Genomic DNA, 72,089 nt, shown 5'->3' on the forward strand with positions numbered 1-72,089 from the left:
ACTCAATATCGATGCCACACCTTTCACCGTGGTGCACCGAGACTCCCCGGTAACACTGTGCATCATTTTAAGCTGGAGATCGAGGCGGCCTGTGTCCAGCTCCTTGGGAAGCTGAAGGGTGTCCAAGTCAACCGGGGATCCACATGCTGCCACTATGACCGCCCTCTCTCGATTCGCTGCTAGCATCATGGTGTCTTGGTTAAACCGTCTTTCCCGTTCTGATGACACTAAATCGACAGCCTGATAGAACTCACGTCTCCAAGTCAGAATGGATGTGCTGGGTGCAAGTGCCTCTGGCTCCGTGGTTTGGCGAAGGCGGGCAGGGGTTCTGCTCTCTCTCGCAGTGGTGTTAAGCATCCTCAGGTCATTTGTCGCAGCATATACGTTCACTTTTTCAAGCATCTTCTCCACATTTTCGTCACGTCGAAGTGCCGCTATCCGCTGTTTGAGCACATTTGCGCATTCAAGTGAACTGAGTGCCGTTATGTTTGAGCTCTGCAACCTTCTAGCCACTGCCTCGCAGGGTTCGAACAGTGCTTGGCAGCTGAGCAGCCCACACAGTGTCCTGCCGTTTCGGGCCTGCTTACACAGCCCCACAATCTTTGACCTGGTGTCTCCCCTCGTCCCCTTGTCATCTTTTAGCGCAGTCAGTGTGGCCAAAAGAGCGCTGTACGAGGTCAATATGCAGCTTATAGCTATGGCACGAACACACCACCTAGTCGGGCACAGGCCTAAGATATTCACAGCAACCTCATCACCAGCGAAAAGCGACTCGAACAGCGTTTTGCATTTTGCCGACTCTCTGATAACTGTCGCAACGTTGCACAAAGTTCAAAGTATCCGCAACAAGGCTTACTTCTCCAGCAACTTCCTGGAGAACCAGGTCAAGTGCATGATTGCTACAATGCACATACATGGACTGAGGGCACAGCTCTTTCAGTCGGGCCTGGACTCCAGAGAAGCACCCCGACATATTACTGGCGCCATCAAAACAGTATGCGACAAGGCGCTCCATCGTAATGTTCAGCCTTAAAAACACATCCACAATGCAGGAAAAAAGAGTTTGCCCGGTGGTGTCGTGGGCGTTATAAAACCCCAAAAACACACAGTGCGATTGAAGGCTATTGTCAACAAACTGTATACTGCATGAAAACTGCTCTGTTGTGCTCACATCGGTAGTGCCGTCAGCCATTAATCCATAGAAGGTGGACTCGGATGAATGCGAGACTATGTCCCTCTGTACAGCATGGGCAAACTGCTGAATGATCTCATTTTGTATGGTGTTGGACATCCAGTTATCCCTATCCTTTATCCATTTTTGCTCTTTCGGTTGGTCATATGTGTGTTCCAACATCATTTCGTAGAGGTTCCCATCCCTAGTAGTGTCACCTCTGAAGGGAACCCCCTTACTGCCAAAGAACCGAATGGTCCTGAACAGCAGCTCCAGAACATGTCGTGCAGTTGCCTGTCTGCTGGAAATCGCATCGGACAGTAGGGCATTAATTGGCCACGTTCTCCAAGGCAGCGATCCTCTGAATCGATTCGTTGTGTAGTTTTGATTTTTCGTTTTGATTTGGCGGGGGCTTTACGCCAATTTCCAAACCCATTTAGGAATGGGTTGTCTGCCCTGAAAGTGTCCTCTGGTATTAACCTTTTCTCTCTAGCATTCAAACACGGAAAACAAAAAACTTGATCAGTCTCAGTGTCATAATGAAGCCATTTCCACCTGTTGAACCAGTCCGGCGTGAATGATCTACAAAATGTTTCTGTCCCAAAACGGCGACCAGGGAACTTGGAGCTGACGAGCTGAAAAGGCACTGTTACAGTGCCAGGTAGCCTGCTAGCAGCAGCGATCGGTGGAACTAAGGTAGGCTCTTGAGGTCTCTGTCTCTCACCTTCAACATCATCAACAACAACATTACCAAAATACTCATCCGGACTTGACACAGACAGCGGAGGTGTGGTGATCTGTGTTGGGTTTTGTTCAGTAGGCCTACTTTTGAAAAAAATCGGAAATTATTTTCTGTGCCATATCTCACTGACATACATAGGCTACCTAGCATAACTGTAATATTTGGCTACTTAATATGACGTATTTGTCGTAGGCTACCATAAAGCTTAGCGTCATAGGATATTTCCCTCAGATTTGTTTTGTTAATTTGTTTTGTTTTTGTTTAGATCTCCCAGGTTTAATGTAATTTTTTTTAGTGTATAATAGACAAGGAGACGGAGAGCTGCTTTTTTTTGTGAACGTGAGTGGTATGACATAAATACGCGTGCTTTCCTGCAGGGGGTGCAGCACCCCCACTTCCCACGGCTATGACTCACTGTGAACTTTACACAAAGATTTCAAAATTTCAGCATCCCCAATGAGATACTGCTGTTTGCTCGTGACCCTTTCTGTCTTGCACCTGATGCATAATTGTATGTAAAAACACAAAAGGTATGTTGTGTTGATGAAAGAATGTTTCAGATGGAACTAGTGGATTTGCAGTCATCCTTTTTATTTATGTTAAATTAAGTCACTAATTAATACCTTATTCTTCAAGACCTTATTCTACCCTTACTAGACCCTTAATTAAGAATTTCCCCTGCTCCTCATTACCCCTTATTAATAGTTATTAAATATGTTGTTGCATATGAATTATGACCTAAATATGCATGGCTCAGTATGGGGCTTGTAAGGTGGTAGTACCACAAGAACAGTTATTCACTCCTAAACGGGATAATGCCCTTCGATCGTCCATTATCAGAAATAAATCCTCCATTTAGTATTAATAATTGCTTAAGTGACCATGGATCGGGATAATGGACGGTTCCGCCTCGCGTCGTCCATTTATTTCAGATAATGGACACCTCGTCGGGCATTATCCCTTACATATATCACCAACATTTTCCATGGAAAATCAGTGTGTGTCCAGTGCCTATACACAAACCCACCTAAAATGTTTCTTGCCAATGTAAGGTTAGCAATTTGGATATAGTGGAAAGGTCACATGTTGACAAAAGCTTTTGTAATCAACAGCAACCCTGTTTATACATACAGTGAACTAGAAAGTCTTTGGTTTCAGCTGCCATTTGGTCTCGGTTCTCGTCACCCTGTTGAGGGCCTAACTCGGTCCCAAGCCTCTCCTGGACCACAGGAAAATACCTGAAGTCTAACTCTATTTGTCAAAGGAGAAATTATAATTTGCTCGTGCCTGATTTCAGTTTTAAAAGTCTCCATGCGAGAAATACAGTATTGTCAGTTGCAGAACAGAAAAGTTAATGCATATGAAGTTTCTGTATGGGTTATTTTTCAGATAACAGAGATTCCCTGGTGATTCCAGATGCATGCCATCTACATGTTAATTTGTTGTTTTAGATATAAGGACACAGATTATTCCAACTTTTCTTCTATTCTGCCTCTTGTCTTTGACTAGGCTCTGCCCAGCCTGACTCTTCTGGAGGAGGCCTTGCTCTCTTTGGCCTTTCTTTTCTCTCTCTCACTCTCTCCTTTTTTTTGTTATTTTCTTTATATTTGATGAATTGTTTTATCTGATTGACAATCTAACTTGTTGAGTTTACATTTAAGTTTGTGGGCCCCATCATGACAATCAAAAGCGCATCGTCACTCGTCAAACGCTTAAATTCAAATTTAGTAGGATGTCCAGTGGGAGGGTTTTTGTTATCAAACGTCGAGCGCATGGCGCAACAAGGTGTTCCTAGGTTTTTTAAATCAGTCATGGGTGTGTTTGGGGCATAACATCATTTAAACCAATGAGAATGACATCTGTCATTCCCTTTAACGGCGCAAAGCGATAACAGCGATGTCAAATAAATGCATCGGAATTTCACAAAAAATCACCAGGACCGAAACATACCCTATTTTTCCAGGTTTATCACGTACTATTTTAACTTTTTCTCCCGCTGTCAAGGGGGTGCGAGGCCCTGTGCAAACTTGACAGGTGCGAGGCACTTTTCACTTATGTGCATGAAATCATGGGACAGCCTACACGTAGCCTACTGTCGATGCATTTTAATAGTAGGCTAATAGGCTACACCAGCTTGTCTTTAAGAGGGAAAATTGTAGGCTATAGCCTATAACATTAGCTGAGTCACATACTTGGCCATAAGCCGCTTAGCTACATCACGAAACCAAACTATTATAACAAAGGGGAACACTTTACTGTAGCAGTGCTGTCTTTCTTAGGGCCTGTCCACACGGAGACGCTTTTTAGGTTAAACGCAGAGGTTTTGCTTCGTCTTGGCCGAGCGTCCAAACGAATCCTGTAAACGCACTGCCCGAAACCGTACTTTTCTGAAACCTGGTCCCAGAGTGGAGAAATCTGAAACCGTAGCCCGTTTGCGTTCGTTTAGACAGCGAAACCGCACATCCTCCTTGCATATCGATGATGTCATCGCCACACCTCCGCTGCCCTGGACTTGCACTTATAGTATTGCCTAACAATACTAGTTTTCATACATGACATTACCTACGATTACAGTCCGTTAAGATAAATATCACAACTGATGCTGCGCAGCGCCGATAGCTTATGACTTGGTGGACTGAACACTGTTTTTCCCGGTGTTTTTTTATGCATTCTAGCTACTGTCAGTGACGCGAGAGAACTTTATTAGGAAAGTGCAGTGTAAGTTTAGGCTACATTACTTTGTGCGTAGTGCCAGTGTCATTCATTTATTTTACATGTCTTACAACATATATACATGCATTCACAGTCGAGTGAAATCAGATATAAGCATACAAAGACGCTTAGAACTCACGTTAAGCCGATGGTAGCACACTGAATGCGAATGCACGATTTGATATTCACATTACTGTATAGTGGCAAAACTGAGATGTTTGTCTGTTTGTCCCATTGACAATTGTTGAATGTTCCGTGACTGTTTTTTTGTCTGGGAAACGTAGAATAAACTGATGAAATTGATTTGCTTTACAAATGAAAAAGAACTTAAAACATTGTACACTGTTGGCTCTATTGTTTGTTTGAGTTGAGTTCGTTCAGTCTGGCCCACGCTGTTCACGGTCAATGATAGTAGCCTATGCGCAAGCACCGGAACCTTTCTCTGGCCTTGGCTTGACACACCATTATCATTTTGCCCCCATGACCTATAGAGGCCTTACATACTCAAAAAGCATTAAACTGTTCTCAATCAAAATGTTATTGAAGAGAAATACAATGAATAACTAATTATATATACAGTAACTGAAACTGAAATATTAATATGGCTCCTACACTGTATGAGCCAACTGTGTATTCCCATGTTCCAATAATGTATTATGAGGTATGGCTCGAAGTGAAATGTCATTTTTAGTATGATATGCTTTATTGATCACCAAAATCACAAGAGGACAGATAGTATTCATTGTTTTTTTAAAGAGTGCTGGAAAAGACAACGTAACATACAACCACCCAAAGGAAGCACCACTTCAGGAAATTCTAGACTGTGCACACTGTGTTTTCAATCTAGACAATAGATGTGTTTTTAAAAATCAACTGGATAATTTGACAGAAGCACAGCATGAGTATTACTGTTTAAATTGTAAGCAGATGAAAAGCAGCAATGAAACATTTTAAGCACTGCAGTAATGAATATAGTCATGAAGCTGCAGGGCTGCCTCTGTCGAAGAGCAGTGCTCAGACTTTGCAGTTGTAGATGGTGTCATCCTTCAGGATGATCCAGAGATGACCCATATCGTAGGACACATGCTTCACTTGACCGTAGTGGATATTAATTTGGGTCCACCCGTCACCCTCAGGTTTACAGGGAGATGTGGAATCCCTGCAATGGATTTCACCAGATGATGAAATATTTTAGAGTTGAGGGGAAATAATTTAACATAATTGTGGAATTATAAAAAAAAATACTTTGTGGCCTTAAAAAAGGACCCTCCATACAGACAAACTCGTAAAGACAAACCTGCGGAACACGTTTCCTGCAGAATTCACTCCATAGACAGAGCCATCACCTCCCACCTCTATCATAGACAAGGATCCTGCAATAGTCTGCCAGTCACCGACTCCCTGACAATGAAGGGAATCCACCCCCTATAGTATCCAATGAAGGCGGTTGAGAAAAATCAATTCATTTTTTTTATTTTGCTTAGTGATCATTCCCCAAAATGATCAGCCTTACCTTTCTCATAAAGATGTGATCCTGACTGTTAATACCCCAGCAGCTATAGGGGCCACAGCTGTAGTACTTTAATTTGCCAGGAAGGCTGGCCCAGCTTACAGGATTGTTTTCTCCAATGTAGCCGACAGTAAGACAGAAGGGGACATCATCATGATTGCATCCTGCAACAAACTGGTCTCCACCAGCATCAATCTGCTTCAAGAGCCCTGGTCCATAATAACAAAACACAGGTGTATGGGATTTGAATCCCAATGATTTGAATCAAACAATGCTATTGTACACTACCAGTCAAAAGTTTGGGTTCACGTAGAAATTTCCATTCCACTCCATTATTTATTTTATTTTTTATTTATTATCTATTTATTTATTTAATATTTATATATTTGTTTCTCTCTCTCTTGCCAATTGCCCCCCACCCACATATACAGGTACACCCCCCTCACACCATTACACCGAAACCCCCCTCACACACACCATTACCCCCCCCACACACACACACCCACTCACACACCATACCTCCCAAACACACACACCATACCCACACACCTCCTCCCTTCCTCCACACCAACAACATATCCCCTCCCCACACACAGGTACACCACTCTTCCCCACACACCCTATTACCCCCCCCACACACACACACACCAACACCCCCACACACCACTATTAGCTCCATTACCCCCCCCACACACACACACACACACACACACGGGTACACCCTCCCCCCAAACACACATAAACACTACCCCCATCAAAACGTAAAAATCCTCGTAAATCCATTTAAATGGAATTTTGGAAAAAATTTGTTAAAATAATAAAACTTGTAAGTATATGATATGTTAAGTCGTCATGCGACCTTTGACAACACAATGTTGAATCATTTAGAAATGACAAGGTTTTTTTCAATTTCCTGAAAACAAATTAATTTGGACATACAGCGACAATATTAGGGGCAGCCGTGGCCCACTGGTTAGCACTCTGGACTTGGAACCGGAGGGTTGCCGGTTCGAGCCCCGACCAGTGGGCCGCGGCTGAAGTGCCATTGAGCAAGGCACCTAACCCCTCACTGCTCCCCGAGCGCCGCCGTTGTAGCAGGCAGCTCACTGCGCCGGGATTAGTGTGTGCTTCACCTCACTGTGTGTACACTGTGTGCTGTTTGTGTTTCACTAATTCACCGATTGGGTTAAATGCAGAGACCGAATTTCCCTCACAGGATCAAAAAAGTATATATACTTATACTTATATATGTACAGCAACATTCTAATTACAACAAGACCGTGACCGTGTTGCTGTACATATATAAGTATATATACTTTTTTGATCCCGTGAGGGAAATTCGGTCTCTGCATTTAACCCAATCGGTGAATTAGTGAAACAAAACCATATATATATATATATATATATATTTGTTATCAGTGGTGAAGTTTATCTTACCAGGTACTTGAACCCAGCTACCTGCAGCCAGTTTGAAGATGTTGTCAGCACTGTTGACTCCCCAGGTTCCTGCTTGGCCCACGGTGACGTGTTTCAGTTTGCCATTGATTTGTGTCCATGTCGATCCATACAGTGTGTAGATATTGTCATCTTTGTTCACTCCCACCACCTGTCCATTACCTACGTCAATCTGCACTAGGCTACCAGGGATAACTTCACAAGTATATGCTGCAAGAAAACAAAATAAAAACAGTTAAGGGTGGGTAGTCAGGTGGAGGTGAGTCAGGTGGGCACAACAGGGAAAAATTGAAAAGGTGCACGGGATTGAGAACAGGGTTTCTGCAGGTATCAGGAAATCTCATTCCATGCTTTTTCATGCCGTTTTTCATGCCACTTTAAACTAATTTCACGCCCAACTGCAGATAAACTCACAGCGTGTTGCATTGCATCCGGTGTCGCGACTTTGTGCACCAGCCGTAAAAAAAAATAAAAACAGCCAATTAAAAGGTTCTGCCTGTCAACCATTACGCTACTTCCGATCAAAATTTGATTTAGATGTTTATATAATCAATATAAATTGTGAAAAACAATGTTTTTATTCCCTCAAGTTTACATAATTTTTAGGGCTGTAATGATACACCAACCTCACGATTCGGTTAGTCATCACGATTTTTGACCCAAGGTTCGATACAAACCTCGACCTCGGGGGTAGGCTAGGCTATTATATCTGTATTTTATATCCTTTTTACTGAATATCTGATATTTAAGACAGCACACTTTATGCAGATTAGCCTATAGCCTAGGCTACTACTTTTTATTACAACTCTACCTCTTTAATTCATTCAGCTGTCTGGTTGAAGCCTGGAAATATTGTAAACAAAATAGCATAGCTGGCTAGCTTAGCCCATCATAGGCTACTGATTGGACTGTTCAGTTTCCCCATGTGTGTTTAAGTTTCAAGGAGAGGGGGTTTACTTCTATGTTTGGTAAAGTTGAACACATAGTCTACAATGAAAGCAACGAGAGGTATGAAATTATTATTAATTAATTAATTTATTTATTTTTGAACAACGTAGGCTACCGGTAAGTAAAGCGGAAGATGTGTGTTTCCTATACAGCCGCGCAAGCTGCAAAGCACTGCGTTATTAGAAAGGGTGTGTCAGGGTTCTGTCTTTTAACACCACGACAGTGGCTTAGCTCTGCCTAGCTTCACTCACATCCATCTGGGACCTCTTCCGTTGAGAGTGATTTTCTGCACCAGATTTTATGGTAGAACCAATCAGGACGCAGGGCGGGAGTTTCATAGATGTGACATAGCGTAGAAGCGCCTGTGAGACTGTTATCAGCGTCACGGGTTGGCTTCGATGTGAGTGGTTGAAGTAGCACGTCAATAGATGACGGACAAGTGGCTTATCCAATCATATGCAAGCATTTTTTGATTAGGCCCAGCCTTCTGAAGCAACACTTCAATGGATTGATCCCAGATGGATGAGTGGAGCTAGGCGGAACGAAATTCATCTGGAGAGAGTCAGGTTAGCGGCAGCCTATCATGGATATGACTGTAGTGCAGTGGCGTCGTTAGACCTGGGCATTCGGGGCTATAGCCCCGGATCCTCTTAGCCTGGGTGTTCCCATGCTGCCTTGCGCGCGATTTGATTCACGCTGCTAAGGCAGCCTGGAGACCGTGGAACAAATTTTCAGGGAACCAATCACAGAACAGAAGACCAGGGAACCAATCACAGAACAGGGGGGAAAGCAAGACGATGATGAGCTATGCACAGACGCATTTGATAGACATCCGTGGCACCCAATAAACGGATCTGAGCGTTTTTTTCAAATACGAGAAAATGAACGTTTGGTTCCCAGACCACGTCTCATTGAGAAGTGGTGGCGCTAGCCAGGCTAGGATCCTCTGGGGATAGCCCCGGATCTATGGGCCGTCAACAACAACAACAACAAAAACTCTAATCGTGAATGAAATAAATAGCCCCGTAGAAGAGACTTTTGTGTTTGTGTCCATTGTGTGCATTAACAGCAGCGCAAGAAAATCTGACGTGATCTGGGCAGGTTTAGAATCATTTGTTGCAAAATGTTACAATTTCAATTCTCCTCTAGGCTATTACCCATTGCTGTTTCGTGCTTCTACTAACTAGCCTTAGCGAAATAAGCGTACAGAAAGACAAATGGATATTAGAAGTTTCTTTAGAGAAAAAAAAAGGGCAGAGCAGGGACAAGAAGTGGAAACTCACAGTGTGTCATCATCTCCCGCAACCCAGGAGGACATTTCGATCAGCTCAGTTTCCATATATCGTGATTTACTATTGAATCACATGCGCTGTAAATATGTTAAATCTGACCTCGTTTGAGGGGGCTTCCAAGCAATGCATGTTGGGCTTGATTTTGACAGAATGGAACTTTTTCTTTTGGGAAAAAGTTCGTGATAGCCTACACAAATGCATTGCTTTCAAGGCACCCATAGCCCATTAATTTAAGGGGATGACGTCCAAATGTTTACCCCGAGACGAACGCTCACACCTGTGCACTTGACAGAGGTGCATGACGATGTTTATTCTACAGGCTATTTTAATGTCATATTTTGGGTGTTGTATGTGGTGCACTTTGGCAGAAGAGACGTTCTCCTTACACGGTCAATAAACATCAATTGGCCTTCCTTTTCATTCTCAAAGTTGGTTCAAATTGCATGTTCATCAGCCCGATTTTCAAAATCTCTCAGGGGAGAAACCACCGAACGCCCGGACAAAAAGGTCTCTAACTTCTGGGCTCTAGCCCCGAATGTTTTAAATAGCCTATAGCGACGCCCCTGCTGTCGTGATTTCGGTTTCGAATCTCATATCGTTACAGCCCTAATGCCTCTGAACATCGAAGTTCATGCTTTTTCATGCCATTTCATGCCTGAATTTTCACAAAATCTATTTAATTACTTTTCATGCTTTTTAATGACCCGCGGAAACCCCGGAGAAACAGATTAATTTAGGCCTAACCACAGATTAAGTCAACAGATAGTGAAATTAATTTACCATTGCATGCAGTCAACAGGCAGTGCAGGGCGAAGAGAATTGTTGCGATGCGAAGAGACATCGTTGAGTTGTTGTGCGGTAACTAGACATGTTCATGGACAGTCTTTTATTGATTGCAGACACGTGACCAGACCACGTTGGATGGCAAAATCACAGCGATTAGTCAGAACTGGAGATGTGCATGATTTTCTTCTACAACTATTTGTTTGCTATCCATCATGCCAAATAAAGCTATTGATTGAGGTGAGTCACTGTGTTAGTCAAGGGGTAGATTGTGCAAGGGGTAGAGTGGGGCAATCGTTGGCTAAATTGCCCAATTTGGCAACACTGCCAGCAGTGCAAAAACTAGACTGCCTATCTGAGGAAATGCAAAACTTGATGCGGCCCTGACCCATAATTCTCTGGCCGGAATTCAAGTGTGTGCCAGCCTGCCAAGCAGTGTTGCCATATAACTAGACCATACATGGGCAACAAACGGCCCGTGGGCTTTCCCTGACCGGCCCGCGTAAGGTCCGTGAAAGAACAATAGTCAAGAGCCTAGCATAGAGATAATGCATGCAAGTCAATATCGTTGTTTTTATTTTGAAAGCGACTGCTATTTGTACGCCCATACATTTGTGCGTGGATGCATACGACGTAAACACCCTTACTGATGTGCTGGTGAATAGAATGTATGCTTCTGCGTCGACACAATGCAGTTGCCTTTACGTCGACGTAAACCTTTCAAAGTTGTGTGTCTCTTATGTCTGCGTCGCTCACCAGGTTGTTAGAATGAACTCCTACTGCTGCTCGTTGGCGATACGAAGTGTTCATTTCAAAACGTTACTGGCAGATAGACAGTTTACAATCAAATAACCCCGTAATTGTAACCAAAATATGTCTGAGTTTATTTGCAAAGCGTATGTTAGCGAACTAGTATGATGCTACTACCCACAGGTTGCTTGAAGCAGCCGGCTCAACACACAGAGCGAGTTGACCAATCACAGTTATGTGCATAAAGTTAAGCAAAAACATAGCCTACATTTTTAAAATAGTTTTCTTTGTGCATGTTGATTGACAGCCTACTATTGTCTGCTCCACATTTTCGTAGTCTAATTCTGCATAGAGTTAATTTAATGATGGTAATGATTTAATGATGAAATATTGCTGAGTGTTGATGAAATGGTGGCACAGGCCTATCGGATGTACTGACTCCTTCACATTTTCATGACCTAGCCTAATTATATAGATATTGTAGTAGGCCTACTTTTTTATATCAGTCTTTGAAAACTGAAAAAAATGTCAATGTCAAAAAATCATTTTCGAGAATGAGGATTAAATACTGGACATAGATTAAATATTGCTGTTTTTCCTTTGTCTCTCTCACATTTTCATCTGTTCTTACGACTAGTAAACAAAACCATATGATTTACTTAATGTTATACAAGAACAGAATAGAATTGAACAGACTTGAGCTGGTATTTTGGGTCCGGCCCTCCTCAATGTGGCCCCTTGGGGAAATTAGTTGCCCACCTCTGAACTAGACCTTTCTGAGGAAGTACAAACTAGATAGATAGATAGATAGATAGATAGATAGATACTTTATTGATCCCCAGGGGAAATTCAAGGTCTCAGTAGCATACAGACAACACACACACACATTCACTAACAGCAGAAAAAGTAATTAAAAGTATATAATATAAAAACACAACTAAGCAATAAGGACAGTAGAAGATAAAGCATATACTAAATATATATTATAACTAACACTTAATCTAAATCAATTCTAAAAACAGTATCCACATAGTGGTGATTAATCAATCTAGAGGCGCTTGCAATGACTGAGGTAGGGATTGAGCCTCTGTGCATAGTAAGGTAAGGTAAGGTGCTCTGTGTGAGTGAGTGTCATGGTGATAGTGCAAATGAGTAAGTCCAACAGTGCAAGAATAGTCTATATCAATATCTATAACTATTTTAAGAAAGGTATAGGTGAAAAGGTGTGGCCACAGTTCGGCTGTGGCATGGAGGGAGGGGTTATGCATATGTGCTAATGTGCTAATATAGCACGCAAACAGTAAGGCAGAAAGACAATGGTAAAAAGTGGCTAGTGGACAGACCGTATCCAAACATGGAGGGGGTGAAGAGGCAGACAGACTGTGCAGAAAAGTATAAGTGAAGCATTGAACAGTTCAATGGCCCTGGGGACAAATGACTTCCTCAGTCTGTCTGTTGTGCAAGGCAGTGAACGAAGTCTCCAGCTGATCAGGCTCTTCTGCTTAACAATAGTGCTGTGGAGTGGGTGACACTCATTGTCCAAGATGTTGATCAGTTTGTTCAGGGTCCTTTTGTCAGGGCTGCAGCTATCGATTCTTTTTGGAATTGAGTATACTAGCAATTATTTCATCAATTAATCGAGTAGGCTAATCGGATAAAAAATAGAACAGAACAGAGAGTATGGGTGTAAAAATTAGAGTAGTCTCAGGTGATCAGTGTAGTCCCCTAGCCTCCCTCCGCACAACCTATCAAGACTGTGTTAGGCCCGGATGTCCCTCAGCGATAGGGTTACCACACGTTCTGGTTTTCCCAGGATTGTTCTCTTTTTTTAATGTCTGTCCCGGAAAATGGATAATCTTTCCCGGGACACCAAATGTCCCGTTTTTTGGTGCAAAGGCACTTCTATTTTTTTGAAGTATTCCCTAGTTCCACTTTCAATAAAACCTACGTTCCACTCCTGCAATCCTACTATTTTTCTTTAGTTATCTTGATTGTATCCTGCCGTCGGAGGCAGGCATGCGCTTATTTGATTGGTTGTAATGCAGACCTGCGAAACGAAAGTTTACCTTATCAGCATCACCCAACAACGACCGGCCGTGCGCAGCAAGCATGTCCAAGAGAGTGAGGGCGGGTAGGCAACAGATTGGAGAGGGTAGCCTAGTAAAAAAAAAAAAGAAATTTCGGTTTGATTTGGTTGGATAAAATGGGGCGCGAGACGGAGGAGGATATAGGCCTACAATCAGTCATGGCCAGAAAAAAAAAAGATACACAGTAGGCCTACACAACGCCGACAGGGTGAAAATGGGTAACTTTTCGGAGTGGGTAGGCTAGCAACTTTTAATATTAAGCATAGTATTGTTAATGTTTTATAGCCTGATATCTTAAAAGAGCTGGTGAAAGGGCATTATAAGAACCGTTAGTAAATTATTATTTAAAACCAGTAATAGGCCTAGTATAATTAAGGCATTTAACATTAATCTTTTTTTTTTTTTTTTGGGGGGGGGGGGGGGGGGGGGGGGGGGGTCGCCAATGAATGTCCCGGATTTTCACAAATCAAATGTGGCAACCCTACTCAGCGACTGCATTGCGACCTCCAACACGTTTCGCACGTCGGATTGGACGTGATACATCTGATACACAGATGTCCCAGGTTCATTTCCTGGCAGCAGACACTCTCCAAACCCCACATAGCACCACCGATTGTTTCCTGTGCACTCAGATACATCTCTCTCGATCATCTATTTCTCCTCGATAGTCAGGCTCTGTGGGAGGCACTAAAACTCCCACTGCTCTTACTAGCTCAAAAGCATAGGCAATTGGATGACTGCCCTCATTGGTGGGTCTATCCCATTCCTCCATATCCATTGTTGTTACATCATACAAGGGGCGTGGGTTTGGTCTCTTTTGGTGCTTTGGTGGGGACACATTCCCAACTCCTGTTGTCACAATACCAACATTATTGTTTCAATCCCAATAGTAAGAATCTTGATTTCGATACTTTTGCAATTTTTTAAAATTTGACTTGGTTTGTGTGATTTGTGAGATCATTCGATCATGGCAATCATAGAACTTGATTGACCCTACACACACACACACACACACACACATAGAAAGTGATGGTTGTCATAGGTTTCTATTTCATACTTTGGAATTCATATAAACTTTATATTGTTAATTATTTATAGTATTTTATGATCTGCATAATTACTAATAGCTAAACATATTTAGTCATTTGAATACATCACATTGATATTTAAATTATTAGGCTACACTTGTCTTTAATATCATCACATTTGTTGTGTGTAGGCTAAATCTAATTGAGTGCCTGTCACTTTAAGTAGAACGTGAACGCAATTACCTTTCAGTCTCACGGTTTTATGCTAGTGAAAACTAGTTTTCGCAAGTGCAAGGATATGTGGATTCAATTCATCATGTTTGCTACAGTGGGCATTACTTTGAAATGGCCACCCGGCCTGAAGCTGCGTGAAACTTTAGTACCACTTTCAGCTGCGTGGCGGTCATAATAACATGGTAAGACTACATTAAAGCTGCAGTTGGCAAGTCTGACAGATTGAGGGGACTTAGCAAAAATTTGGAATGTTTACCACTCTCATGCCCCTCCCCCACTACCACCGAGCACCATCTCATCGAGTTTGTGCTCGTCAGTGCACACCAGACTGTGATTGACAGTCAAATCTCACACAGCCCTGCTCTGATTGGACCAGAAGAACCGGGAGCTGTGGATTTTTGCAAAACAAAAACACAGCAATTTCTTCTCTAAAACCGGCTGATTTATGTTGTTCTGTCAGAGCATAGTGTTGGTTTCAGTGAATATGATCAAAATCTTGCTAACTGCAGCTTTAAGGAGAATATCAATAATAAACAATAATGTCAAATTAATCAACAGCCTAATGGAAATAAAACAATATTATACAAACCATAACACATAAGAAGCACCTAAAGAACTAAGTGCATGTTGAACAGGAATGTCTTTAGACCCCTCTTAAATGACCCAAAACTATCACAGAAATGGGGAGCACTGGGCAACTCATTCCACCAACATAGAAACCACTGAGGAAAAGACACTGCGATCTGAAAGAAACTGAGTGCATGTGCAAGTGAAATTCTTTAAAAGCAATCAGTTATTTGCATTAGTCAGCATTAACTTGAATGTTTGTTTTTTTTACGAAAAAACAAAACATGTAGGCTATTGTGAGTAAAGGGATAGACTGCACACGGACAACAGCAGATGCCCATAAGCTTCTATCTACTGTAGCCTATATCCAGGTGAATTGTTGGCATAGCACGGGCAATAGATGTATTTCTTTAAAATAAATCTTTAATAATAATGGATTGAAAATATTAGGGGTTTGCATGGCATGTCATCACATCGCCATATTGGAGATACTCGCCTCATTAGAAAGCATTAGGCATGAATTACATGAAGTAAATCCCTAACATGGTCAAGGAAAATTGTTAAATATTGCCATGTTTTAGGTCGTACCAATAGGTCAGACCGAGAAAAACATCTGAAGTTGGTATCAACATACGCGTAGATTACGGGGGGATGATATGTCCCCACCACTATTTATAATTTGAATTTTGTCCCCACCACTTCTAAAAATGTGCAAACCAATTGCGACCGAAAAAATCCCCACATACAGTGGGCATCGCTTTCAAATGACCACTTCATTCGCCGCGCGTGCGGCGCGTGAAGCCGCGTGAAGCTTTAGTACCACTTTCAGCCACTGTGCGTCGCTCTGCCACTGTACATCGCTCTGCCTGCCGTCCCCTTACATAATTGTTGCCGAGAGTAATCCCAGCCTACGAATTCAATAACAAAATAAATCATGCATAATTAAGCATTACCTCGATTTAGGCTACTTGGGTATGGCTTAAGGCTTGACTACCGCGAAAATCAAAATCGAAATTTCTGTCTACATTGTTGGGGGGGGGTTAACTAACTACGCAAATCAAAAACAGTGGTGTGATAATTGAGCCAGTAGAGAAATAACTGTTCAGAATTAATCTGTAGCCTTGGGTAGGCTTCTGCAGAAAAAAACAATGTTGTTGCCATTTAATACTATCCACGTTTTTGGTTTTAATAGAGGCTTAGACAACTATGAAATTAATTTAACCTACTTCATGACTGCAAAGTAGTCAATTGACTGCTTGACATGTCATTTTTATTTTTCTGTACAATAAACAATTACATCTGCTTTATGCCGCAGAATTACATTCATATTTGGCTGACTGCAGACGCCACTTCCCTCCCCATATTTCAAGATTAAGATAGTAGCCTATGAAAAGCTTTTCATATATCTATCATAAAAAAAGTTAAAACGAATAGCTATTTGCAATTTGACAAAACACTGGTCCTCATTTTGCGAATGCGAGGGACAATATGAGCCTGTTGCATTTAGTTAGATGTCCGAGTCAACGCATAATGTTTGAAAACCACTGGCTCGTAATCACAATAATTTAACACCACGACAGTTGGATAACCTACTTCATCATGTCCCCATGCCTACATTTTTGTGAGTAGCATAGAGATTGTTAAAAACAATAAAGTATGGCTCTCCGTTTGGGACATCGAAAACTTATATTTTTAATAGACTACCGTCGAAGATGCTGACTTGCAAAAGCCTCGGGATAACACGTTATCTCCACTATCATCAGTCATGCCCCTTGATCAAAGTGGGGAATGAAATAAAAGTTTGAGAACCACTGACTTAACAAGGTACCTACAGTCCAGAACACAGAATATGTTGCAATATTCTGATGATCGGCGATGATATCGGCAAATGTTTGTTTTCCAAAGTAAGAATTTCACTTCACCATGCACCTTCGACAATACCTGGCCTACCTGGTATCATTACAAACATTATTCTGTGTCCTAAAACTGGCATATTTTATGGCATTGTGTCATGTAAGTTTGTTGCAAAATCTAGAGAAATGTGTGAGGTGGTCAGCGGGGGACAATTGAGACACACATTGGATTGTGTTATTACTTGAACATTCCACACTATCCACAGCTGTGGTAGGCCTATCAGGGGCAGGAGGATTACTGTCAGCGCAGGCTTTACATAAAATTCTTCAACAGAAGGCCTCAAATGTTGTCTTGTTTGTGGAGCGCTTTGCTTCACTTCTGTAATTTCGGCTTCATTGAAAATGAGGGCTTCCCTCAATGACCCTCCGAGAATATATAAAGGTTGAATGAATGAATGAATGCAGGCTTGCCCAAAATAAAGGCATGTGGTTTTATGAGCCTACAGTAAAAATAAAAGACCCGCCAGAATGTGCGTTATGTTTTTTACGAGCAAGATGTTTTTGGTACCCACGCGACACTGCATGTTCTTAAATAACAATGATCATCAGTAATATTCGACCATTAATTTGGGTAAATGGGCAAAGCGTGACCACCTTGATTGATGATTGGCTGATGATTGTAACGCGGGCATGATTCCAAACACCTTCCTTACGATGATGAGTGACAGGTCTCAGAATCGTCGCTACACAAGGACGGAAGATGATGAATAACTGGGGCCGTAGGCTATTCACAAAGGCTTTTATCTTACTACTAGGAGTAGGCTACTCCTAAATCGCACTTAAAGATTTTTAGATTGGAGTTTTTCTCTTAAAAGTTATTCACAAAGCCTTTCAGACAACTCCTAAACTAGGAGTGAATCTTCGTGGCTATGGATGGCGTCATTACTCATGCACGAGCTTGACTGAAGTGACCACCTTGATTGGCTGGCGACGCATAGCGGAAATTCCAAACACCTCTCTTCCGATGATGACTGACAGGTGACAGGTCGGAGAATGCTTGCGCTACACAAGTAGTGCGAAGGACGGAAGATGATTAATAACTGAATAAAAAGGCCTACCCTAAATGAATAAAGAGTAAGGCTAAACAAATAGCTTAGTAGCCTAATGAAACATAGGCCTATGGATTGATGCAGTAGCCTACCTTTGCAACATTATTAAATGAATCTGTCACCATATCCCTAGGCTACGTTTGCAAAGAGGAGAACATTTTAATTTGATTCACAATGAAACGTTACATTTCATTTACATGTTAACAATGAGTAGTTTTGGTTGTTGTTGGTGGCGTTATTGCATCCCTTTATGAATGCAAAATTGTTCCCTTGCGATTGGAAGCTCCTGTTAGCATAGGCTATTTCAAAACATCATAGCGTAAAATGCCACAAAAAAGCTGTTTATGAATAGGTCTTAGTCGTTAGGAGTCCTCTCGACTTAAGCTGTCCCAGACTTAGGTGCTACTTTTAGGTCTAAAATGCTTCGTGAATTACTTTTTGAAAAAAAATAGGAGTCCTAAAGTTAGGGTGTGACGCCCATTATTTTTAGGAGTTGCTCCTAAATGCCAGTTAGGAGCTACTTTTAGCCTTAAAATTCTTTGTGAATCTGGCCCCTGAATAAAAGGCCTAGCCTAAATGAATCAAGGCAAAACAAATAGCCTAGTAGCCCAATGAAACATAATGGATTGATGTAGTATCTTTGTAACATTATTAAATTATTCTGTTACTATGCCTACGTTTGCAAAAAAGAGAACATTTTAATTTGATTCACACTAATGTTACATTTAATTTACATGTTGACAATGATTAGCCTAGTTTTGGTTGTTGTTGGCGGTGTTATTGCATGTTAGTTATGCCTACAATGCAAAATTGCTTCCCTGCGATTGGAAGCTCCTGTAGCTGCATAGGATTTCAAAACCGCGGGTTTGTGAATAGGTCTGTGAGTAAGGAGTCCTCTTGACTTCTTTTTAAGCTGTCAGAGGTGGGAAGGTGTGATTTTTTGGGGAAGGGCGAATTAACTGGGCACAATTGTCTGATGGCCCCCTTCCCCAGCCAAGCGTGAATCGGGTGGATAGTTAATAGGGCCTATCGTGAAGATTTTTCCTGGCATCTAAGGCACGCATCTGTGAGGCCAAGCCTCACCAAGTAGCTCGTTTGTTTACAACTAACATTCCATTTAATTAAACTGCTTTATAGGCTATGCGAAATAGTTTTCAACATTTTGAATATTAGTGTCGGGTGAATTGAAATGTTCTCAAAGTAGCCTTATGGCTGAAAGCTGCTTGGGACCCCCGTCAAGCAATATAACCATACAAAGCGCTTCCTGCACTCATTGTTTCAAAAGGAGTAATTTTGGCTGTCAGAACTGAAGAGCTGTGGACGGCACGGCACGGTATGCCCAATGAAAATAAATTAGCATAGCATAACACAACACAACACAGACCCGCTTCTCGCGTCAGTCACTGACATGAGCGAAACACAGAACCAGCTTCTCTCACGGCAGTCACTGACAGTAACCTAGAATAAATGCATGGAGAAAAACACTTCCCCATGACAAAGACATCGTAAAAACACTGAAAGTTAATATTTTGTCACTAGCAACATTCATCTGTCCTTTGTCAAATGTATTATGTTCCAAGTACCCTATGTGTAATTCTGCTTAATAAAGTTGAACAAATACATTTGCTTATTTCACAGAAAAAAAAAAAAATAAATAGCCAGTCTACAGTGCAGAGTTGGTAAGTTATGGTAGGCCAACCTGCAGTGAACATACAAACAGGGGAAATTATTTCTCTTGCAGCTGAGTAGCCTCAGGTGCTGACGTAGACATAAGGCCGAACATGCAAGCCAATGAATCGTGCTCTCCACGACAATCGCGCCGTTAAACTTAAATAGGTTAACATCACTCTAAGTTCGCCTTCAAGCAAGGAAAACGATGATTTCAAGACATCTGTTTCGTTGGAAGGGCAAGGGGTAGCAACAGGGCAACACAGAGACAGGCCCAGTGGCAGGGGTGTTTTGAGAGTATTAAAATATGAGATATTCTACGGGAAAACATTAAAATGGCAAGACAGCGGGGAAAGTTAAAATACGTGATAAACACGGAAAAAGTTGGCATGCATTGTTTCGGTCCCCGTGCACAGGGATTATTTGTCATACTATTAATCACATATGATTATTTGTGAAATTGTGCAAACAGGCAACACATTTGAAAAGGAAGGACTGGTAGCATGCAAGCTCACGGGAAAGATTGATTTAAGAACGTTATCACAAAGTGTGTGGCTGTGGCGCGGGCGGAAGACAATTGGCAGGGGAGGGTCATTTTAACAATTCTGTCGGAGGGTCATGGAACAATTTCTAGCAGGCAAGAGAGGGTCATGCAACTTCCAACTGAAGCACTCAAAATTCCTCTGGTGGCCCCTTAAATAAATAACGATCAGTCCCTAGATTGCTGCTGGGCTATAGGCCTATGTCTTGGTTCTGTTAACAACTCATTGTCAAACGATAGCCTATCTCACGGTTGCATCCATTACAAACAAACATGCAATGTGAACGTCTGGGATTGGAGAGAGCACTAAATGCTCTACTGAATAAGCAATGAAGTCAAACCTTGAAAAAACTCTTTAATAATCCAAAAAAATAAACTGCTAATGAAGTAAACTTGTGACCAAAAATCGTTTATCGCTTGTAACTCCATTGATACCAGGACATAACAGGAAGGCATTTGGCTGAGCGGAGGTTAATATGCTCCATGTTTTGTCCAAATGATGACTGTCTATCATCGTTGCACTCGGAGAAAAACGGAATGTTTCATTCGTCCCCGTTTCAATCGTCCGGTTGTACCTACTCAAAGCATAGATAGAACCTTATTATTCTAAGGTAGCGAAATAGCTTTCAGCATGATTCATGCCCAATTAATTCCCCTGTTAAAGTGTTTGCCTTTGTAGTTTGGTTTCGTGATAGCCTATGATAAACGGCTTATGGCCAAATATGTGAAAACGTTAAAATACAGTAGGCGATAAACCGGAAAAAGTTGACAGTGATTTTTTCATAATCACTTTGGAGGGTCATAGAAAAAATGTATTGCTGGCGAGGGAGGGTCACGTCTTTTTTGGACTAATGCTCCCAAAACTCCTCCGGTAGCCCCTTAAATAAATAACTAACAGTCCCTAATGAAGTAAACTTGTGACCATCAAAAAATCGTTTATAAGCCTGTAACTCCGTGATAACAGGGCGTAACAGGAAGGCATTTGGCTGAGCAACGGAGGTTAATACTCTATATTTTGTCCAAATGATGTCTGTCTATCATCGTTGCACTTTCGGAGAAAACCAGAATGTTTAATTTGTCTATGCGTCTCTCTGGCTGCAAACGGGATTCACTCGCAGTTAACCAAATATTTCTTTATTAGGGCATGGCAGGCATATTTCTGGCTATTACATTATTTCTAAACCAGTCTGCTAAAGTCTGTAGTGAAGTCTGTGTAGGGTTTTCCAGGCTCCATTTCTTTTTCTGAGACACCCTGCTCACTTGAGCCATCTACGGTTGTTTGGGTTGTTGCAGCGTCTCACTGGAAAAATACAAATTAAAGTCGCGTGATACCGCGTGATCCCACGCGCGGACCGCGAGTGAAGCTGGCCAAGTCGAAGCACTGCCCACTGTACTGAAATCGTCGAGTCTAAACCATGCTATAGGCGCGCACAATGACATCCTCACAGCATGCACAGCTGCCTAGATATGTGTGGATCGAGTGTTCTTGCGGTTAAGGTTTTTAACATCCGCCACCCACCGACCCTCCAGTCATGTAATGCCTGCTAGAGTTGACTGTAGCTCGGAATGCAATCGGTTGCCATAGTAGGCTATCCTAAAATCCAGCGATAAAACAAAGCATGAACTCATGAGCGTCGGTCTGCCCTATATGTATCCTCTGATTGTAATGTTTACAGATAGGCTATCTAGGCGATATTTGTAACATTTATTTTGTATTTGGCCTGTTATAAAATCATGTAGGCCTATTGAACAATTTAAACACATTGTGAACCCCAAAGTTGGAGACATGCATATAGACATTGCTGCCAATTTAAAACTGGATTACTCTGGAATGGCTAACTGTACAGGGGAGTGCTTTAAACTTTAATTAAAACTTTAATTACACCTTTGTGTTCGGTAAGGTCTGCTGTTTATTCTGATATATGGTTTGTCATGTGTTGAGGGAAAGTTCGCGAAGCCAAGATGAATGGGTAGGGAGACAGGTGCAGAAAATAGGCTATGATTAAATTAAAGTTAGGCTACTTTTCTCGCGAATCGTTTACCACAACAACTAACCACCAACATCGTTTAAAAGCTGAGAAAAAACTCATTTGTGTGATACATGTGATGTCTGTGATGAATAGGCTACTTCGCAAGTAGTTCAGCAAATTTGGGTGGGACAGAAATACCTTACAGAGCAGCAGATCAGGGCTGGCCATATCGGCTCTGATGTACATTGATTTAAATGCATCGCTTCACTACCCAACACGCGAACAAGAAAGAAAAGAAAAAAAGAGCTTATGTCGCGATTTCCGATAGGTCTAGGCCTAGAGAAAAGACAGCTATTGGTAACCTAACAAGTAGGATTTGCTTTGCCTACTCTGCTGTTTGGTTGTCCCAAACTTTGAGACGACCCATACTCGCATTAACTGAATCTTATCAACCCGAACTGAGATGTTCCAAACAGAGTGACAGGATGCAATGCCTAATAATCTCACTGCCTACGGCATAACTGATACAGTGCGCCTAGGCCTACTGTTAAACACCTGAAAAATATTAAGCTGCTGTTTTCTTTTCATGACGAGCACTAGGCCGTTTGAATGATTTATGACTGAATGGAACGTTGCGTTTTTAAGCGCCAAAACTGCTTATCACGTCGTGTGACAAAGTTTACACCAACCATCATCTTCTAATGTAGGCCTATCCTTATGTTGAGATGTCCATTCTCTTTGCCCTAGGCTATCATTTGTGCGTGAAGCATGTTTCAATTAAGAAAATACACAAGCTATTTTTATTGTTGTATTGAATGATTTCATGAATGAATTGTACACACAGTGCGTAGGCTACAGGATTACGGCTGGCGGCGCCACTGACCAAGGCCACAGTAGCCTGTGAACCTCTGATTTTCAAAGGGGAATCACGGCCAACGCAGGGGGCAACTCTTCTCTGCAATGCTCAAATTAGAACGAGAATGCTATCTACCATATTGATAATTCGCTCGTCTACTAGCATTAGATTCATGAACATAAACGGAGGACCAGATAGCTTCCGCTAGGCAGACAACAAATTCGGAAAAACTAGAGATAGTATGCAAGCAATAGGCCTACACTTACTAGTCCAACAGCATGAAGACCAAGTCGGCATCGGTTGGGCACCCCTCCTCCTCCTTAGCTCATGCCAGCGAGCGAACGGTGATATTGATCCTCGTCCGGCCTTTGATTTTGTCACTCTCCCTTTCTCTTCCTAGTTTCCTCCGACAAAACCTATGCCTTCTTCGGTTTTGTTACTGCTTCGGCCATGACAACAACATACATGCGTGACAGCCGGCAAACAAACGCTAATTATTTCACGTCCGAATTTGAGGAAATGGGGGAGGTATGCCGTAGAGCAGTCAAATTTTGTAGTTCTTTTTGTGCTCGGGTTACTACCCACACCCAGAAGTTCCGTAGCATATGTGTCATTAAACCTATTGTAAGTCGATGTACCATCATAAGGGTCTTGGAAATATATTATGAAGGTTGATAAAACTCCATAGTGTTGCTTTAAGTTATCCAAAGTGCATAATACTCCATTGTATTTCATTCAGTTCTTTTATCCAAAATATGTCTTCCGAGTATGGCTATGTCTGTTTTTGGCTGTATGCACGAAGGCCGACGTGACCATTTTTATTTCTCGGCTCAAGGTGGTACTCAAAAAAATTCTTCAAGGTTGGCAGGTCTGTTTATGTGATGCTGCTAGTCTAAGAACTGAATTGGTGAGTTTTAAAACATTGCCATTGTTAGTATCATAATTTGAATGGTTGGCAAAGTGCAAAGCCTTAAGTCTAACTAAAATAATTTTAGTTGAATTACATTTTTAAACACCAAGTTCTTAACTACCAGCATGAATGAGTCAGCTCAGTTGCCACACAATAGCTGGTTCATGCACAGCAAAACTTAGCTTGTTAATTGACTTTGCACTTTCATTGACATGCACTACCATTTAAATTAGGGGCCCTCTATTATGGATACTTCTTTAAGCAGGACTGACAGATTTTTCTATGACATGTACCATGTCACATCGTATTGCTTTCTAATCAAATCACACAGATTAATTTTGTATTTAAAATGCAGCAATGGGCACAAACATTCCATGACAGTTAAAGAATTATTAGTAGACAAATGTTATCATCGAGAAGATGACAAGGAGCTCCACCAAAAAACCCAGCAGAGTTCTAACATTAGCTTACCAGCTAAGGCTCCTTAGATGCATGCTGCTAACTTTGCCTGTTTAAAGAGTTGTATCTCTGCATGCGGAGATACTGCTAAAAACAATTCTAGTAGAGGAAACTGGGTTCATGTGAGATTCTGAATCACTATTAAGATCCAGATATATGCAGAGCCACTGCTTTGGTCGTGATGAATAAAACAAGTCCAAAACAGAATGTTAGTAACAGGGAGCTGATTATAAAGAGTGTATGTAAAAAAGACAGGATGTAGAAGAAGTATAAGAAATAGTTGCTCATATTCCCTCTCTCTTTAATATACAACTCACATATACTGTATGTAGATCTTAACATGAACTAACCTAGTGCACATTTATGAAAATTAATTTATTCATTTAAATCTGTATGATCTGAACTTTTATCTCTAGCTCTTGTGAAATATGAACTTGCACAACACTACAGAGCAAGCATTAAATTGTCAGCGGCCCAATGTGCCTTCATGGGGCATTTGTCTAAAGTCTACTTTCTTGGCTGGCTGTCAAATTACTGCTCAGAAATTCTTTTATATTCAGGGACGTTCAGACATTTTGAGGGGTCGTTGCTCTTACCTGAAAAAAGGGCACCCACCCCCTTCCTGTGCCAGTGGCTATTTACAGTTTTCTCGATCGTTTTGATGCTTGTGTCAACTCAAGCATCACATTCTCAAAACAGTTAACACCCGTGTCTGAACAAAAACACTCTGGCCAAAATTACACATTTTGCTTACAAAAGGCTGTTACTCTCTCAAAACACTTAAAACATGCAGCAAAAGCAAATCTTGCCTTAAACAACACATCCTGTGACCTGTTGTCAAATCACTGTGTGATTTCAATCAATCATTACACACTGGACAACAAAATGCAAAATCTAGTTCTCAAAATGAGCATTTGGGGGTTTTAAATGACATCAGGAACATTTCTTAATGTAGCTTCTGCTACAAATTTAATACAGAACTGAAACTGTTGATGAGGAACTAAAACTAAATCTACTGATGACTAATGAATACATTAGATTGGTGTGTGTGCACGCACCTGCGCATAATGACATCTACATCCTTTAGCAAGGGCATATTGGCTTCTTACAGCCAGTCTGCTCTTATAACACAGTGATCCCAGCTGGCATACACATTCACAATTTGTAAAGTTAACCGGATTATGCTAATGGAGCTATTTCTAATGAAACTATGCATCTGATCACCGTGCACAATAATCTAGATACAATGTGATTCACAACCACAAAAAACTGAAGCAGAAAAGTTTGTGAAGAGCGAAACTGGGACCAGGGGGTGGTGCACATTTCACAGTGTGTGCCCTTGACAGGCTGAACCAATCCTGTAGGGGGGCCGGGCCCATCAGGTATAAGCATGTTCCCAATGGTGTGGTGTGGTGTGCAACATGCACTGTTAATGTCACAGGATCCAGACAGGCTCTTTCTTCACAGTCAATAACTTTCATTATAATAAAAAGGCACCTAATCCATAATACATGGCAGTTATGAGGAATATCTGCAGGCTTTGGCTGCTCCTCTCTTTGTTTGGATTCAGTCTAGGTGAGTGAGTGATTTAGTGTCCTCGTTAGAAGAAATGTGGGATTTGTTTTCTAGACTTTTTTTGTCAAACCCCTCTCTGCACTTAGTCCTTATTGCTCACTGCATACTAGAGCTCTAGTATTATACATTTTTAAAAGATGGTTGATATTAAGTCTGTACTTTCCCTAAGATAACATTTCATCATACCACATTTTAAATGTTCATTGAGTTGAAATATCTACAGTGTGTGCATAGCACAGCGTTAGGCGCTACCATAGCAAGTCTGAGCACGTCATTGCCAAATGGATTGGAGCGTGTACAAACTTGACTATCAGAAGATCATGAGGAACATGTGCCCATCCCTGTGCACACCGATATCATGCAAAAATACATCAAAATGTAGTCACACATACACACACACACGCACACTTCTGATAAATTAATCCACCGACTCTAGCCTCATTTGCGCCACACTGATTGAATATTATTGACAATAATATTTTACTACAAATATTTACATTACAATTAAAGGATGAGCTGTTGCTATCTTGACATTTCTGTTTGCTAGAACGAATCATTGAAGAATCACTAATTCAATTCTACAAAGGCAAAGTAAGTATAGGCCAACCATTGTCCTACCATTAAAGGCATAAAAAGCCCAAAAAAATATACTGTAAAAAAAACCTGCTCACAGACACATTCTCTCTCACACACACACCCTCAGACACACTTACACACACACTCTCACATACATCCTATTACACATTAACACACACACACACACATAAAACACACATCCACACTTGCACACACACAATCACTCACACAATCACTTTCTCTCTCACACACACATTCACACACACTCTCCCACATACACACTCTCACACACACAGAATCACTCACACACACTCTCTCTCTCTCTTTCACATACACACACACACACACACAAAGACATAAAACACACAACCACACACGCACACATACACTTACACACACATACACACTCTCACACACACAGAATCACTCACACACACACTCTCTCTCTCTCTCTCTCTCTCAAAATTATATTTTTTAATTGAAATACATATTTTAAATACATGTATCATAAATACTGCCCATCCCTGTGTGTCCATATCACAAAGGAAAGTGTGGATGGCCGTCAGCCATTTTGCATTGAGACATAGTAAGATAAGTCTGATAATGTAAAGCACTACACATATTTCACATGATAAATGTTGTCATGAATTGAATTGATTCCCAAGAGTCCAAGCTTTCAAATAGTGTATGATATGACTATGCTACATAACAATATGATCCATACAGATCCATATGATCAAACAGTGTCAGTGGTTACTCTATGTCTTTCCAGTGTCATTAAGGAGAAAAAGTTCCAGATCCTCATGGCATAGTAGCGCTGTTGGACCTAGTAAGTACCCTCCTATTATTAGGCTACTAATCTGAGAAGTAAACAGGGAACAACAACTGAAGGAATATAATTTACATTTATTTATGGGAAAGGCTATTTGCACCCCTGGTACAATTAGCAGTGTATGCTATTCGTACCCTGGTGCAATAAGAAGTGAATTCTATTCGTACCCCGGTGCACACAGCAATGTGTCCTATTAGTACCCCGTCTGGTACAAATATCAATGTATGCTATTCGTACCCCGGTGCACAAAGCAATGTGCTCTATTAGTACCCTGTCTGGTACAAATATCAATGTATGCTATTCGTACCCTGGTGCACAAAACAATGTGTTCTATTAGTACCTCGTCTGGTACAAATATCAGTGTATGCTATTTGCACCCCTGTGCATTTAATCTGGCATATTGATCACACAATGTAATATATATATATATATATATATATATATATTTTTTTTTTTTTAAAACAAGCAACATGTTTTTATTGTTGTTACATAACAGGGTGTGAATAGCTCAGCTGTGTAATAGACACTCTGAATAAGGTATGCTGTTTGCATCAATGTACAGTTAGAAGTGGATGCTATTAATTACCCTGGTGTTTATAGTACTGCATGCTATTTACACCCTGGTGCATGAACTAGCTAATTGTTGCAATCAAAACTTCCATTTGAGAACCGATTTCTTGTTCAAATTGCGCACCTTCTCTCCAGAGACGTTGGTACACATGCTCACTCACTCTGCCAAACCGCATCACACGGGAATCGAACTCCGGTCTCCCACGTGCCAGCCCTTACCTGTTACCACTGCACTATCTGCTTCCACAAGGAGATAATGTTTGCAGGTAAATTTATAGTTTATAGGCCTGAATGTCATATTCACGAAATTTCTGTTAACTAACAAACTGACAGTTGTATGTGTTCACTGAACCAAGATTATGAAAGTAAAACACAACTTTTCAATCTAAATCTTAATCTGAACAGATATAGTGCGAAACCTTTCAGAATTCTTCACTTTCTGCTGACGAAAAACGAATGTCCGCCATGTTTTTTGTGCACGTGAGCAACATCTTTTTGTTGTTATGTCACAGGGTATGAATAGCTCAGCTGTGTGGCCAAGGCTATTCGTACCAGGGGTGTAAATAGATGGGTGTTATTTAGCTGATGCTGTAATCCAAAAGAGTCTTCTATTGCTCTGTGACTTTAATGCTTTTGAATGTTATTAACTTATTAAGTTATTATGTTATTAAATTAGGAACAGGTTCGAGTGATAACAGTACACTACAAAATGATGAAGATGAACCACTACCTAGTGAGTACTGTCCTTTACCAATTGGTCTCCAGCGAACAATTGGTTTCACAAGAGCACATTCTTCAGAGAAATATTACTTGTTGTCAATCTACACCCATGCTAAAGTTGACTAAAAAAAAAATCATCTTTTGGAAGTTGATCTTACTGTCTTAATTAAAAAATGAGGAAAAATCCAACCTTTAAGGACCTCTTTTTAAGTTTAGCATGGGTGTCTTAACGTATGCACAGCACTGTACATACATACATACATACATACATACATACATACATACATTCATACATCGACTGGTGGAACATACAACAGTATGTTGTACATCTACAGTAGTTGTGTAACTTTAACTTGGCTGCATGCGAGGCTTGAAGTTTGAAGTATGTCATGACACTGCTGGCCCAGGTCAGTTTTGTGGAAACTAGAAGCATTACTGATGAACTTATCTCCTTTGATAATAATGATGATGATAACCAAAACAACCAAACTGGTTTAGGCCCTTGCTCAGGGCCACAACAATGAATCAAACATTCCCGGCATCCATGACTTTTAAACCCAAGTTGATCAAGAAATCTTAATTTTCATTGAGAAATTCATATTAAAATTCTTTGACTTTTGAACAATTCCTTTTTGTAATCAGTGTTAGGTTGCTTGGTAGTGATAACAAGCACTACAACTCTCACTGGCTACTATGGAGACTCGGTTGTTTTACCTTGCAACTGTGAGGACCCAGAGACCAACCCCCGAACACTGAAGTGGGAAAAACCATCTCTGGGCTCGGTGTATTATTTCACTGAGGATTACACAGAACCAGAAGTACATGAGGAGTATGAAGGCAGAGTGGCTCTGGTGGAAGGTTCCCCTGGCAACTTGTCTCTGATCATAAAGAACTTGAGGGAAGAGGATGCAGGGTCCTACCGCTGCATTTCAGACTATGGAACTGAACATCTGGAGCTGATAATTGAAGGTAAAACATGATCATCCAAGGGCGTAGGTTTGGTCTGAGCTTTGGTGGGGACACTACCCACTAACTTGAATAAAAAAACTAAGATATATAAAATGATTAAAATGTGCTACTGTCCAATGTCCAATTATGTAGGCTACTACACTGTGTAGCCTACATAATCTGATTTTAATATGTAGGCTATATTTAACATTTATTTTCTATTTGGTCTGTTATGAAATCATGCCCATTTAAGCACAGCTCAGTTTTAAGAAACTTAAATACATGCATGCTTAGCATTTTGTGAAAAGAAATCATTAAGGCTACATTGACAAACTCTTAACCGTGAGCTGCCTGTATATTCTCTGATTCTAATATTTACAGATATCTAGGCGATGTAAGCACAGCTCAGTTTTAAGAAATGCAGCCTAAAAGACCATGTTGAATTTTGCTATAATTTATTTCAAAACCGGATTACTCTGGAACAGCTAACTATACACGGGAATGCATTACACCTTTGTGTTCGGTAAGGTCTGCTGTATCTGTTTCGACCTCACTCTGACCGTCACTACGGTCTAAAAAAGGAATGATCACCTTCGTTCTGCCTATCACCGAGACCATATGTCAACAAAGTCATGCCCATGACCTCCGAAGCAGAAACGACTTCGAGCTTGTAAATGGCGGAGATTGCTCCGTTCAGTCTCTCACCTTGATCGCCTCATCTGAGACCTGTGATAATTGAGCCACGTACTTTCACTGCTTTCTTGCTTTGACTGTGTTTGTTAGTCTGCATGTGGCGGTAACCTGTGTTTTTCAGGAAACTTCGTTTAACTTTGTTTAACTTGTTGGACGCCTTTCCTGAGTTCACCCCATACCGCACGGCGGAGGGGCTAGTGTGAGCCTGCTGCCTGCGTTCGCGCACTGCTGCGGGCCGCCGTTTCAGTGTTATTTTCCTTTTGTGTGTGCCAGGTTTCCGGGTTGTTGTTTGTTAACTACTGTGTACCTTATCTGGCTGTTCGTGGCTAGTTGGGCTTGGTGTGAGCCTGCTGGGTGCGTTCGGCACCGGCGTGAACCCACCGTTATTATTTCTGTTTACTGCTCTGGCAGCGGAACCTGTGTGGGCCTGATCAGCGTATGTGCTTTCGGCGGCAGGCGCTAATGTTACTGTGTGCTAGGCTACTTGCAAAAGGCAAGTTTAGCTGTTTGTGTCTGTGCTGTGTGTCTTTTCTCCAGTTGTCCACTGGTGTACGTCGGCGCGTGCGTTCGCACACTGGTGGCCGCCTTCTTTTTGTGTATCTGTTGTGTACCCCGTCGCTGCTGTCCGCGGCTAGCTGGAGCCAGTGTGAGCCTGCTAAAAGCGTGTCCATGCGCTGCTTCAGGCCACCCGTGTACTGTATTACACCACTGCTGTATCTCTTTACGGGCTGCTGCTTGCAGACCCAGTGCGTTAAATGACCAAGGTAAGTGCCTTATTGTATTGTATTGTGTTGTATTGCATTGTGTTTTTCTGTGGTAGGCTATGGCGGCACACTACTGCAGAGTCTGTAGGGCCACGATGGCCCCAATGACGGGCATAGAGAGTGTCCAGCTTGCCTTGGGGCCGCCCTCCTGGAGGATGTCGACAGCCCCTGCAGCGCCCAGCCTGTGACCTTCCTGGGGAGAGCGCGGCTCCCCGGGCTGACCAGGCATGTGGGCCGGGACAGTGTGGCTCACCCGACCGACCATCCCACTCTCATAGGCATGGCCGTAAGCATACGCACAAGCGTAAGCGGCAACATGAGTCCCCTTCCAGGCATGATCAGGTGGAGGTCCCTGGACCTGCTTGCTTCGGCTCCAGCTGCGTGACCCGAAGGTAATGGCCCGGAGTAAGCTTCAGATTCTCTCAGCTCTCCAGGGCACGTCATCCCCTTCTCTGCCCCTGGCCAGGAAGGTCTCTCCCCATCCAGGCCTGAGAGCCATGGTGCGGATGTTGATCTGGGTGATGTGGATGTGCTGTCGCTCCATGCCCCTCGTTCTATGATCGATGGCGTGGCCCGGGGGCGGCCTCCTGGATGAGCTACATTCAGACATGGTGGAGCCAACTGATGAATCCACGGTGCCAAGGGAGGTCCCGTCGGCTCCTTGATGTCACCCGGGTGTTGAGTGCCTCCAAGATCCTGGGTCTTCAGGCCCCTATGCCGAACATGGCTTCCCAGGGGCGTCTGGGAAGGCGTCTCGCACAGCAGCCCACCACCCTGTATACCCGTGGCAGTGGATTACGCGAAGGTGCTGCCCGGGCGGCATGGGGTAAGTCGCTACAGCCCCCCAATTCAATCCAGGTTGCCGTCAGCTGGCAAAGGCTGCCTATCCGGCCGACTCAGGGCTGGGGATATGCCACCCGGTCCGAGCAGTCCATCGCCCGCCTGGACTTCCCTGGGGCCTGCCAATGCATCTCCCAATCCACGCTGCCAGCGTGGGAGTGTGCCAAGGCGGACCGTCTCATCAGTCACTGCTTTGGCGGCTTCAGCCGCGGGCAGCCCATATGGGCAGCGCCCTGGCTATCACTCTGGCGGCTCTCGCGAAAAAAAAGCGATGAGCCCGGAGGGACCATGATACCAAGGGCCCTGGTGGATGCGCACTGTCAGCCCACTCCCAGCTGGCCGTGATGATGGGGGGAGTGCTATGGCCTCTGCCGGTGCTGTGCCGTGAACAGGTGTGGCTTGCCCAAACCTCTCTCCTGATGCCATCAGGACAGACCTGTTAGGTCTCCCGTGGTGCCTGGGCATGTGTTCCATCAGACTCCCAGGGGTGCTGGACAGAGTGGAACAGGCTGGCGCTTCTAGAGAAACTGGTCAGCGTGTGTGCCACAGGCGGGCTCCGGTTCCCCACAGGGGCAGCATCAGGTAAGTATGGGCGGTGGCAGCCTGCCCGAACACCACAGGTAAGTATCAACTATGCTGCCCCACGGGACCGGCGCTTTCGTGCACCAGACCAGAGCTCAGCCCCAACTCCCTGGCCCAGAGGGACAGCAAAGACCTTGGGGCGCAGGCAGAGGTGCAGGCAGCGGTGGCGGTCCTGCCCTAGGGATCAGGGGGCCCGTCGGTGCCCTTCCCAGCTGTCCAGGACCTCCTGGGAAGGGATTGTGCCAGACTCTTGGGTTGTGGCTACGGTGACTCACGGTTACCGCTAGTGTTAATTTTGTCACCTATTTTTAATTTAGTCTTAGTCTTGTAACGAAATGTCCTTTTTATTCTTTGTCATATTTAGTCATTCAAATATCATTTTTGTTAGTCAAGTTTTAGTTGACTAAAAGTCTAAATCATTTTAGTCTAGTTTTAGTCAAAAGAAAACTAAAAGGTATCTTAGTCTTAGTCAGTTTTAGTCAACACATTTTAGTCTTTTTTTTTTTTTTATAACAAATTATTTCTGATTACCATTTGAGTCAAATAGTGTTTCACACATCTCAATTTACCAACAATATTGTGTGTCCACAGGGCTACTCGTCTGTTATAATTACTCATTCTGATTTTTTGTCAGTCAGTATGTTTACATGCACAGGTAAGTCGAAGCTACAGCTATAGCTCGGCTGGGATTTGACCATAGACAGTAAAGATTTGACTGGACCACTGTCATATTCGTAGACCAGTGTTTCTCAAAGTGTGGTCAGGGGATCACTGGTGGTCCCAAAAGGTATCCAAGTAGTCCAAGCGAGCAGACATGGTAAAATATAATATAGATGAGTTGTTTGCAATATTGAACCAACTTGTATGTAAAACAGTTCTGCAACTAAGATATGCCAGTTTAAATCATACAGTATGAATCCACACAATAAGCAAAGTGCAAAGACAATAAGCAAGGTGGTTCAGTAGGCCTATTGTGTAGACTAATTATAGGCTACTGTTGAAGTTGAAGTGAACTGTATCTTTTTTTTTTAGATAGGGTTAGTTAAGTGGTCCTGAAACTGAAAAGGTTTGAGAAACACTGTCATAGGCCAAAGTATTAATGTTTTACTCCTTCGCTAGATGGCTTATATCGTAAACACAACACATTCCCCAAACAGACTCTCCATCTTAGCCATAGCTAACTTGCTGTTAACTTTCTATATTAGCTTTACTTTAGCAAACTTTGCATCATCAGTCTAACTAGTAAAATAGTTGACATTACATGATGAACATTTTCGTATGGACATTCTGGGGATGTTAATTTGTATGAGAGAAGCTTCAACTTCTGGGTATGTAGCATTGTGGCATAAAGCTTAGGTAGTTAGCTTGCTAACTCTGGCAGAAATCTCCAGTGTTCTTGTTCCATGTAGTTTCGTGTTGCAGCCACAGGGTTGCAGCAACAGTACGTAGACTAGCCTACAGGAACACTGTTGCATATGAACTCATTCGCAATATTTTGAAAATGTAACAGCTGGATATTTTGTAGATGAAAATGAAGAGATTTTATCTTAGTTTTTATTTCATGCAAAACATTTTAGTCTAGATCTTTTTCGTCAAAAAATAATGCATCTTAAGATAGTCTTAGTCAGTGTTTCAGGACATTACTGCCGTCTCATCATCGCCTCGCCTTAGTCATGAAAAAAAAAAAGGTTGTTGATCTAACATATTTCCTCTCGCCTCGCGCCTGACGAAATTAACACTAGTTACCGCCTACAGTTTCAACGGCGGCCCCCTACGTTTTCAGGGGTCAAGATGACGTCTGTGAAAGACCCCCCTTTTAAATTCCGTGCTTGTCAAGGGAGGTCCAGGGTTGCTTCTGATAGGGGCCATCTCAGAAGTACCGCTGCACACACGGCACACTGGGTTTTATTCCAAATATTTTATTGTGCCCAAAAAAGACGGAGGTTACCGGCCGGTCCTCGACCTCAGGCCCTTGAACCAGTACCTCAAGGTGCTGCCATTCAAAATGGTCCACGTTGGAATAGTGATTCGTTCCATCCAGGAAGGGGGAGGGTTTCGTCTCTGGATCTAAAAGACATACTTCCTTCCGTCCCTATCTGCCCAGCACACAGGTCCTTCCTCCGCTTAGCCTTCCAAGGCAGGGTGTTCCAGTTTCAGGTCCTCCCATTTGGCCTTTCACTGGCCCCCAGAATTTTTACTCGCGTGGTGGCAGCCGCGCTAGACCCCCTGCAGGTCCAGGGCCTAAAGATCCTACTGTACCTGGACGACTGGCTAATTTGTGCCCCATCTCAGGTGCAGGTGGTGCACGCATACACCAACACGTTCTGACCCATATCCAGGCCCTGGGTTTCACGGTCAACTGGAAAAAAAAGAGCAACTTGCAGCCCCGGGCCAGCAGGCGGATTTCCTTGGTGTCCTCCCCCACTCGGTCAGCATGACGGGTCTCTCACTCCACGGAGGGCAGACAGCTTGATCGAGGCTCTGACAGGCTTTTGGATGGGCAGACTGGTCACCGCCCACAAAGTCCAGAGGCTGTTGGGTTTAATGGCAGCGCGCAGCTGCGGTGGTTCGCCATTGGGCCTGCTGGAAGGCACGCCCCTGTAGTGTTGGTTCAATGCCTTTCAGCTCCACCCGAGAGCGACAGGCATGTGAAGTTGCGGGTGTCTCCTGCTTGCATCCGGAGCCCAAGTCCTTGGAGGGACAGGAGGTTCTTACTCCAGGGTGTTCCACTGGGGACCTTCTCAAGAGGCAAAGTCATCTCGACAGCTTCTCTGACAGGCTGGGGAGCTGTCTGGGAAGGGCTGTCAGCGAGGGGCATGTGGCCTCCCTCCTGGACGCCAGAGCACATCAACGCCCTCGAGCTGAAGGCCATCCATCTTGCCTGCAGAGGTTCCTGCCAGGGCCATGGCCAACATGTTCTGGTGAGGCCAGACAGCACCCCTCAGCAGTGTATCATGTCAATCACCAAAGGCGGCACGAGGTCCTGGCGGTGCCTCCAGGTGGCGGAGGAGTTGCTGTCATGGGCATGGCAGCGCCTGGCTTCAGTGAGGGCAGTACGTTCAAGCGTGGAGAACAGGGCGGCCGACATTCTCTCAGGACCGGGCCACTCGAGGGGAATGGAGATTGAACCCAGAGGTGGTCAGCCAGGTCGGTGAACGAAGGTGATCATTCCTTTTTTAGACCGTAGTGACGGTCATCCCTCGGTCTCACAGATCCATAGTTACATGCGTAACTTACGTTATTCTGATATATGGTTTGTCATGTGTTCCGTGAAGAGTGTGTAGGCCTACGCAAGGCCGTAGCCAGGATTTTTCAAATACCGAGGTCAGAGGCGTCGCTAGAAATGTTGCCCCATTTTGCCAACAACCATATATTTGTTCAGATTATGACATGTTTTGTTTATAACTTGAACCAACACACTTTTCCACAATATTATTTTTTTTAGATGCACCATCTGAGCCTTTTCCCAAATTGGCTTTGGATATTTATACTGGACCCTGCTCCATCTGTTATTAAGAATGAGCTGCTTCTCCTCATCAGTGTTAGCCTAGAAATCTAGACGCGCCCCTAGCGGCAGCTGCCAGGGCTAGTCTAGCAACTCTCCGTTGGCTTGTGAGCTCCAGAAATCGAAACTGAATCAGGCCAATGAAATCGTGTATAGAGTCGTTAGGTGGGCTTAACATAATGATTGATGGCAGAGTTGCAACGGTTTGGCTTGAATTCCCTGCTACTTGAAAACAAATAAGATGGATGTTGCTGTTGGCGAACAGTGTGACACGAAGTTAAGCTTTTATTAAGTTGGCAAACGCTTGAACCAGCCAACTAGTCGGCTGGTGGGAAACGCATGAGACTCATATAGCTGCCGCTGTCCTATTGCGTGCAGGGAATTTGAAAGACAACTGATTATCCCGCCCCTCGGACTGAGCACTGCGAACGGTGAGTGTCCAGACCCTACATTTCAATGTGGGTCTGGCTCGTCAGGCTACATCAGTGTAGCAAATGTTGCATAATTTGCAGGGTCATAGGCTGCAGATCTTGTAGGCTACCTTCTGACACAGTGAGTGTCACATCTTGACTCTCACTTGGGAGGGCCCTTCACCTATCATTTCCCTCTTCTCCTCTTTCTTCTCAACTGCCTGATTTCTATTACCTGTCTCCAGTGTTGGATTTCTTAAAACAACAAGTCTCTAAATTACTGAACAATAATTGATATAATTTGACAAAAGGTAGCCTAATATCTGTGCCATGAGATAATATCCTTCACAACATTATCCATCCTATATAACATTGATATAGCTTCGTTTTCAATGCAGGTTAGCTAACTGCATCTCCACTGAATTTCAACATACATTTTCATTATTTAGCATCTCATTGGTAGCCCTAGGCCTACATTCCTCACCTTCCCTCCTTCTCTGTCTGTTCTGCTGGCTTTCCAAAACGTTAACTTTGTGACAGCCTTTGTTCGGGTCAGGTGAATTAAGATTAGCCTACTGGCAGAAATGAACAAGACGCCAAGTTTATTTTGAGTTTTTTTTTTAAACTATGTGAGCTGCGCTATGATTAGTTAATTAGTTTAGGACACACTCGCATAGCCTACCTAGGACATATCAAAACGAAAAGTAGAGTCTAGAAATGGCCATCAATGGATGGTTGATGCAAAGATAATTGTCTCGGTCGGCTAGGCCTACTTAATAAATTAAACTAAACTTGAAGAAAAAAAATACCGAGGACATGACCTCGGTGTCCTCTATGGTAGCTACGGCCATGGGCCCCACGATCAGGGCCCGAATTATCTTTTTGTCTTAAGGGGATCTCTCTATCTCATAAAAGTTGGCACACCCCGCCACAAGATAGCCTAACAAGGCGACACAATTAAATAGCCTAGGAGCGAAAGTGGGCTTTTGCACAGTAACCTATGCCACGATAGGCCCAGACACACCTTTACAACAATAGACAGAGATTTTTCATATAAATTGATTCCTTTAATTCATTTCAACATATTATTGATTGTAATATTCCATATTTAATTTTAATTTCACAATACAAAGATAGATAAAAGGATTTACTCTGAGTGCCATTCTCAATTTCACAACGTAGGCTAACTCATTTGAAGCAGACCACCGCCCTCAGATAGGCTATCCTCAGTGTCAAACACAATAATGCATGTACTGTAGTATAACTTATACACAGGAAAATGCACTAACTGGCAGAAAATAATAAAGCCATTGCAGCCAAACTATGTTCTAGTATTATAGGCTAATGTGCACATAGTAACAACACCTGGGCGTTCAGTCGTCTCGTTTGTTGAGCCGTGGGAATAAATAGACAAACAATTTTGGAATTTGCACTGAGATGTTGTCGGGTAGCCATTGAATAGGCTATTCTGCCATCAGAGATTGCTAACAGGTGTTTCAAAATATCTGGGAACTTTCCGAGCTCTGAATGACAGAGGATAGCTACAGATCAGTTCACAGAATCATTGAAGTAAGCTGCATTATGGGCCATAATTTATGGCTTTGTTAATCAACATAGAAGAGGTAAGGCGCAAGTTCAACAGCAAACAGGACTTTTCCGCACGTATCAACCCATGTATGTAAATACACAAAACATTCTCATCAAAGCAGGGTAACTTCTTCAGACTTGCGAGTGCTGTCAAATCGATCGTATGCGGTTTGCTGGTCTAGTGGTGTGGTGGTGAAGTGTCATCATGCTGCGTTCAAGAGCGTAGGCGTCTACGTCCCGTGAGTAGCCTATATTTTAATTTCACGCCTGTAATGGTAAGAGATCACACAGGATAGATAATGTGGGTTGTTTAAGATTAAATTACAATGCCAGACACCTTCAGATATCAGAGACCCCCTCAGATTTTGACTTTGTTGCTTTCATGGGAGCCAGTCCTCACTCTATGGAGCTCGCCCTCTGGCTCCCACGTAATTCGAAAGCACTGCCTACGATATTCCAATCGGTGGCGAATGGATGTGAGATGGGCAGAGAATAATTATTACATCTCTTGAAGTTATTTTCTCGCAAACTGTTTATCACAGCAAACAGTGGCTAGCTAGCACCGTTTTAAAAGCTGAGAAAAGGCTCTTCATGTGACACATGTGTGATGAGAGTAGCCTACTTCTCGAGGAGTTCAACAGAGAAGAATGGGTGAATTTGGACGCACTTCATGGTTGTAGTGAAGTAAAGCTAAAGCACTGCATGCTGCGCAGGAGACTGCGGCTCACTGGTAGTTATTATAGGTAACTTCAAATCAGCGCGATTTACCCTTATAGGCTACTGCACATTACAAGATCTGTACGAGATGATCCGCAGCACTGAAGTGAGAAATGATTTAACTCTTTGTGTAGCGCATGTGAGCACTTTCCCCCTTCAACCTGAATATTGGTGGGGACATTTCAGTCGTAATTTGACATTGGTGTGGACACGTCCTTCGGTCCCCACGCAAATCTACGCCCCTGTGATCATCCCTCTTTCAATCCTTGTAACTCAAAGCTCCGTATCGATGTTTGCATGTACAGCCAATTTACCTCTCTGTCTTACTTGTGCAGCTTTGCGTTCTAGGGCTTGCCTATGAATATGTTATGTAAATTATCAATAACATGTAAAAGTTTGTGTGTGTATGATCGTGTGTGTGATTGTATGTGTATGATTGTGTGTGTGTGTGTGTGTACAGAGGTTGTGATTCTCGAGAGTCCTTGCCGTCTCCAGCATCTTCTCGTGTTCATGTTGGCTGTCCTCATCCTCCTCCTCATCACACACATCACTGTAGGAGCCATGATCATCCGCTGGAGGAACCAGGGTAACCTCAACACCTTACAACCAACTGGTTTTGCGTGTGTCTGGGAAAGAGTGTGTGAGTCTGCATGTCTGCATGGAGTGTTGTTACATGTAGGCCTATTGCATGTATGGTTTTGTGTGTGTGTGTGTGTATGTCATGGAATGTCAGTGTGTGTGTGAGAAAGAGAGAGAGTGAGAGATAAAAGGTAACAAGATAACTTGTTTGTTTTTATAGTTTTGTTTTCAACTGTTTTTTTAATCTTCCTTTCTCATTTAGGTATCGTCTTTTCTCATTCAGGTACTGCCTCTTGTCCTTGCAACTGAAAGTGAAAACCTGAAAGAATCTGCTGAGCAAAACATTCTAATTTGTATTTACTTTATATTTTTTATATCACACTACGTGACTTTTGTATTAAATGCTAATGCTTCAATAGACAATGACTTCCATGTCAGCAATGGTCAACTTAAAATATGAGGGAATTCTGACTCTACAGTCCCAAGTTGGAAGTGTAACTGTGATAAACAGTTGGTGCACTGATTAAAAATGATAAAATAATAAATAATAATGAAAATAATAAATTCATCCATGTCTTCAAGAAATGTCTACACACGCATTTACTTGTAATAAAAAAATCAGACAAAACAAGTCAAACTAGGTTTGGAAGAGCTATTGAGACAAAATCACAGATGAAACCAGATTCTTTTTATTATGTGTATGGTTTGTTCTGCAGGTCCGTCTGGCCTCGAGGCCATTGAAGCCCATTTCCAATGTCCCTAAAGCACAAGCATGCAAATACAATCGCAAATCCGGCATGGACGTGCATTTAATTGGAATTAAGTTGACAACTGCATCTAAAACCTTCCTGAACATGAGCTGCCATCAGTAGATGACGTGTAAATAATCTATATCCACTCAAAATGCAGCACAGCCATAGCCTGGTCCTACCAGACTCTCGTACAAACATTTCATTTGTACAGAGAGTCTGGCCACTTTCCATTGCCAACCGTTAACTTCCTTGAAGGTGAGTACTCTGTTGAAGTTTAAAACTATTGGATCTGCCCAGAGCCACTCTGAATCTGCCATAACCAATCGCTAACATTTGGTCGTGACGTATGTCATATGGTCAAACTAACGCACAACCTCAACGTCATCATTCTCAGCCACCCCCTCTGTTCGCTGATTGGACAGGTAAAATTTGGCCGGAGAAAACCCATGAATATACCAAAAACCCAGATGACGTACTGAAGGAAAATTAAAATTGAGCGGAAGTACGTAGGAGCACAGCCAGCCACAGCATCTATCTATCTATCTATCAGTGTGTTTTTAAAGGGGCGCTGTGTTGAATGTGTCCACTAGGGAGCAGTAGAATGGAATACATGGGTCCGATGGGTGAAATGCTGTTTTCTGGTGTGTTTGTATGAAAGTCTATGAAAGTAGACATTTAGCCATGTTACAGTTTTACAGTCAATTTGGTGCATTTCTTAAATCATCATTAACGTTTGCACAACAGTGCATTTCTCAAAACAAGAGGGTCTAAGGAAGTCTTTTTTGCTGAATTACTTGAAATCTTCACACCCGGATCGCAGTCAATTATTTAGATGCTCTGACATCAAAACAGAAAGTGTCAGTCACCTGTGGAACGGGCAAAGCTGTAAAAACCCTATCCAATCATCCTGAAAGGTCCGACAAACAAATGGATTTTGATAGGTCTATTAACCCTTAAAGGTGTAGGTTTTTGAACATTCTAAGTTCCGCAACAATTGAAGGTTCTAAAATTCTATGTTGAATTCAATGAACCCAGATATTCTTTAGAACGTTCATTTCTCAACATTCTCCTTACTCCTTTAAGGGTTAAACTGCCATATATCCCTTCCCCTACCCCTCTGGGTATTAAACTTTGTGCACCCCCCATACTAATCAAAGTATGGTAAGAGGAGAAGTGGAGGGGAAGGAGGTAGAGGCAAAGATCCTTGATTACTAGCAAGATAGAGCAACGTAATTCGTTACTATGGGAGCAAACGGGACAGTTCGGTCTGCATAAGTGGAGTGTCACCTTACGTCACTAAATAAACTTTCTCTCTTAATAAGCAATAAGAACAGATAAACCTAATTGTGTTCACAGTATTATTGTCTATAATCATGTATGATACCAATGAATCATTCTTTAGGACATGATATGAATAATTTAATTAGTCATGTGAACCGAGCTAGCTAGCTAGCTAACGCTAGCTTAAAATGCTATACAAGTGGATGGGAGTAGCTATGGCAATACAGCTATGCGCTAACAAGTGACTAGTAGTTGAAGGACTTCTCTTAAACTTAATATACTGTTGCAAATTCACTTGAGTATAAACTATCCACTTTAACTAATGTAAGTAATGTTATTCAGCTAGTTGTCATTTCAAAGAAATTACACTTCTCCGTTTAAAATTTTACCTTAGCTAAGAGGATAGCTAGCATGCTAACAACCGGACACTAACTGGCAGCAGCATGGTCTGATATTAAGTTATTTTATCACAAATCCGAACGCTAAAAAATTACACTTTTAGGCTTGAAATGATCCCAAACACTTACAGATTATGACAAAAATTTCCAAAAAACCCTCAACAAATCCAGAAAGACATAATGACCAATTTATTGGTAAAATTCCACAAGTCTCCATTGACATTAGTGCAGCGAGGGTTTACTCTGGTCTGCATAAAGGGGGATTTCCCCCCCTCCCCCTTGCAATAATCGAACGCTGAAATTGTCGAACGTTTGCGCCTCTCGCTCCGCTTTAACCCTCTCTGGTAGAGGAGGGAAGAGTGTGGGAAGTGCTTATCAAGTGTGTGAGGTTGCCAAAAAAGGTTGGGAACCGCTGCTAGGAGGTATTCTTGGTAAAGTTTTTTGAAGATAGAGGGACACTTCTGCTCTGATGGGACTTGGGACTTCTATCTGTCTATGAATCAATTTGAATGAAACTTTGCACTTTGAGTCCCTTTTTGGATGAACTAGAGTGGTGGACACTGACATTTTGGCGATGGGTCCTGTCTCAACTTTTCTGACTCGTTTTGAATCGCCTTTGACTACTTCAGAGTGGCTGCCTACAGGCATGCACAAACATGCAAAAACAACCCTTAACGTTCGTTTTCAAAACTGTGCAACTCACCGAGTGGTTAGTGGTGCTGGTGCCTGTGTTTGCCTTACAGCCAAGAGAAGGTGAGTAAAGACAACCTTGTTGGCAAATTGTGATAAAGTAATACAGTTGTAAAGTTGTACACAACAACAATAGCAACAACAACAAGATAGATAGATTGATACTTTATTCATCTCATGGGAAATTCTAAACAATGCAATCAGTTTTATAATGTAGCCCTCTTCTTAAATGCCATTGTGTGTTTAGCACTTAAACATTACAAGAAAGCATACATACATTTTTACTTTACTGATAAATCTCATTAATCTTTTATCTTATCTTAATTTGTAAGTTTCTTCCACGGCTGGGCATTAATTCCACATGGAATACATATGCCGATTCAGCGGAAACTATTTGTATCTGGTTGAATCTTTCCAGCAGTGTCTGTATGATAAGGTGTTGGTCATGCGATTCAATCGATCCACCGGCTACACACCGTGGACCTCAGAGCTTGCAATCAAGTGGACCAATGATGGGTTTAACCATAACCATATGGCTTCTAAAATGGATGGAATATGTGAACATGCACTAGCCTTAACCAAACTGCTCAAGATTCAAATAAGTGAGATTTTTATCACATACAAACAGTAAACATTTGGTTGTCTGGTGTATAAATACAGACAAAACAATAATTTTTAGTATTGACTTTTAATAGAACTTTTTTAAACGTTTTACCGAAAGTTAACTTCAGCTTGATGTTTTAGGTCAGGCAAAATATTGTGTACGGTGTTATTTTATTAATTGCCATAAGCTTATAAAATTCCATAATTGACAAAAAAAGAAATATGAATTTGAAGAGAGGGACTCCTGTGTGGTGGAACATGCCAGCTTCACAGATCCAGAGGAGAATCACTGGGGTGAGACTAAGCATGATTTACATTATACATGATCATTTACATTATAATTAACATTATCATTTACATTATAAATTATGCTAAACATTATCATTTACCGGTACATTAAACATGATGATTTACGTCAAACATTTTCATTTACATTAAACATGATCATTTACATTATGCATGACTATTTACCCAATCACTTATCAATAATGAAGATAGATAGAAATCTGATATGATTTCTTAATTTGATTTGATATGGTTAAAGTCACATGTGCATGTCTTGTGGTTGACAGATCCCTCCACGTCGACCTCAGACAAAATTAAAGTGGATATTGGGGTCACTGTTTTAGTGCTGAGAGTCATTCTGTTAACTGCTGGTCTGCTTCATCTAAGAAAGCAAGGGGTAAGTGAGCAATGGATTAAAAAAGCAAGCTCTTAAAATAAATAAATGATCTCAAGGTAAAGATGTGAACAAGGTTTTTTTTTCTCTCTCTCTCTTCCTCACACCTCCGTTTGGTGATCTAGGCTTGGCTACTGCACCTGCAATACATTGCCTGATACTAACCCTAGTCCAGGGATGAGAAAATGGATCTGTTATCCTTTGGCAGCCTATGACAGCCTGATACATGCTGACCCCCATTGCTATTTTGTCTGTTTTCTGTTTTTAAAATGAAAGTGTTTGTTTGTGTATGCACAAATGTGTGTATGTGTGTGGGTTTTTTATAATCACACATTGTTTTATGATTCTATTTTATTTTATGTTCTGATGTTTTCTAGACATATAGCTCTGGAAAAAATAAGTAATCACTGTTCATTTGAATGTCACGCACACGTAGGATCAGGAAAATGTGCAGGGGTCTCTTATTTTTTGCAGAGCTGAATATTGTATGCTTTCAATGCTTTCTTTCTTTCTTTTTTATGAATGGTCATGCCTTCAATTCAGTAAAACATTTTTGAATTAAATAGAATTCTATGAGGTGTCTTGACTACTATAAACTTTTTTAAAAGCATTTAAAGACGTGTGATTGAGCTTAGCACAATTTTTTTTTTCAAAAATGATTTATCATCAACCATTAATTATTATCAACCATTATTTTTGTTATAAACTAATGACCACATTTTAAAAGGCAAGAAACCTTTCCAAATAAAACACTGATATTAGGATGATACTCAAATAAACTTTTGTTTGTCTGTGTAACAAATGCATCCCATCCCAGTTATTTGTATGATGTATCATACCCTTAAATACGCAAACACCATGGTGAACTATTGTGTGATTCAGAGTGACTCTTGGGTCCAACAGAATTTGGAAAATACACTATTTTTCCCTTTTGTCAGCAGAAACACATATTTATAACATAAACAAGCAGCGTTTCTGAAACCAGGAACTGGTTTGAATACCAGTGGAGCTAGTTGGCTAGTTGATCAAACTTTTGCCAATTTAAAAAAAGTTCAACTCAAATGGTGATTCAAAGACCACTGTTCAACAGCAGCAGCATCCATCTTTATTGTTTTCAATAGCAGGCGCTGACTCTATACACGATGTGATTGGCCTGATTGAAGTTTAATTTTTCCAGCTCGCAAGCCAACGGAGAGTTGCTAGACTACCCTGGGTGCAAATAACATTTGCTGCCGCTAGGGTGTGTCCAGATTTCTAGGCTCAAGGCCAAGTTGTTCAAAACTAATCCGATCGGATTTAACCTTGAAAATGGGTTGTTCAAAGAGAAAATAGGATCCTGAAATCGGATTGTGTCATGTAATCTAAACTTTGTGTTAGTGGGACTGGGATAAATTTGATTTTAAAAAATCAGGATCACCCTGATTCAAACAGAAGGGTGGATTCAGGATGAATTTTAGGCACAAAATGTAAATAAACATTAAAGTTGGTCAAATATCACATTTGTATTGTGTATTTGCACTTGATGGTAGGCAATGGGCCTACTCTGCGAGAAATCTGCAGCTGCCACAACCACCGAGCTGCGGCTGACCTTACTAGCATCTAACGTTAGGTGCCTGGAGTCTGGAACTCTGATAACAACGTCAAGAACCATGAAACAACAAACTGTCGCTGTTTAAAACCACCGAGCCGCTAATCAGCAAGATCACCCATCATGACTTCAGGCTGTTCTGTTTCAGTGCTCTCCAGACTGCCAGTTAAAGGAACCGTATGTAAGAAATGTAATTCAATTAATCATAAAATGGCCCTGATTTATCACTAGACATTAGGAAATCATGCTAATTTCAAATACTTATATCACTGACAACAGTAGTCCGGCCAGGATATTGTCATTTAAAAAAGTGAAGTTGCAGCCCTCAACTGATGTTGATGTTTACATATTTGTGTTTTAGCCTGATCCGCCACCCTCCACCTATCTAGTATCACATAGTCAGTAGTGTTTCGGCATCTGGGTTGCCAGCTCTGCTCTAGTTACCACATCTGCGGTGTACACAGCTCTACAGTATTTTGAAAGTGATTGTAGTACCAGTTTTGGCCAAAATCCTACATACCGTTCCTTTAATTCTCTGGGTTGGTCAGTTAAAAAGAACTTAATTAACGTTACATCAGTTATGTCACTGCCGTGTGCAATTTTACGAATTTTCAGCTGGTTAGAAATTGGACTAATTTCATCTTTTTTTTTTTTTTACTTTTTATTATTTGTTAATTTAGTTTGTTATCTGTCTTGGTGTCACGGGTATGCTGGCAACTACACCGCTCCGTCCGACATCTTATGTCAATGTCTTGTGTGTGGAGCTCTTTGGGTTGCACTCTGCATGTTAAATGTGCTATACAAATAAAACTGCCTTGACTTGACTGCTGTATAGAGTCCTGCAACGGGTTGGTTACCCGTATAAAAGTTGCTCAAACGGGTGGATTGTGACATTCCTAAAATTCATGGGCAGGGCTGCGGGGGGATAATGAACTCCTTGCGGGTGGGTAGCGGATGAGAACCAAACAGTATTTTAGTTTGCTAAAATAAAACATAAGACATGTATGTATAAATTACCATTACCACATCACAAATATGTGTTTTAGTCAATAATAGCCTTTGAACATCATGTCACTACTGCGACTTTGATTTCTTTGATGCATTTCGCAGTTGGAGCGTTGCCACTTGCCAGCAAAGGCATAGGCCTACATATAGCTAGGCCTATTGTTTGTAATGCTCATTGTATTTTTTCTTGTAGCCTTATATTAATAGGTCTATTTGTGTAATGTTCTGATGCAGTGGGCTATGGTTCATTATTGTAAGATATAGCCCTAATGCAAAATGTTAAAGAAAAATGCCTATTTAAAGGTACCGATGGTAGGATACTTGAATCACAAAAGAAAGCGCACTTTAGGCTATATTGTTTATTAGCTTAAGATTTAGATTGAATGTGAAACACTCAAATCAAATGTGAAAGTTGATAGGGGCGTGTTAAATATTTGTATTAGGTTGGTTATATTGTAGCCCTACGTGCTCCAATAGCACAAAAGAAAGCACTCGTTAGGCTGTTTCCTAGAGCCTATATTGTGATGTTGAGAGGTGCAAGATAAAAATAAAGCACTTTAATTGGAATGATTTTAGCTTGTGTGTGATTTATCGCGGGCACAGGTCGGGTAACGGGCCAAATATTAACGGGTCCAGAATTAATTTTGATATTATCACGCCGTAGTGTTAATTTTGTCACCAATTTAGTCTTAGTCTTGTGACGAAATGTCGTTTTTAGTCTTTGTCATATTTAGTCATTAAATATTATAATTATTATAATATCATTAAATATTATAATTACTATAATATAATTTTTGTTGGTCAAATTTTAGTCGACTAAAAGTCGTCATTTTAGTCTAGTTTTAGTCAAAAGAAAACTAAAGGTATCTTAGTCTTAGTCAGTTTTAGTCAAAACATTTTAGTCTTTTTTATATGACAAATTATTTCTGATTACCATTTCAGTCAAATAGTGTTTCACACATCTCAATTTTCCAACAATATTGTGTGTCCACAGGGCTACTCGTCTGTTATAATTACTCATTCTGATTTTTTGTCAGTTAGTATGTTTACATGCACAGGTAAGTCGAGCTACAGTTATAGCTCGGCTGGGATTTGACCATAAAAGATTTGACTGGACCACTGTCATGATCTTCGTAGACCAGTGTTCTCAAAGTGTGGTCCAGGGACCACTGGTGGTCCGCAAGCTATCCCAAGTGGTCCACGAGCAGACGTGGTAAAATATAATATAGATGAGTTGTTTGCAATATTAAACCAACTTGTATGTAAATCCAAACAGTTCTGCAACACTGTCTATTTAAGCCAGTTTAAATCATATGAATCCTCTGACACAATAAGCAAAGTGCAAAGACAATAAGCAAGGTGGTTCAGTGAGTAGGCTAATATAGCCTACTGTTGAAGTAGGTCTAATCTTTTTTTTTTTTTTTTAGCTAGGTGGTCCGTGCATTTCATTTTTATTGGTTAGTTCAGTGGTCCTTTGTCTGAAAACGTTTGAGAAACACTGTCGTAGACCCAAGTTTTAATGGTTTACTCCGCCACGCTAGATGGTGATATGCGCCCAAATGCAACACATTCCCCAAACTCTCCATCTAAGCTTATATGCTAGCGAACTTTCCATATTAGCTTACTTGCTAGCAAACTTTGCATCATCAGTGTAACTAGTTAAATAGTTGACATTACTTGCTGAACATTTTTGTATGGACATTGTGGGGCATGTTTATTTGTATATGTATGGGAGAAGCTTCAACTTCTGGATATGTAGCATTGTGGCATAAAGCTTAGATAACTCCGGCAGAAATCTCCGGTGTTATTGTTCCTTATTACATGGCTCTTCAGAGTCCTGCAGAATGCTCCATTCACTTGAATGGGCCTTCCCAACATTTGGTGGTCTGCTCAATAACAAACCGTTGCTAAGTATAACAGACCGCTGTCAAGGAAAATGGGCTTTTTGCTTCTATTTCATGTCTTTCATATTACTGCGCAAGGACTGGAACTTCATTAAAAAGTGAAAGTAGACGGTTGATCAGCTGTGTTCTAAAGAATGTTTGATTCAAGTTCAGCGTGTACTGAACTATTTGTTTCTCACCAAAAGCCACGCCAATACGGTAACAAATAGGCTATAGCCTAGGCTATGTAGGCTAAAGAGTCACATCGTGGGGAGTTTAATGTTTCGTTTTGGCAAGTAGCCGTGTAATAAGTGGGATAATGTATAGAACGCCGGTCATTATTGGGAAAATAAGTCCCTTCAGGGCGGAACAAGACCCCTCCGCTGCGTCGCGGACTTATTTTCCCAATAAAAACCAGCGTTCTATACATTATCCCTTACATGTAGTTTCATGTTGCAGCCACAGGGTTGCAGCAACAGCACGTAGACTAGCCTACAGGAAAGCTGCTACGCATGAACTCATTTGGAATATTTGAAAACATAACAGCTAGATATTCTGTCTTCTCATTTTGTATCATCAGTGCTAGGTTATTATGCGTGCTGGAGATGTCATAAAACACATTCCAATTGGTCTTGGATTGGCCGTTCTCAGTTTTAGTTCTGGGAAATATAGTCACCCTATGTAAGCACCATATCCCAAACATGATAAAAACTGGGATACTGAAGTGCATGTGAAGGAGAAATTTTGGATTACTAACATTTTTATGAAATAGAAGTGATTATTAAATCATTTTACACATATTAGAAGTGAATACTAATCTACATTTATTACATAGAAGTGATTAACATTTAATTTTCTTATATTCTGTGTATGGTTTCTATACATTCAATACTGTGCATCAACTTTGCTTTGTCAGTCATTTGCTCTCTCCATGTCATGATTTTCTAATAAAGGTCATGCGACCCCCTTTGTCACGAGTTAAGGGTATTCTGCCTGAGGCAGTAATATTAGGAATATCCCGACAGGAACTAGACTATGGCAAGAGAATGCTGAAGGATGTATATGTATTGTATTGACCAATTATCTACTTACTTGGAGTAGCCACATGACTTGCGTATGGCGCATGGATCACATGCTATGTCCAAGAAGTGTCCATGTATTGTTGTATTTCTGCATGTATGAGGATTTTTGGAAAAGACCATTGTACTCATGTAATTTGTATTACCAATGTAATTAACATGCATAAGATGGGGCTTCGCCCTAGAGGACTTTGAGTAGTGTTACTGGAACATGCTGTTGCTAGTGACCTACTTCCGGTATCGTGAATAAACCTGCAGTGGTTCCTCACACCTGAGTGTTGCCTGGATATTTTAGACCACAGCATGTAAACGCTAACCTGACAATAGCCAGATGAATGTCGTTCCGCTTAGCTCCGCCTAGTTTCACTCACATCCATCTGGGACCTCTTCCATTGAGAGTGATTTCTGCAACCGACGGGAGTTTCATAGATGTGACCAACCCGATCTCACAAGCAATGCAAATTATGAAGTAAATGCGCAACACTAATACCAGTGCGTATGAATTCATCGCATAAAATCAGCTAGTGACACATGCGCAGTAGCCTACATATCAGCTCACTCAAGCAACATGGCCACGCCACGGCCACCTGTCAAAATCATTTTTTTATTTCATAAATAAGTTTCGTTACAATAAATAATGGTTTGGTGTAGGCTAATTCATGAAAATTCGTTTTGATAGCAGTACTTAAAATTTGATAATTAGGTAACCTTTTGGTCCGCGATGCTAAAGGTTTACGTTTGTAATACATAAAAAAAAAATCGTTTTTTTTGTTTAGACCCATGTTTTTATGAAATAAAAAAATGATTTTGACAGGTGGCCGTGCGTGGCCATGTTGCTTGAGTGAGCGGATATGTAGGCTACTGCGCATGTGTCACTAGCTGATTTTGCGTATGAATTCATACGCAATTCGGTATTAGTGTTGCGTACGACTTCATACGCATTGCTTGTGAGATCGGGTTGATGTGACATAGCGTAGAAGCGACTATGATACTGTTATCAGCGTCACGGGTTGGCTTCGATGTGAGTGGTTGAAGTAGCACGTCAATAGATGACGGACAAGTGGCTTATTCAATCATGTGCAAGCATTTTTTGATTAGGCCCAGCCTTCTGAAGCAACACTTCAATGGATCGGTTCCAGATGGATGAGTGAAGCTAGGCGGAGCGAAATTCATCTGGCTATTGTCAGGTTATGTAAACGCAGTCAATGACTGGAAAAACTACTAATATTATTCTGCTTGTGTGGCCTGTAGATATTCATCTGTTTGTTCATCCACATGTGTGTGTAGGACGCTCATGAGTTCCTCTCAGAGTGTCTGCTGAGGCTAAGTGCCATTGGTCAGGAGCTGGCCATGGGGGACGTGGCCTACCAGTGCCCAGTGGACAATCTGCTCTCCTTCCAGCTCCACTATATAAGAACTTGCCAGAGAACAAATGAAAAGTCAAAGTAGAAGTATATACTTTTTTGATCCTGTGAGGGAAATTCAGTCTCTGCATTTATCCCAATCTGTGAATTAGTGAAAAACACACTCAGCACACAGTGTGGTGAAGCACACACTAATCCCGACGCAGTGAGCAGTGAAGGGTTTAGGTGCCTTGCTCATGGGCACCTCAGCCATTCCTACTGGTCGGGGTTTCGAACCGGCAACCCTCCGGTTACAAGTCCGAAGCCCTAAACCAGTAGGCCACGGCTGTCCCTCTCAGGTCATGAACAGTTTTCGTATTATTTTCACAGTTGCCCACAATTTCGCTAGTAGGTACTTTGTGGATCTACTGGCTTGAGCACCATGCCAGGACAGGAGGGGTCCCTAACCTCTACCCTGTAAGGTGGAGTGGCTTGGTTGTAGGGAGATGGAATGGGACCAAGTGCTACCTTTGCTGGAGGCAGAGAAGGGGCAACGGGATGTGCCACAGAACTGGCTCAGAGATGATCTTGCGTTGGCTATCTCTATTCCGAGGGAGCCATGTAGTTTTTTCCTGACATCTGCGAGCACAGTCTGGATGAGGGGAACTTGTAACGCCCCTGGTTGCCTCAGTCTGAAGTCCATGTGGCATATCAACAAAATGGTGGGGCTGTTCCTTAGGTACATCGGCATAGGGACTGTGAGGCATAACAACCTCCGTGTCAACATGCCTGTGTTCCTGAGGGACGGAGCCCAACCAAAAAGTATTTGGGAGCATCGTCTTCAAGTTGAATATTGTTCACTACATAAAATCACTGCTGTGAACCCAAAGGCCCTTTTAAGGGTCACCCTAGTTTGATGTCCTTCTCCCTGCAGGCTGCCCAATCTGGGGCAGACGTGCTACAGTACGTCAACGCTGTGCTGCAGTGTCTCATCCACCTGCAGTCCCTCTGCACCCAGCTGCTGCTGCAGGAGGCTGTGTGGAGCATCAAGGTGGAGGCCCTGCTGCTCAGGTAGGAACAACTACTCTATCTCTTTCTATTTCTACAGACATGGACATCAAGGCAGCAGCGGTCTTTGAGTTCAAGGAGAACATCGCCTGGTACAACCAGAGGAACACCCAGAACTTGACAACAGACACATATACAAAGACTTAGCAATGTCCACACAGGCTACTTTTAGCTTTGTTGACTTAAAAATACTTTTATCCAAAACGACTCATAACACATAAAACAAGATATACATACAAACATGCATTGCCTTTTCTTATCTGTCATTTAGATGTTTTCAAAATATAACAATTTTTGTGTCATAACAAACTTTTTCCACTTTGCTTTGTTGTCAGAATCTTTGCCTTTGCTTAATATAATGTCAAAGAGGACAAAATTAATCAAAAGTATCAGAAAAAGATTGACCAAATTAGACATGAAGCTAAGAAGAAGGAGGCTAAACAGTACAAGCTAAACTGAAAGAGTTAGCAAAGCTTGGAAAAGAGTGAAAATGGAAAAGATGTATAAGGCTGAGCTGAATTAAGAAAAGGCAGCTAAAAGAAAAGAAACAGAGAGAGCACATAAACACCTGTACTTCAGCATCCCGGTTATGATTGGGGCTTTGAAGTATCCCAGGTTATCTATTAGCGCATGTAAACATCATATCCTGATTTCTCGAAGCTGCCGGCATCCGTTTTACATTATAATTCTATGGCGTAGACCGTATTTTCAAAAAAAGTCGTCGGCTTCTTTTAAAACGCGACCGCAACCGTCTTTTTCTGCAGCTCAGAAGTTGAGACATATTCAACTTCTAGCGGAAAAACGCCATACGTCATGCTGTCCTTTTTACAGCTGACCAATCACAAGCGGATTAGTTTACAGAGACCTGTGTTTTCCCATGACAACAGGTAAGAAATGAAGAAGGTGACAGAACACCGGTCGAGAGACTCATTTTAGTGTCTGAGCATAGGGAATTGTTTGACACGACTTCACAACTTTACCATAACATACCAAAAAAGCAATAGCCAACCCCAATTTTTTCTTCTGCGATATTTTGTATCCACACGTAACGTTAGTCACTTTGCCTATCGCTAAAAAACACTTCTGCCTGCTTTTTTGGAACAAGAACGGTGGCAGATATTTTTTCAAACTGAAAAAATAGTCTGCAGCTTCTTTTGTCAGAAAAAGACGTTAAGTCTGAACGTAGCCTACGCCCTTATCCCCGTTTCTAATTATTGCATTAGAAACGGGTGTAAGATGTGCTATTCTAACTTCATGTCACAAGGTCGGTCCGTTTGCCGCTCACGGGCCTCAAACCTGCCACCTTGATACACACACAGGCATGTGAGACGAATGCTCTAACCACTGAGCTAAAAGCCCAGGCTTCCAACTCAGCGGTTAGAAGCATTCTTAAGGTTAGGGCGGGCTGTGAGGATTTACACGGGCAACTAGCACGCTAGCTCAGTCTGCCTCCATTACATTTATGACTGGTAACCGGAATACTATTCATCATGTATACTGGGATATTAATAACTGGGTTCTCTATGTGTTCATGTAAACACCATATCCCAAATATGATCATAACTGGGATGTACCTAATTATTGGATACTGAAGTGCATGTAAACGCAGTCAGTGACTTGAAAAGGAACAAGAGTGCTAGACTAATATTATTCTGTTTGTGTGGCCTGTAGATATTCATCTGTTTGTGTTTGTTCATCCGCATGTGTGTGTAGGACACTCATGAGTTCCTCTCAGAGTGTCTGCTGAGGCTAAGTGCCATTGGCCAGGAGCTGACCATGGGGGACGTGGCCTACCAGTGCCCAGTGGACAATCTGCTCTCCTTCCAGCTCCACTATATAAGAACTTTGCCAGAGGTCAAATGAAAAGCACTTTTAAAAGTCAAGGACATTAACAGTTTTTCAGATTATTTACACCGTGACAGAGGAGTTTCCCACAATTTGGCTGGTAGGTACTTCCTGGATCTACTGGCTTGAGCACCATGCCAGGACAGCAGGGGTCCCTGACCTCTACCCTCTACTGGCTTGAGCACCATGCCAGGACAGGAGGGGTCCCTGACCTCTACCCTCTACTGGCTTGAGCACCATGCCAGGACAGGAGGGGTCCCTGGCCTCTACCCTCTACTGGCTTGAGCACCATGCCAGGACAGGAGGGGTCCCTAGCCTCTACCCTCTACTGGCTTGAGCACCATGCCAGGACAGCAGGGGTCCCTGACCTCTACCCTCTACTGGCTTGAGCACCATGCCAGGACAGCAGGGGTCCCTGACCTCTACCCTCTACTGGCTTGAGCACCATGCCAGGACAGCAGGGGTCCCTGACCTCTCTCTCCCCTGCAAGAGAAGGAGCGACGGGATTCTCTTCATACATGCCGGTGGAAATGACTTGGGGGGGTAAAACCAAGCGGACAGAGCTCGTCACCAAGATCAGAGATGATGTTGCATTGCATTACATTACATTACATTTGGCTGACGCTTTTTTAACCAAAGCGACTAACAACATGGTAAACAGTACGTTTTGGAACAATTCTCACAATTTTAGGACAGTTTAAAAAAACATTAGAGTACAGTAAGAATAAGTCGCCGGTGAGTGCTGTTTTTTAACAGTTACTTGTCAGTTTAAAACGGCTGGTGAGTGCTAGGATCAGTAAGACTTGTTGTAAGTGTTGCTATGAGAGTAGATGTTCTCTAAAGAGCTGGGTCTTCAGGAGTTTTTTGAAAGTGGAAAAGGATGTCCCTGCCCTTGTAGGAACTGGCAGTGTGTTCCACCAACGAGGAACAACAGATGAGAAAAGTTTGGAGAATGTTGCATTGGTGATTTATATTCCCAGGGACCCATGTTGTTTTTCCCAATATCTGTGAACACAGAGTCTGGATGAGGGGAACCTGTGAGGCTCCAGGCTGCCTCAGTCTGAAGTCCAGATGGCACATTAATGAAATGGTGGGGTCATTCCTCAGGGACATCAGCATGGTTAACGTGAGGCATAACAACCTCTGTTTCAACATTTCTGAGGGAGTCCACCTAAACACAGCTGGGAAAACTGTCTTTATGTCAAACATTGTTCAACAGATAAAATCACTGCTGTGAACCCTAAGGCTCAGAGATGAAAGCTGCAGGGAATCTTTGGAATGTATACACAAATCCGACAAGCGTTCTGTGTAGGCTGCCATCTTGTGGTGACGCCATTACTGAGCTGTCACTGGTATGTAAACAAACATCCGTGATAACGCACCCTCGATGACAGCTACAGCCAGGCAGTATGGCTTGTTGGGTTGATGATGTTACACAGTGGCCTCCAGTCACAGATGAAGGTACAAGCGATCTTACAGATTATTTATGAAAATAGCTTAGAGTAGAGAATGGGGAAATAAAGACATAATTGGGACTACTGTAGCTAGCTAACGTTAGCAATAAATATGCTAGCTAGGCTAGCTAACGAGGAAACTAAAAATATCTGTCTATTTGGCAACAATAAATAAATGAATGGATATCAAATAAACAAATTCATGTTTTTCATTTGTGACCATTGTTTATCTAATTTTCACATTTCAAAAGGAAAGGTACAGCTAACTGCTATATCTGTGCAAACAGTATAGTAATGTTTGGCTACCAGACAGGGGCAATCGACACGGGGTATTTTGTGTATCACATTGTTTTTTCTTCCAACTGGTAATTTTATTGCTGCTATTGGAACAATTGAAAACGGAACATGTTTTCCCACTCGACATTATAAAAGAAGTAGTGAGACAGTCGTAAATCGCGGGTTGTTATCCCAGTGGACGCAACCAATCCAATAGGAGGCACTGGCGCAACGCTATACCCAGACACAGCTCAGTAATGGCGCCCGCTTACTTCAGGTAGTTTCGCTGGATTTGTGTTTATAAGAACTTTCCAGGAGTGCTGGAGTTGAGAGCTCATCTCACGTGAATACAGAAACTAAGGGAAAGGGGTAAGACAGAGAACTGGGATTGGGCCTAACATATGGTGGCCAGATTTCTCGAAACTACAACTGGGACACTTTGTGCGTGACTACATTTAACGTGAACAAGCGGCAGGTCAGACATTTGTTCGTTAAGCCCAAAACTTAGGTGTTCGGGGTGTCACCCCCGGGAAAATGTATTATATATTGTTATGTAAACACACAAGTTCTGCGCACTTTCAGTCAGAGATTAGGGCCTGCGAAATGCCTAAAACACGTGTGCATAGTCTGTCTCTTAAACATTCCTCACCCATTATCCAGACATTTGAATACAAAACTCACAGCTAGGGATGTAACGGTATGAAAATTTAACCTCACGGTTATAGTGATCAAAATGATCACGGTTTTTGGTATTATCACGGTATTTTTAAAAGTGAGTTCAATATGTTCAGAAAGCACTGAGCCTACACAAGCTGAAATAGTTTCAAACAGTGTCCCGTTCACTTTTTTCTTCATGTTTAATTGGCTATGCGCTTATAGCTTAACTTACCCTACCATTACTTGAAGTTTGCTATTTCTGTTATTTGGATCCAATGAGTGAGACCAAAGTAAGTGTTTGAAATAAAACTTTAGACTACTGTATTCTCCTGATAACGTGAGTGGAATGGATTTCATGTGGACACGAACATAAAAAGACGCAGAGTGGCTAAATGATACAGTGCACGTTTTGCGGTGAAAATGTTCCGCCTTTTAAAATCAGGTGTAACCTAATCCGAATCGCAGTTAAAACCATCAATTAGACAACAGAATCCGTAGGGTACCAGTTTTGTTTCATTGCACCAGGCCTACTGTATGTCAAAAGCAGGCTCGGATGAAGCTGGGAAGGATTAAACACACGGTTTCAACACTGTGGTAATCATCCGTGATAATCATGATATTTGAAAAGAAAACGGTAATTGTTATCGTCAACATTTTTATCACGGTTTACCATTATACCGGTTATCTTTACATCCCTACTCACAGCCATAGGTTATTTTGAGAATGATGACTTTTTCTTCAGCATTGTCGTAGCATAGCTATAGTGTATAGCTTAACCATTAAAAAGAGGCAGATATGAAGAGGCATTGCAACAATGTTTACGGAGATACACTGTAACGCTGGCTGCAAAGATTATGCAGACTGTTACGACTGACTGACACGTGCACACACACACTCATTATCGAAATCATACGCCGGATGGTTTAGGCTATAGACTTTCTGCATGGGTTACACTTTAATTGGTTAGTGTAAACTGGGACATTTTAGTGTCCCGGCAGGCTTTTGTCGGGACTCAGGACACGCAACTCAAAATCGGGACAGTCCCGGTTAAACCAAGCATCACTAAGCATCAGTTAGAATCCCATAAAAACACAAATCATCCCAAACCTCATAGGTTATGGTTATTTATAGTGTTTTGCTAAATCAGACCATCAATTTAGCTGATACTGCTCCATTGGGACGTAAAATGGGGCGTGTTTCAACCGGGAATGCCTCTGCACTCAATTGGATAGACCTAACCAATCAGAGCAACAGAATAGCTTACCGTGAGATGTAGGAAGAGCACACAAACCATCCTTCTTCTCCACAAATGCCTTAACATTGTTTTCTGGTCTTTTGTAAAAGTTATTGTGCCGTCATTATCTCCTACAACACTAATTAGCGAAATCTAAGAGATACGTAGTAGGGTGGGCTATTAGGAAAAAACTGATAGCCTAATGATCCCCTCCATTTTACAAAATAATTCCGTTGAACACTGATATGCTACAAACATGTTATAAACAGCTGGGAAAGGCTGTCAAAATCCCTCGAACAGGTGGTCAATCAGAGATTTCAAACGAACGAGGGAACATGTCACAATGCAACACGCTGTTTTCCCTCGATGAAAGTGAAACCATGAGTTCCTACATCTCAACTTTGGCCAAAGTTTTCAGAAATAATCATTTTCAGTGATAAAACCTCATTGAAATAATATGCTTTTTCCATATGGGGTATTTAAAGCCATCAGCGTTTTTGTTGCAAACAGTCAACCTAAGCATGCTCAGATGACGTGATAGACGAAGCGCTGTTGCTCACCTGTCCATCATCGTAAAGCCTGATTTGATTGGTCCACTATAGGGCGAGCATAGTTGCTCCATACAGACCTAACTTCCCAACATAGTGTGGGAGAAATCACTACTTTATTCAATGGCCATTTCACCGTATTCACCCGGCGGCCATTACGAGGCTGAAGGGTACACTTGCCATTACACGTCAGTCCAGCAGATGGTGGTGGTAATGCACTCCGTTTGCAAACAGCTAAAAAAAACTCACTGAAGAAGAACAGGCCAGTGAACCCTTCTTTTTCGGTGAGCTTTTTTTTGGCAGTTTGGGGAATAGTTTAGACTTGTTCTTGAAGTCTTGTTCCCTAACTCTGCTTTGGCAGCAATCCGTAGATGGCAGAAGCATCTTATCTCTTTTCCTCTCCCGCTAAGTGGCCGCTCGCTCTTAAAATTGCCATATCAATTATACAAAAGTATCTATACACGGGTCTCCCGTTTACCAACAAAACTAGATGCGCGTGCAGCCGTGGGGCAGAAGACGCTTGGTGGCCGGCCACAACGTTATAAACTTATATAACTTAGATTTGTATAGCCCTGTTGTCTCAATGATAATAACATCTCAGACTTTATTTCAGAGTTTGTCGTTAATTTGCATTATTAATACAACATTGTCTTTTGGCGTTTTTGCCAAAGACATGCATTCCGTTAGGGATATTGAACATTCTCTAACCATCATGATTTCGAATTGGTGCAGGTTTCAGCACAAAAACGTATTGTATTATTTTCATGGAGAGAACTGCTCTATTAGCCTCGTGAGACCATCCTGATCTCGCGAGCTTCAGGTTTTTACTCGCAGATCAGCAACTTTCCGTTAAAGAGAAATTGGAGCCGTGTCAGTGTCAATGTTGAGCCTTCTTAGTGTTTGAAAAATAGCCATTTTAACGCAACCATGTAGCCTAAACTACAGTTTGACTCGAGTACGTTCGTAGCCTTTTTAAGTGACAACATCTATGACTAAAGTTTAGCTGACGATATAACATCCTACTCCACTGTGACTTCGTTCGTGACACTCCTGTTAATAGGCTAAACTATTATTCACATTTGCTCAAAGATTTTATAAGTATAAGCCCTTTTCACTCCCTACGTTGATGTATTCCAAGCGATCTGCTTCAGGGGCGGGGGACGTAGTAATTGAAACACCAGGCCTGGGTACGTAATCGCTCTCAGGGACGTCCTCTGTTCGCTGGTTGGTCCAAAGATTCTTAAGGCGGAGTCGGCTGCCCAACTGCCGAAGTAAACGAGGAGCCTCCATAGACAGTAAAAGAAATGGACGAACAGACTCCGTCGTTTTCAATGGGAGAGCACTGAGTCAAATAGAACGATTTTTCAGTTGGTCCCCCCAGTACTGCGCAGACTCACACTTAACTTCGTGACGTTAGCCATCGAACTGAATCTTGTAACTCATATGATAGATACACAGAAATTCTTCTCACACTTCCTTCGTCATCAAAGTTAAACATTTATTTATGTACTATTATTAAGATCATCCTCACCAAGTCGTGTTAATGTTGAAGCTACCATACATGATCTTCAAAAACAGTCAACAAAACAAAAAAGTTATCTATAGCCTTGAAGCTAATCTTCTTTCCACTTTTCCGACCTACGGTCAATCCATCGAAAACCTCTGTAATGATTAGTGTTTTTTTAAAAAAATTAGGTTTACTTTTTTTATTATTATTAGGTTGCCTCTGTGTAATGCTTTACCTTAACATACGATTCGTGTATGCTAGGTTTTGCTTATGAGTTACCGTCATAGACAGTAAGGTGGACTGAGCTTCTTATCCAAACAATACGGGTTATCTCCCTACGGCGGCGAAAGAGAGATTACGTCAAAGCTAGCTTCCCTCCAACCGAACAAGCTAACCATTCTTCTTACGGGTAACCAACGTTACGGACGAGGTAGTGGAGTCTGTTTTGCCTTTGTAGTGTTTATGTGGATTACACAGAAGCTACAATATCGGCACAGGATATATGTTATATGAAGTTATGGTATTTAAAAAAAATCCTAGAATGAATGGGCTTCTATGGGAGTTAGCAGAAAGGTGGTCCCTTCAGCCTACGTCGATTCTTCTACTTCCGGGAATTCGCCTGCCCCCTTGGGAGCCTCTCGCTGCAGCCTGCGGGAAGGCGGGGCTTGACATCAAGCCCAGCCCACATCCATGTTTTTTTTGTATTACGTCACGCAGTTTAAAATTGCTGGCGGCGAGAGGGAGGGAGGCAGTCGGCAGAGAGAGCCAGGACTCGCAACGAGACTGGGCGAGCTGCTAGTGCTACATTCTACAAACCAGCAACTTACTGCAAAACACGTTTTATTGTGTAATTCAACACGTAAACTGTGGATTCAAACCAGTGCAGCAACTCGCAACAGCACCAACGTTTCCATAAGAACGCTGTTGTCACACTACTCATTCGTCAGATAGGAACTAGCTAGCTGGCTAGCTAGCCAGCAAAGTTAATGTTACACAATGTATGTTTCTGGTTCACCTGTTGTCAATAAAGCAAAATTGCCCCTTTGTAGGCTTTTTGGTTGTAATGGAGAATTCTTGCTGTTAAACTGATAGTCCATGATAATGAAACCACACACCATTCTACTTTTGAGGGCTAAATTAAATGAAATATGGCTCGTTTTCCGTTTGAACACATTGTCATCAATATTTAAAATGACCAATTTATGTGAATGTGCATGGTTTCAAAACCAGAAATCAAATGAACGAAAAAGTAGGCCTACACGAACCCAATTACAGTAACTAGCCTAGGCCTACATGAAAAATTCACTGTTGTTGCATGAAATGTAATTTGTGTTTAGCCTAAATCATCAGTTTCTATCATCTAATATGAAACAATATACTATATAATTAGCTACCGGGCTGTCGGCAGTAGGCCTAAAGCCAAAGCGTATGGGGAGTGACAACATGGCTGAGTTGGATGTGGGCGGGGCTTGATGTCAAGCCTCGCCTTCCCGCAGGCTGCAGCGAGCTGTACTTGAAGTAAACGAGCGCGAATCAACCTATTCCAGACGGAGTACTGCAGGGAAAAGAAATCGACCGGAAGTATGTAGACAGGCCAAGGCCAGGCTAGCAAGATCCCTAGTCATTGCAAAATCATAGTCTGTGACTTAAAACTCTACTACTTGTCTTTAGATGTGAGAGGGTCTGAGACTGTAGTCTTTCAAAAATCTTTTCCAAATCTTTGCAAATCGTTCCAAAGTCTGTCAGTGTAAGGAGGGCTTTAGTTGCGCACGCATGTTTTCGTGAAGTTGCATAGAAATCCATGTATTCATGGCTGCAACGTCTCGTCACCAGCGATATGCTAATGAGTCCCAGAACGTCCACGCCCTTTTTTAGGTGAAGGAAGTAGGCACTTTGCTGTTACTGTTGACAGAACAGTAGGCTACTTCACTGAGCAGACACCATGCCTAAAAGCTGGTGTGTAGTATTTTGCAATGCTAACAACAAAAAAAATAAGGATTTGCGATTCAGTATGTTGCCACAAAAAGAAAGGGAAGGGAAAAGAAGGGGTTTGTGGCTCCAGGCAATCAGGAGAGAGAATCCCGATGGGAGGCTGTGGGACCCGACGTCTAAATTTGTTTACGTCTGCGGCAAACACTTCGCTAGCTAAAGTCAGTTGATGTCGGATGTTAAATATGTCTAATCTAATAATGAAGGAATGAATGAAACTTTGCGAACTAGGAGCTGTAATTACATGTCATAGTTCAGCTCCGAGTGAGCCTGCAACACCTAGCACTAGTGCTATTGTAGTTACCATGGTAATGATAAACAAAGCCGTTCTCCTATTAAATGCTACACTATCATGGTTGCACTCTGCATGTTAAATGCGCTATAAAATAGCGACACCGGTCAGGACTTGGAAGAGAGTTTGTATAACTCGTCTGCTGGCTGGCTATAGCATTAGATCGGTATAAATAGCTATATATAATACTTGGTTAAAGTTCAAAAATGTAATGCACTGAAATTCTCATAGACCCCCATTCAAATATTTCCGGGTAGTTTCGCCTAAAAATGTGGATGTGTCAAAAAAACGGAAAGTACCCGGATTGATGGAGCCATGTATATAGTAGGGTCATGTGGAATCATGTTTTGTTGCCCTATTAAATTTTACTGAGAGACAGAGCAAAATAGTGTAGTTAATAATTTGTTTAATTAAGATATGGACAGTGCCAGTATGGTGGTTTGTTTTAGAGAGACTTGTTTGTTTATTTGAAATAGCCTGCTATTATATATTTTATTTGATACTCATTAGCATTTATACTTATTTTAGGCTCATTGTAACAATCGAGTAGAGAAAAAAAAAATCTTAATTACTAACAATTTTATGCTAGTTATTTTGTGGTAGATATATCGGTATCAGTATCAGCAAGTATGTAAATACTCATACTGGTATCTGTAAAAAAAAATGGTATCGGGAAATCCCTAGTCACTTTGTTTGTCATGCTCTTATTAGTAACATAGTCAAAATGTTGTCCATATCATATCAGTGCATGAAATAATAACTAGGTGTTGTACATTAGTATTTACCTATCCTAGCTGTTTATCCTAGCACCTAGAGCTAATGTTAAATTTGTCCGTTTGTACTCTGTCCAGCTAATAAGTAAGTTTACTTCTTACATCTCTTAAGTTACAAAATGGAAAGCACTTTAACGGTATTCTCCATGTACATTCAGTTATTGCTATAGACTGACTAAGACTTTTTTTTTTTTTTTTTTGTTTGAAATGAAATGTTGTACAGTATGATTATGACATCATAGCTCATGATAGCGTCACGATTGTCACGTCATAGCTGGTCAGCCTAAGGCAAGCTCTTTATACAGATTTTTCCAGATAACCATTGGTGAAATGAATGGGAAACTTACTTCCGGAAACTAATCACTCTCGGAGGAGGGACAGGACTGTTGAGCTCTATGTAGTCTGACCAACTTTTTAAATTGTTCACTGTTAAATCTACTATTGTATTGTTTTTTATATGTATTTCGCTTTGGACAAAAGCGTCTGGCAAATCCCATTACCATAACTAAAAAAATGTATCTTATAGGGTACGTGCACAAAAGGCTCTCTTTGCTAGTTTGTTTCCAGTGGAGCCAGGTGTGTTTGTACCCTGGAAATTGTCGTGGAAAAACTATCCACTTTCCCGAACCTCCAATCCAACTAGCACTCTGATGTCAAAGACCTGAAGGAGAACACCAAGACGAGAGAAGCTGAAGACTGTTGATCCTTTATTCACCGTATTGCAGTGATAATACAATCCAAACAGCGTCAGGACTGGACCGTCAGGCAATAGAGTGATGAGTGGCAGCTGCTACCCCGATGAGATCTGATCTGAGTGTGTCTGAGCTCTTTTTTTTATGCTCTTAGGGGCCTGGGAGGCGTTCCTATCCTCAGGAACGTCACCGGGCCCTTTTTAGCCAATCAGAACGTTTTGGGACTTGAGATATTGGTGGAAAACCCTTCTCATCTAAACATTAAAAAATGTGTGTTACTAGGCAGAATACATGTGACCAGGTCCTATGTGTAATCTGTTGCCAGGCAGAGTATGCGTTTGTTTTGGTTCTATGTGTACTTTCACTTTTGGTTCTGCCTCCTTTTCTTGTAAACCCCTCCACTTCTTCTCAGCCCTGTTTGGTTTTACTTTCACTGCCATTCCTCCTCAGTTTCACTCTTAGTCTCTGACCGCTCAGTCTCATGACTTCCAGTAAATGTTGCATAACAGTTGCATAAACAATATCCTTATATAAGAGGGAATGTTTTCTAATAAACCAGCATGTTTCTAATAAACCAGTATGCACACACACAAGTTATTATTATTATCTAGATAAAATGACCACAAAATCCAGAATTTGCATCGTCTCTACGAGACTCTGGCAATGAGTAATGATGCATGTTACTTTTACTCCTTGCATTGCGAGGTACCAATCACATCGGTGTATCTGATATAGGTGGGCCATGAGGCAAGCTAAACAGATAACAACAGCGCTGCAACGAATCAGTCAGTAAACATTGTCGTAGTGTTATCCAATTGCGTCAAAGTCTGGAATCAGTCAGTAAACATTGGTCGTAGTATTATCCAATTGCGTGCAGTGAGATTTTCAAATGCATGCTTGGTGCTGCCCCTCAAGCTGGGCTATTTTTAATTATTTTTGGCCAGACCCTTTCTAGATGACAAGGGTCTGGATTTTCCGGCTAGTGTGTTTGAACCAAGCGGCAACATTCTAATCTGGGGGTCGTTTCTAGAGATGTTAGCAATGACGTTGCTCAACCACCGTAGTATGACGAAACTTGCGAGTAAACAATGAAATTGTTACAACTGTTTCCAGAAAGCATCGATCGTACCTGTGTCGCAATTTGCTACCTCCGACATTCGAACACCGTAGTTCCAACAACGTTGTTGATGATGCAGCGATACATATCATTGGTGGCAACAGTGGCAACATGTACCCCATCCCCAGACATGTTGTCACGGCCTATGACATTTTTCTAATTTAAACCGAGTGATTAATGCTGGCATTGTCATTGCCATCAGCAAAAACCTAAACTTATTGCAAGCATATAAAACAGTTAACTTGAGCCGACCAATATGAGTCATTATTTGTGTTAACTATGTTGGAAAAAATATACAGCCGACAAATCTCTGGGTATTGCAAATTTTATCAACTGTCTCATGGCTTAACGGCAGTGCATTGGAGCTCTGCGCGCTCGGCCGGAGTTCACACCCTGTCTCTTCTTTTTACCTCTGAGTAAGAGTAGGCCTACGAGACACAACAATAGGTTTTGACCATACATATTTATGTATATAGTTACTCTACATCGAGAGACCAAGACATCAGTCAAAAACAGTGTCCTTTGGAGTAGGTAAGACTGTTTTTAGTGGCAGGCTAGCACATACCGTTGACATAAATAGCAAGAATTAGCCTAGCATCCCTCGTCGTGTTTGCGATTGAGAGTTTGAACTCTGCAATTAGAGCTTACGACTGGATGAAGCGTGTTGAAACAAAAACGGTCTCCACTGGATAAATATCACACTTGACCATTTTTGTTCATTGGAAATGAGGTCCTATGTCCAAAATCCTGAACCACCCCTTTAAAATAATGTTTCCAAACTCGTTTAATCAACTTGTAACAGGGTGAACGGCACTTCTGCATTTGCTTTAATGCGGCCCTCTATCGGCTATAACCGCACTATGTAAGTTTGCCAGATCGGATAGCGGATCTGTAGTTAAATGGAATAAGGAACAACAAATTTGACTTGCATCTGATGTCGCAATACATCATACTTTCATAAATCATATTCATAACATATCATATTCATAACATATTCTACCTTGTCTGTGGACATCGTTATTTGCAAAGCTGGTGCTGGATAAACAAATAGCATGTGTGCGACAGAGGGAAAGTTCTTTGGTGTTGCTTTAAAGCCTGGTCCCATGGACTTTTATTAATTGTACATTTGCGGTAGTTTCCCAGTATCTGACAACTGTGATTAAAAAAAAAAACATCTAACTCATTAGTTTAGATCACATTTGGATATAAAATCTATGAATAATTAAGGGCGTGAGCAAATTGATTTACGGCTGACCAATATCAAGGTTGACATTGCCAGCTGAGTGGAATCCCTAAGCATTTGACGTCTCGGCCGCGATCCTGGATTCTACACAACACACAACCACTGTAGACTTTCTGAATATTTTTATTGACATATTTGATATAAATTTCAAATAATAATTATTTTTGGAATCTGATCCCTTATCATACCTGTTCATTCTTACTCATCGCTCGACTTATCGTGACTAAATTCAAGATGGCTGCAAACGCTAAACTTCGTGAAGATACTGTCTGTATAAATCATCTTGTAAGTAAACTACCAGTGCTTTTTCAAAGTTCTCAATGTCTCGTTTTAAATGTCAGGGCCCTCGGAAGTCTACCAATGAAGTGTGGAGATACATTGAGCCTCGTAAATGGTGTAAAACAGTGATTTATTTGCATGGCTAGCCCGATGCCGAAGCACCACCATTGAAAAAGCTGTTGGTAGCATCGGCTAACTAGCGCCAGATTTTGGAGTGCAGGGGACAATCCGAGATGGGCTATGAGACATACGTTCACACTCGGTATCATGTTTATGTATAGTAATTACTGTGGCTTACTATCAGAAAGTGTTACGTTACTATCACGTAAGTGTAACGTTAAGGAAGTAATTAAAGGAAAATTCCGGTATTTAGCACTTAAAAGTCCCTTTTCTGGTTTGTTTTGGATGAACTAGAGTGGACACCGAAATTTTGACGATTGGTCCTGTCTCGACTTTTCTGACTCGTTTTGTATCGCCTTTGACTACTCAGTGGCTGCCAACAGGCATACTCAAACATGTCCTAAAACAACCCTTAACGTTCATTTTCAAAACTGTGCAACTCACCGAGTGGTTAGTGGTGTTCGTTGATGTTCCAAAACAAGTAGCGTAGCGAAATACAGTTTCTGTCGTGTTTTATTTGCCATTTTGTAAAATCCCATTGATTTCTTTTGGAAGACTCATTGCATGTTACTACTGCGCCACCGTCTGCTTCAGGTTCAAATATTGAGCGGAAGTTTATACGCGGTTGTGAGGTGTCTGAAAAAATAGTTCCACAATAGCAAATAAGACGGCTGGAAATCATACATTGTGCCGATATATTTGATTTTAATAATCATTGAACACCACTAACCACTCTGTGAGTTGCACAGTTTTGAAAAGGAACGTTAAGGGTTGTTTTAGGACATGTTTGAGTATTCCTGTTGGCAGCTACCCTGGAAATCCAGAGTTCTCGCAAGAGCACAATGGAATTGTCTCTGCGAGACACTCTGGCAAAGAGCAATGATGCACGTTACTTTTACCCCAACATTCCGGGGAACCAGCTAAATTGATGAAGACAGCGCTGCAACATTGGAGGACAGTAAACATTGGTCGTAGTGTTATCTGATTGCATCAAAGTCCGAAATCATTCAGAGTAAACATGGTCTAATGTTATCCAATTGCGTGCAGTGAGATTTTTAAATGCATGCTTGTTGCCGCCCCTCGAGTTGGGCCATTACATTGTTCTTTGCCAGACCCTTAATCTTTCTAGATTATCAGGGTCTGGATTTTCTAGGCTAGTTGGCAGCCACTCTGAGTAGTCAAAGGCGATTCAAAATGAGTCAGAAAAGTCGAGACAGGACCAATCGTCAAAATTTCGGTGTCCACCACTCTAGTTCATCCAAAACAAACCAGAAAAGGGACTCAAAGTGCTAAATACTGGAATTTTGAATTACTGAAAACTAATTTGCCTATTGTTGAAAATGATGACTAAATGGCAGAAGCACACACAAACATTCAGTTAACTTCAAGAGATGTAACATACCCCTGCAGTTAGCTTAATGTTACTAGCCCCAGGAACTTGAGTCAGCTGTAATTAACAAACATAGACTGTATAAGGACAGCAAAGCATGTGTTCTCGTCCACAAACCTTTTTGTAAATACGCTCTTTGGGAATACTTAGTCTGTTGTCAATTTACACAGCCCTTGGGTTGTCGCATTTAAGATAAAGACGTTTGTTCGGATATTAACTTAAGCCGAAGGTTCCTCAGAGAAAGATTCCATAAACATTTAAGTGCAAGATCAGTACCATTCAGACACTCAGCAATGTTATTTAAAAATATAGCTGCAAGCAGCAATGAGGGGGCCAAGCAGGAAGTTCAGCAGTCCAGAAGTCCAGATTTGCCATGCAACTCAATGCCGTGGCATCAGGCATATAGCATTAAGCAGTCACAACAAGTTCCATGTCAAACAACCCAAGATTGGCTGAGTTACAAGGTCAAGTTTCACATCAAAACATAACTGATTTTTGTGTGGCTGAACCAGGGCTGAGTGTTGCAGCCCCTCACCCAGCCAATCCACCGCATGTCGCCCTGCCCGCCCCACCGCCCCACCCTTGCACGCACGCATTAGAATTAACTGGATGGAACTCGCTGTCAACAGTTTCACATCAAAAATAAAAGATCGATTGAGATATGATCATGCTTGCTGTGATTTCAATGCCCCAATAGAGGTCAAAGGTCACCAAATTATTTGTGCATCATCAGGATGAACCAGACGGTTCTATGGGCTGCCATTGACCTCCATTGCAGAATAATACAGCAACTACAGGCCAAAATACATTTTTGCCAATTCCAGAGCCCCCTAGAGGTCAAAGGTCACCAAATTTCTTGAGTCGTCCTCCTGGTGGGTCCTGAGGACCATGTACTACGTTTGGTTTTGATACATGAAAGCGTTGCTGAGATATGAGCTCACTTCCTGTTTGGCGGCTTCGCCGCAAATTTCGATTGGCTGTTACAGGCGAACGCTTCTGTCAATCGTTCCAGAAAATTAAACACTGATATGGCAAGGTCGGCCGAATCAATGCTTTTGTCAATGAAAATTAAACACTGATAAGGATGGTCTGAAGATGGTCTGAGCCAATTTTGGTGAAAATCAGATGAAATTTTGACCAGTGAAAACTTTTTCTTGGATTAAATTCAATATGGCGGCCGAATCAATTATGTTGACATCAGCCTAAGGACAAAAGTACTACCAGACACCACTAGTATGTTTTAATTCCAAACACATCAACAGCTACAGGCCAAAATGCATTTTAGCTAATTACAGCGCCCCTAGAGGTCAAAGGTCACCAGATTTTTTGAGTGCTCTACAGATGGGGATATAAGTCCATGTACTAAGTTTGGTTATGACAGATGAAAGGGTTGCTGAGATATGAGCTCACTTCCTGTTTGGCGCTTCGCGCATATTTCGATTGGTTGTTACGGGCTTAACGGTTTTAGTTCGAAGACAAAAATCGATAACTTTTGTGCGGATTGGTCTGAAGATCATATGTATTAAGTTTCGTTAAAATCGGACAAACTATGTGAGGCGTGAAACTTTAGTTTCACTTTCGATAAAATCCAATATGGCGGAAAAAATGATGTCATAGGGTGCGTTGAACTCGGCTTGGTCCAAGGATTACAAACGATACCACATTTTTGACAAAACGGGTCAAAAGTTACGTGCGTGAACGCACATCCAACTTTGGCCTGTTGGTGGCGCTAGAGTGCTTGAGTTGCCATCATGAAACTTGGTGACATTAATCATGGTACTGTCCCTAATAAGTGTGCCAAATTTCACACTTTTTTTTACCAGACGGTTCTATGGGCTGCCATTGACTTCCATGGCGGAAGAAAGTATAATAATAAGAAATCATAGAATCACAATGGGTGCCTTTGCAGCTTCGGGCTGCTTGGCCCCCAATAATAAGAAATCATAGAATCATTAATGGTGCCTTCAAGAGCTTTGCTGCTTGGCCCCCAAAAAATATTCATTACCCCTAGTAGACAGAGTACCTTTGATGGAGGCTTAGCCCATCAAAGGTAGGTTTTTATAATTTTTGTTTTTTATAATTTTTAGGTTTGTATAATGGACAACAGCCCAGGTTGCTGCAGACAAATTAAGCTTACATTAGTAATCTTTACTCATAAATTTTAGTTCACTTAAATAAATGTTTCAGAAGTTGCAGTTGTATGAAATAACTATAGGTTAAAATAATGTTCTATTTTAAGATTAGGCTAGTCTACTGTATTAAATTAATTGTTTTAATAAAGTTGAAGAGAAGGAATTCATCACAATGTAGGAATGCCTTTTATTATTAATAAAACATGAACAAATTGATAAAACATGAACAAACAACATTCAAACTCATACATATTATATCCACTCTATCTTGAAGATGAACCTATAAAAAAAGAACATAAGAAAACAAACTTTTAGTTCATGTTCATTTACTCAGTTGAAATAAAATTTTGCTAAATCAATGCTATACATACAGTCGGTTAAGAAGTTCGGAAAGGTTACCGCCCCCATGAGGGGGAAAGCATGCTAACACACAATGGAAGTCAATGGGCGAACAGTTAGACTTTATACATTCGTTTTACATTCAGGAGGAGTTCTGCTTGTTTCTGAACACAATAATTTGAAGGAATGGTGTTTATTTAACTGCCCAGTGTATGCTAACAAACCTAATTCACCCTTGATTGCCCAATGTTGACAACAAATTTCTCTGGAAGCTATATTTGATGGTAGCGTACATTAGGTTGCTAACTGGCTAACTTTATATCGTCAGTATAACATAACCAACTGGTACACATTACTTGTTCAAATTATTCCCACGGACATTGTAGGGAATGTGCATTCATGTGAGAATAAATTAAGATGCAACTTATGTGGTGTTACGGCAAAAGGCTTAGCTTGCTAAACCGAGCTACACAGTCCGGCCATTGAAAGCAGTTTTACGATGAGTACACTCGAGACAGTTCTGGCCGTTTAACTGGAATTAGCAAAATGAGGGAACTTAATCGGACATTCTGAACCCTTAACCTCATTGAAACACAGATAACTCTTCAAACGTGTTTGTGCCGTTTATTGATGTTTGCTAAAAGATTTTATCTTTTTAAAGGTGTTTTCTGTACTCACGCTGGTGCACCTCCATTAGATTACATGCAATCGAAACAAACATTTTCCCCCATGGGGGCGTTTCAGCCACGGCAACTGGGGGCGGTAACCACGATTTTGACTAGATGCCGACTGTATACATGGATTTTTATGCAACGTCGCAAAAACATGCATGCGCAACTAAGGCTACGTTTATACAGTGACGATGAAAAGAGAAAACGCAGAAGTGGCGTCTCGTCTTCATTTTTTTATTCGCGTTTAGACGAGCATTCTCAGGGGGAAATCTTTGTTTATATAAAGACGCAAGAGTATGTGATTTTCGATTGGATATGCATTCCAGACCGCTGGGTGGTGGTGTGATAGAACCCCGCACGCCACGCAGAGACATTCTAATTTGACAGTTTAGCCAGAGAGGTAGTCAAGGATCTTTGGTTTAGCCGTTTAGACGGAGACGCAACCCGGGTCGTCTTCAAAACTCTACACTCTGGAAGGAGTCTTCAGATTTTAGTGTCTTCAAGCCCCGATGGCGGGGTCGCCGTGTAAACGAAAGGCACTTATGATAAAATATTTTGTCGTCTTCCTTCACAATCGTTCTCGTATAAACGGCCCCTAAGACAGAAAGCACCATAGAACAGCCAAATTCCAAATCACGATGGTTAGAGAATGTTCAATATCCCTAACGGAATGCATGTCTTCGCCAAAAATTACAAAATACGGTGTTATATTAATAATGCAAATGAACGGCAAACTCTGAAATATAGTCTGAAATGAGATGTTATTATCTTTGAGACAACCGGCGTATACAAAAAAATTCCGATTGTAGCTTACAGCAGCCGACTATTAGGTTAAGCTTATAACGTTGTGGACGGCCACCAAGCGTCTTCTGCACCACGGCTGCGCACACATCTGCAGCAATGCAACAAATGGGTAATGAGTGAATGGACATCAGCTAACATTAGCCAAAAGCTAACCAACATGTGCTTCTATTGTTAGCTAAAACTGTCTACAGACAGAAACACTAATTTCAATGATAAAGTCTGAATTAAACTAAATAGTACCAAGACAAGTATATTTACACACGAAAACATACGTGATGATGTTATAATCTGTCATTCACACCCATTGGAATGCTAAGGTAGCTACCATGAGCTAAAGTTAGCTGTCTGGAAGACTACTAGCATGCTAACAACGAAGCTCACTACCTTAGTTTTCTTAGTTTGTTAATCACGTAAACAAACATTCTTAATCACGTAAACAAACATTCTTAAGTTAATCACGTAAACAAACATTTAGTTAACTATCTGTCAAACTGAACATAATTTTGGGTTATTTCATCAGAATTTTCATTTTTCACCAAGTTCATCAGAAAGTTCACCCACAATTTAATGTAGCCTATTTGTCACAGCAGCAAGATGCATGATGTCATGTCTCTGTAACAGGGAGACAGCAGCCTAAATAAGCTAAATAATGTTTTGGGTTTACTTCCGGCCGAAAAGTAGTATCATAACAGCCAATTATCACCACTTTTGTTCGGAAATTCTAAAACAACAATGTTTTTTAACACTTCAAAATAACATTTGTTAAATGAACCTTACATTTTTCAGTAGCCATAGGTGTGTTTGAACAAATTCTG

The 72,089-nt window shown here is 41.7% G+C and overlaps 2 protein-coding genes across 3 annotated transcripts; one reads left to right on the top strand and one right to left on the bottom strand.

Moving 5' to 3' along the window:
• Positions 1 to 5,306: 5,306 nt before the first annotated feature.
• LOC125287508 (fish-egg lectin-like) lies at positions 5,307 to 10,719 on the bottom strand. Its single transcript, XM_048233380.1, has 5 exons — positions 10,611 to 10,719; positions 7,573 to 7,800; positions 6,139 to 6,344; positions 5,923 to 6,050; positions 5,307 to 5,784 (listed from the first exon to the last, which is right to left on the bottom strand). The coding sequence occupies exons 1-5, from the start codon at positions 10,669 to 10,671 to the stop codon at positions 5,640 to 5,642; spliced, it is 768 nt and encodes a 255-aa protein (XP_048089337.1). The 5' UTR covers positions 10,672 to 10,719; the 3' UTR covers positions 5,307 to 5,639.
• Positions 10,720 to 26,112: 15,393 nt separating this feature from the next.
• On the top strand, positions 26,113 to 53,776 carry LOC125287601 (hyaluronan and proteoglycan link protein 1-like). 2 transcript variants are annotated; one of them, XM_048233523.1, is made up of 6 exons: positions 26,113 to 26,220; positions 27,569 to 27,625; positions 28,875 to 28,931; positions 29,561 to 29,887; positions 51,779 to 51,915; positions 53,626 to 53,776. In XM_048233523.1, exons 1-6 carry the CDS (start codon positions 26,157 to 26,159, stop codon positions 53,773 to 53,775), a joined length of 792 nt encoding a protein of 263 aa, XP_048089480.1. In that variant the 5' UTR covers positions 26,113 to 26,156; the 3' UTR covers position 53,776. The 2 variants fall into 2 exon arrangements, with proteins under 2 accessions (XP_048089480.1, XP_048089481.1); XM_048233524.1 differs by lacking the exons at positions 51,779 to 51,915; positions 53,626 to 53,776 and adding exons at positions 39,425 to 39,550; positions 39,806 to 40,104.
• Positions 53,777 to 72,089: the final 18,313 nt, after the last annotated feature.

This window comes from Alosa alosa, chromosome 22 (assembly GCF_017589495.1).
Source record: "Alosa alosa isolate M-15738 ecotype Scorff River chromosome 22, AALO_Geno_1.1, whole genome shotgun sequence".
Taxonomy (NCBI): Eukaryota; Metazoa; Chordata; class Actinopteri; order Clupeiformes; family Clupeidae; genus Alosa; species Alosa alosa.

Bases quoted from the DNA above. Each gene is read 5' to 3' on its own strand.
- LOC125287508 (XM_048233380.1), bottom strand. From the start codon at position 10,671: ATGTCTCTTCGCATCGCAACAATTCTCTTCGCCCTGCACTGCCTGTTG. The intron at 7,801-10,610 runs GTAAATTAATTT...GTTTTCTTGCAG, and splicing joins CCTGTTGACTGCATGCAATG to CATATACTTGTGAAGTTATC. The intron at 6,051-6,138 runs GTAAGGCTGATC...TGGATACTATAG, and splicing joins ATCACATCTTTATGAGAAAG to GGGGTGGATTCCCTTCATTG.
- LOC125287601 (XM_048233523.1), top strand. From the start codon at position 26,157: ATGGCAGTTATGAGGAATATCTGCAGGCTTTGGCTGCTCCTCTCTTTG. The intron at 29,888-51,778 runs GTAAAACATGAT...TTCTCCCTGCAG, and splicing joins TCTGGAGCTGATAATTGAAG to GCTGCCCAATCTGGGGCAGA. The intron at 51,916-53,625 runs GTAGGAACAACT...ATGTGTGTGTAG, and splicing joins GTGGAGGCCCTGCTGCTCAG to GACACTCATGAGTTCCTCTC.